Here is a 72,089-nt window from a genome sequence, read left to right as displayed (position 1 = left end):
CGAGGTTAATTGAATCTATATCCTGTGGCACTATTGATACTAGCAAAGCGACAAGAACAGAGATGTCTGTATACAGTGTTCATTATAGTATAAAACTGACTTCCAGTGGCACTACAAGTACCACTAAGCTGAATTGAATGACTGATGTCTGAAAGCAGTGTCTTAATGCAATTAGATGGGCTATGCCCGCTCACCACTCTGGACCCAAATACAGCTGGCAACGATGTAGGTGATGAAGAAGACTCTATAAGGAACTTTCTTTGTATCCTTGCTCTGGGAAATGGCGTCAGCCGCGCCACGCTTCGGCCTACTTGGATCTGAATTGCAGGCGTCTCTGGATGGCCTGCTGTAGGGAAGAAGCGATGCTGTCCACAGAGGTCCCTCTGGGTATACCTGAACAGCTCCCCGCTGTGTAGGCTGCAACTTAACAGCAGCTTACTCTCACACAGCCCTCCTGCTGGCAGAATCAAACGGTGTCCAAGAGAGCGATCTAGGCCTCAATCCATCCCTCTTATAGTTTCCCCCAGCAGTCTGTTCTTCTCTACTTTGCAGTCTGGAAGTTGTAGTCCATAAACAGTGAAATCCCAATGTGAAACTTGAGCCCCGGAACTACAAATCCCTGTATGCTTTGCTTCCTGGTATTCATTCTGCTAGCAGGATGTGATGACACAGTCTTTGCTGCCACTAGAGGGAAACAGTTTCACTGTAGCAATGTTACAGAGTGTCTTCTGATTGCAGGAATATATCTATATCGAGTTCTCTTCAGTTCTTAAAAATGATATAATATACCAGTCCAGATTAAAAACTTTTACAGATGATGGCCAGCAAAATACTACTTCCCAAGACAGAGAAAGTAATTTTTTTATTATTGTGTATTTTATATTATTGTATTAATGTTTATTTTTAATATATATATATATATATATATATATATATATATATATATATATATATATATATATATATATAATTTTTTATATTGTTTTATATAATTTTTGTCAGTTGTCCCTTTTGCCCACTTATAAATCCAGCACTGGCTTGCTTCGCTTTACGGCCTCAGCATTTTAAACTTGGACTGCATTGAGATCAATGAGGTTACACAGCGACTGCAAGCCAAACACAGGCAACAGGAGGCAGCAGCAGTGCCTCCTGAATGCCTGACAGTCACTGCTATACCACCCTCTGAAAAGTGATCCACCACAGATCTCTTTTCAGAGGACTGTATTCATTACTGACAGTGTGAAACAGTCTTAACAAAAACCTGTTATACTGTGACTTACTTCTCCATGCAGATTTATTTTCAGTTACATGTTGAGACAATTACATTTGTTTTCTATGTGAAATTGCTCGGCAGCAGAGCATGTAATAGCTGAATGTATCTGATCTGGGAAAAAAGATGTCAGATGTCACAATTCAAAAGAAGCCTTGCTTTGGTCTGTATGTATCATAACATTTTTAACGACTTCAGCCCCGGAAGATTTTCCCGCTTAATGACCAGACCATTTTGTTGCAATACGGCACTGCGTCACTTTAACTGACAATTGCGCGGTCGTGCTACGCTGTACCCAAACAAAATTGACATCCTTTTTTCCCACAAATAGAGCTTTCTTTTGGTAGTATTTGATGACCTCTCTGGTTTTTATTTGCGCTGAAACAAAAAAAAAAGCGACAAATTTGAAAAACAAACAATATTTTATACTTTTTTGCTATAATAAATATCCAAAAAAAATATGTAAAAAAATAAATTTCTTCATCAGTTTAGGCCAATATGTATTCTTCTACATATTTTTGGTAAAACAAATTGTAATAAGCGTATATTGATTGGTTTGCGTAAAAGTTATAGCGGCTACAAAATAGGGAATACATTTATGGCATTTTTATTATTATTATTTTTTTACTAGTAATGGCGGCAATCTGCCATTTTTAACGAGACTGCGACATTGCGGCGGACAGATGGGACACTTTTTTGGGACCATTGACATTTACACAGCGATCAGTGCTATAAAAATTTACTGATTACTGTGTAAATGTCACTGTTAGAGAAGGGGTTAACATTAGGGGGCGATCAAGGGGTTAAATGTGTTGCCTCATGTGTGTTTCTAACTGTGGGGGGATGGGACTGACTAGAGGAGACAGATCGCTGTTCCTGATTAGTAGGAACAACAGATGTCTCTTCTCTCCTGTCAGAACAGGGATTTGTGTATTTACATCCCCACATCCCCGTTCTGGCTCTCATGCCTGCGATCGCGGGTGGCCGGCAGACATCGTGGCCACCAGCCACACGCATCGGGTCCCCCGCCGTGCGGCAGCGCGCGCGCGCCTGCTATCGCCCTTGAAGGTGCCAACGTACACCAAAGGCGATTTGCAGGAGCGAGCCGACCTGCCGCAGTATAATGACATCGGCTGGTCGGCTAGTGGTTAATGTCTAACACCAGCCAGAACTTTTTTTTTTAATTAAAGTTGAACTTCTGGCAGATGTAAAAGACACAAATGAAGGTATGTACTTTTTAAAATTCCAGCAATGCAAGTATCTGACTTGAAAACAGCCTCTTTCAGACCCTGTGCAGCAGAGTTCAGGCAGGGGGAGGGAAAAGCAGCACAAGGAGCAAATCAGTTGTGCTTCAGTATAGCATCATGTCTATATAAGGAGATAGTATTGTCACAGATAGAAGAGATCATCAGAATTTTTCCTTCACTATCCAGTCACAGGCTAGGGGAGGGACAAGACCTGTAAGTGTTACTTAACTGAAAGGCCCCATTCACACCTGGAGGGGAAAAATTCAATTATTCTCTATGGAAATGGTTCACATCTCCACTCCAAAATGCTTGAAGCCAGAAGCCCCACAATGTCTGAAGCTCAAACAAGTTCTGGAACTTTTTTTTAGGCAGATTACAGGCGTTTTTCTGCTTTTTACATTGGTGACCTTTTGACCTGTACAAAATTGCGGCAAAACGCGTCAAAATCGTGACAAAAACGTGGCAAAGTCACGGTAAAATCACGCGACTTTCTGACTGAAAACACCACGCTCAGGTGTGAATGGGGCCAAAGAGAGAAAATACTGGTATCTTTCCTTACCAGATAGAGCTGTGCAAACCTCAGGACTGGTTGGACAGACATTGAAGAACGTCTGCAGACATAAACAGCAATGAAAAGGTGGGGATCGTTTAGCATCTCTTTGATAAGATTTGTCCTTCTTCCCTTTTGAGACATGGACATCAAAAACATAGAGAGCTTCTGACACTTCATCAAAACTAAAAAAAGAGAGGCCTATATTTAATTGCTTGCCACCCGCTGGCCGTCATATGATGGCCAGGCGTCGCGGCTCTTGTTCTGGGCGGGCGTCATATGACGTCCATCCATTTAAACGGGGCACATACGCGATTGTGTGCGCGCAGCCCTGTACCTTCAGTGGCGACGTATCACGGATACACCGCTTGCCACCGAGGGGGGTGAACAGCCATTGGGCATGGCTGTTTACCACATGATCAGCAGTGATGAAGTCACGGTCGATCACAGATGGTACCGCCCCACTTTGCACGGCGCGATTACGAGTGCACTCTGCGTGCTCTCGGGAACACTGCTCATCACCGACACTGGTAAACAGCCGTTGGCCGGCGGCTGTTTACCATGTGATCAGCTGTGATTCACAGCCGATCACTAAAATGTAAACATAGAGCGGTAACGAGATGTTACCGGGTTCTCCTCCTCACACACCAATCGTGTGTGAGAAGGAGATTGGGGTAACATCTCGTTACCGCTTACAGTGTACACCAATCACACTGATTGCCCCACCACCACCCATCAAAGTACCTGTCACAGTTCATCCGAGTGCCCGAGTACCTGTCACAGTCCATCTGAGTACCTGAGTACCTGTCACAGTCCATCTGAGTACCCGAGTACCTGTCACAGTTCATCTGAGTACCTGAGTACTTGTCACAGTCCATATGAGTACCAGAGTACCTGAGTACCTGTCATAGTCCATCTGAGTACCCGAGTACCTGTCACCAGCCCATCAGAGTACCCGAGTACCTGTCACCAGCCCATCAATGTACCCAAGTACCTGTCTGCAGCTCATCAAGTTACCCGAGTACCTATCTGCATCCCATGCCTCATAGAATATATGTTGGGGTGTTTGCTTTCCAAAATAGGGTCATTTTGTGGGTAATTCCACTGTCCTGGTGCTCAAGGACCTTCAAAAGAGTGATAGGTAGGAATGAAATGAGATGTGTAATTTATGCTCCTAGAACACCTGAAGGTACTACTTCAATGTTGGGCCTCTGTATGTGGCCAGGCTGTGTAAAAGTCTCACACATGTGGTATCACCATACTCAGGAAGAGTAGCAGAATGTATTTTGGGGTGTAATTTGTTGTATGCATATGCTGTGTGTGAGAAATAAATAAATAATAATAAAAAAAACAAAAAAAAACCAAAACGTTATTTTGCAAAGAATTTTGGGAAAAAAATACAACTTAAAAAAACTCACCATGCTACTTACTTAATACCTTGGAATGTCTACTTTCTAAAAAGGGGTCATTTTGGGGGTATTTGTACTTTCCTGACTTGTTAGTGTCTCAAGAAATGAGATACACCTGATGTACTGAAGGCCTGAGCAGATGTGATCTATTTTCAGTGATTGGCACCATAGTTTGTAGACTCTATAACTTTCACAAAGACCAAATAATATACACTAATTTGGGTTATTTTTTTACCAATGCTACATAGCAGTATAAATTTAGGCCAACATTTATGAAGAAAAATTACTAATTTGCAAAATTTTATGACAGAAACAAAGAAAAAGGCATTTTTTTTCACAAAATTTACGGTCTTTTTTTATTTATAGCACAAAAGATTAAAAAAAAACACTAGTGATTAAATACCACCAAAAGAAAGCTCTATTTGTGTGAAAAAAGGACGCAAATTTCATATGGGTACAGTGTTGCATGGCTGAGTAATTGTCATTCAAAGTGTGAGAGCGCTAAAAGCTGAAAATTGGTCTGGGCAGGAAGGGGGTGTAAGTGCCCTGTATTGAGGTGGTTAAAAACGCCCTTGAATTCACCAAAATGGTTTTGGATCAATTTTATTAAAATAGTTTTTAAAGTTGATATGCTTTTAAACTGATGTTTTAGTAGTGCAGTAGCTGTCTCCTGACAAGGGGATAGAGGCATTTGGGGGGGACGGAGGACTCACTACTCTTTTACTTGTTTGGGTAAATTTCAGCTTCAGCTACTGAGCTTTTTAGAACCAAAGAGATAAGAAGATAGATGAACACATTTTAAAAAAGCGTAATGCTCTGTCTTCTTGCATACAGTGGGGAAAATAATTATTTGTTCCCTTGCAGATTGTGTAAGTTTGCACACTTACGAAGAAATGAAGGGTCTATAGTTTTTATCATAGGCGTATTTTAAATGATAGAGACAGAATATCAACCTAAAAATCCAGAAAAAAACACAATACAAATGTTATAAATTCAATTGCAGTTCAGTGAGTAAAATAAGTATTTGATCCCCTACCAACCAACAATAATTCTGGCTCCCAAAGACTGGCTACATGTTCTCATGTGGTACACAGATTAGTCCTGTCAATTTAAGAAGGTACTCCTAATGACAACTCATCATTTATATAAAAGACACCTGTCCATGGAATCTATTTCTTCCATTCAAACCTCACCATCATGGGCAAAACCAAAGAGCTGTCAAAGGATGTCAGAGACAAAATTGTAGACCTGCACAAGGCTGGAATGAGCTACAAGACCATCAGCAAGAAGCTTGGTGAGAAGGAGACAACTGTTGGAGTAATTATTCGCAAATGGAAGAAATACAAAATAACCATCACGCTTCCTCAGTCTGGAGCTCCATGCAAGATTTTGCCTCATGGGGAAAGGATGATCATGAGAAAAGAAAGGGATCAGCCCGGAACTACACGAGAGGAGCTTGTGAATGATCTCAAGGCAGTTGGGATTACGGTCACCAAACAAACCACTGGTAACACAATACACCACCACGGATTGACATCCTACAGTGCCTGCAAGGTCCCCCTCCTCAAGAAGGCACATGTACAGGCCCATCTGAAGTTTGCCAATGAACATCTAAATGATTCATAGAAAGACTGGGAGAAAGTGCTGTGGTCAGATGAGACCAAAATTTAAGCTCTTTGGTATTAACTGGATTCACCGTGTTTGATGGAAAAAAAATTAATGACTAAGACCTTAAGAATACCATCCCTACAGTCAAGCACGGAGGTGGAAACGTTATGCTTTGGGGCAGTTTTATCAGCTAAAGGTACAGGCCGACACCGCAATCGTACATTTCCAGACGAATGTTCCGCCTACTAGCTGTAGTGGAATTCTAATGTTGTATGACTAGTAATAATTATATTTATTAATTATTATTACTAGTCAACCAACATTAGAATTCTTCTATAGCCTATGGGTGGAGCATTTTACCATAAATGTCCGCTCGCGGCCACTGCTTCGTCGAATCTTCATGTCGAATCTTTTCTCTCTATGTTGAAGATCTTGGACTAATAGAGTTAGGTTGAGAGAAGACATTGAAAAAATACAATTTCCTCTAGGTGGGATATTTGGAAAGGGATAAATAGTGCAATGAGGTATGAGAGTAGTGTAAAAAGTATATAAATTTTTATTAAGAAACATAGGTTTAAAATAATGAGCACATATATACACTATACATATCACAAAATATCATGAATGAATACTGGACAGGACTAATCATATAATAACATTACAAAAAAAGACAGCTAGTAAATCGCAAAGATCTGTTATGTTGGAGGTGAGCACAACAGAAAAGACCCAACGCGTTTCGAAAATGCTATTTCTTCATCAGGGGTGTATGCGATTTTATCGCAGAACCTACAACCGTCTGCATTTTAAACAAAATACACACATATTAGATATTAGATTATTTTTTCAATGTCTTGTTACTCGGGATGTGGGATAATCTAGTGCGTATTCTGTGACATTGAGCACTTTTTCAATTATTCTAATAGAGTTAGGTTAGGCACATTTGACCTTTTTTGCTATTGTCTCTATAATGTCAAATCTTTTCTCTCTATGTCGAATCTTTTCTCTCTATATCAAATCTTTTCTATGTCGAATCTTTTCTCTCTATGTCGAATCTTTTCTCTCTATATCAAATCTTTTCTATGTCGAATCTTTTCTCTCTATGTCGAATCTTTTCTCTCTATGTAGAATAATCTTGGACTAATAGAGCTAAGGTTAGGCACATTCGACCACAGGTTCGATGGACACAGATCGCTATTGTCAGCATCATGTCGAATCTCCTCTCCTATCGAACTGTTGTCGCAACGAAAACAAAAATAAAGCATTTGTTTATGTCAGATCTTTCGGTTTTCGGATTATGCACGTTCGTTATCATTTGTTAAAACGATAACGAAAATACCCGGAATTTGGACTAAAATGCATTCAGACGAAAATGAATGCACATGTCTAGTTGATATTCTGTCTCTATCATTTAAAATACACCTATGATAAAAATGATAGACCCTTCGTGTCTTCCGAAGTGGGTAGACTTACAAAATCTGCAGGGGATCAAATAATTATTTCCGCCACTGTACATGTAACAACAGTATTCAGTATATCCACTCACTTCTTTATTTCACATGCCCTTATTTTTATTCTTCTCCAGAGCTGCATGCAGACTAACTTGCCCAGTAAAAGTAACAATTATGATTGACTATAACACTGTCCTTCCAGAGCAACCCAAAGCTCTGGTGAAGTGTGATAAACTTTCTAATAATGAAGAATAGGAAATGTCAGTGCTCACATCACTCAATGCAATGCTCAATGTGTGGGTAACATTAAAAAAATATATCTATTGATCTGTTGGGCCCACAAGGCACAACATTCCTTTCTAGCATTTACATTGAAAAATTACCAAAAATTCTTTTGGGACTTTCTAGGTGCCAGTAAATACCACACTATCTATAGTAAATTATTGTTATATTTCGTTAAAAAATATCTAAAACCATATCAAAGTTAAAAACACTTCTACAGCCACCTTACGTATCTACTGCTTAGCTTCAGATAATAACTACAGTGCCTTGAGAAAGTATTCATACCCTATTAAATTTTCCACATTTTGTCATGTTACAACCAAAAACGTAAATGTATTTTATTGTGATTTTATGTGATAGACCAACACAAAGTGGCACATATATTTAACTAAAATTCCGCGCTTAGGTGTGCGCTAAGCTGCAGCCTCTCTGAAAAAACTTCACAAGTGAAGTCCAACTAGTTAATTATAAAAAGAAGGGAATTTGGCGCTGCTTACAACAAATATTTGAAAATCGTATATAATTATAACTGTGGTGTCATATACAAATGTTTTTTTAATATAAAATATACGTGAATATCCCAAATCTCCTTATATCATAACTAAAAGTAAAAGCAAACTGAAAAAAATATGAAATTTGTGTCTGTTGTATCCAGTATATGATACCTGAAAAAAAAATCCTTAGTAAATCAAGTAACATAAAAAATACACAAACCAAAACCAATATAAAAAAACTAAACCAATATATAAGTCCAAATCTGTGATAAAGAACTATCCGCAATAACTATCCATAATTCAAAAAATCCCAACATGACTTGTGCAGAATCCAGGTGATGACACTTTATCACAATTTCTGTGCAGAAAAATAAGGTGACTTTTCCGTGCTCCCCCTTTGTTTTATGCACTCACCAGAAAACCCTACCCTGCAGGGGAAAATAGTGTGTAGTTGGATATGCCTCTGGTCCTGGTGTCCCAATGATCAATATGACCTCCTGCTCTGTGGCTTTATCACTGGTTCAGGGATGTGTTGGAGAGGGTGGATTCTCACATTCAGTTTGTCTAAGGTACAATGGCCACCCTCCATCCAGCCACCACCATGGAATCAAGAGAAGCTTTGTATATTATATCAAGCTATACCATTCCAGCAAATAGTAAAAGTTAAAAGCTTTGGCTTGCAACCTTGTCCCTGCATCACCCTTATAAATTGAGTTGCAGTTCAGTGAACTTTTCAGATATTTATTTGTAAAAAATGTTGAAAATGTATCATTTTCCTTCCACTTCACAATTAGGAGCCACTTTGTGTTGTTCTATCACATAAAATCCCAATAAAATAAATTTACAATTTTGGTTGTAAGATGACAACATTTGGAAAATTTCAAGAGGTATGAATACTTTTTCAAGGCACTGTATATCATAATTCCTGTGTTGCCTGTCCACATCCAACCTACTCAATGAACAGTCAATCAGCATCATCATCTATGTCCAATAAGTAGGTAGCTGATCCAAGAAAAAATAATGCTCATCCATGTACATATAACAAGAATCCCTGGCCAAAATCAAAAATCTTATGGAAGGTAAAACAGTAAAAGTATTTGTATGTTGCCCAGGTATTTAAAGTGTTACTAAACAGTAACATTTGTATATGCAGTAAAGCATGCTTGTTTTCAGGGATTTTTTTTCTCAGCGAATAGGCTCTGGAACTCCCCCCTACTGAGTCACTTCTTGTCTCTGCCCCCTACCCACTTACGAAGCACCGTCCCTTGGTTCCACCTCCTACCCACATCCCAGCACTGCCTCATTTAGAGAATACAGAGCCAAGTATTGATATGTTGTGCTAAGTAATTTGTATGCAATTTGGTAATGATAAGAAAAGCAGTAAAATAGATCCACGGCAGCAACCCCCAGCAACAATAGATTCCTCCAGCAACAATAGACCCCCCCCCCAGCAACATAGGACCCCTGCAACAAAATATCACCCCTGCAACAAAAGACCCCCAGCAGCAAGCATAGATCTCCCAGCAGCCAGCCTGATAGGTAACAGGTTCAGATCCACAAGTTGAACAAAATGGAGGATATTTAAAATAGGCACATGGAGAGAAATGTGGCACTTTTCAAAAAAAGTGACACACCACACTTTTTATGCTGATGCGCAATATGTTCCTGTTTGCGCTAACATTTTTGGTGCAACTCTCAGGTTATCTTTTGCTAGGATCATCCTAAATTTATTTAAAGAATTTGGACCATATGCGCAAGCAGCAGGGCCGGATTAACATAGGGGCTGGTGGAGCTGCAGCTCCAGGCCCCTCCCTCAATATAGGCCCATGGAAGTGGCTTGTCAATTCCAGTGTGCCTTCCTGAAGGAAGAGGAGCCCTCTGTGCACACATGGAGGAGACAAGTCAGTGCAGCCAAGTCCTGTCTCTGCCGATGCCTGACTCCTATCACAGGATCTGTTCACTCACACAGATACTCCATGTCTGGGGGAGGGGCGCTGATGTCCTAACCAGCAGGAGCCCGGGAGGAAGGACATCTCCCATACTGTTATGATAAGGTCAGTACATTTGTTAGGGGGATATTGTGTAATTATTGTGCTAGGGGACAGACTGCTGCTTCCCTTATGTAATGTGCTCTCTTGTGCCCAGTGCCCACCATGTCATGTGCATTGCAGTGCCCACTATGTAATGTGCTGTGCCCACCATGTCCTGTCATGTGCATTGCAGTGCCCACTATGTAAAGTGCTGTGCCCACCATGTCATGTGCATTGCAGTGCCCCCCATGTAATGTGCTGTGCCCACCATGTCATGTCATGTGCCTTGCAGTGCCCCCATGTAATGTGCTGTGCCCACCATGTCATGTGCCTTGCAGTGCCCCCATGTAATGTGCTGTGCCCACCATGTCATGTGCCTTGCAGTGCCCCCCATGTAATGTGCTGTGCCCACCATGTCATGTCATGTCATGTGCCTTGCAGTGCCCCCCCATGTAATGTGCTGTTTCCAGTATGTCATTTGCTGTACATTGCAGTGCCCACCATGTAATGCGCTGTGCTGACCATGTCATGTGCTGTGCATTGCATTGCCCTTCATGTGATGTTCAGTGCCCACTATGTCATACTGTGCCTTGCAGTGCCCACCATGTCATGTGCTGTGCCTTGCATTGCCCACCATGTAATGTGCAGTGCCCACCATGTCATGTGATGTGCCATCCAGTGCCAACCATGTCATGTGCAATGCCCACCATGTCATGGCTGTGCCTTGCAATGCCCGCTATGTAATTTGCCGTGTCCACCATGTCATGTGCTGTGCCATACAGTGATCCCACCATGTAATGTGCAGTGCCCACCGTGTAATGTGCAGCGCCCACCGTGTAATGTGCACTTCCCACCATGTCATGTGCTATGCTGTGCCCACCCTGCCATGTGTTGTGCCCAGCATGTAGTGTGTTGTGCCCACTGTGTAATGTGCTGTGCTGTTCAACAGTGCCCACCATGTCATGTGCAGTTCCTAACATGTAATGTGCAGTTGCATTTCCCACCATGAAACGTGCTATGCCATGCAGTGCCCACCATGTAATGTGTTGTGCCCACCATGTAATCTTATGTGCCATTCAGTGCCCACCATGTAATGCGCTGTGCCCACCACGTCATGTGCTGTGCCATGCAGTGCCCACCATGTAATGCGCTGTACCCACCATGTAATGTGCTGTGTCATGCAGTGCCCACCATGTCATGTGCAGTGCCCATCATGTAAATTGCTGTGCAGTGCTCACCATGTCATGTGCTGTGTTGTGCCCACCATGTCATGTGCTGCACCATGCAGTGCCTACCATGTAATATGCTGTACTCACCATGTAATGTGCTGTACATTGTCTACCATGGCATGTGCCGTGCAGTACCCACAATGGAATGTGGTGTGCAGGGCTCATCATGTCATATGCAGTGTCCACCATTTAATGTGCTGTGCTCACAATGTAATGTGCTGTGCTGTGTCATGCAGTGCCCACCTTGTCATGTGCTGTGCAGTGCCCACCATGCTATGTGCAGTACCCACTATATAATGTGTTGTGCCCACCATATAATGTTCTGTGCAGTGCCCACTTGTAATGTCCAGTGCCCACCATGTAATGTGCTCAGCTGTGCCTGCCATGTCATGTGCTGTGCCCACCATATAAGGTCCTGTGCCCACTGTGTGCATGCGCTGTGCCCACCATGCAATGTGTTGTGTTGTGCAGTACCAACCATGTCATGTGCTGTGCCCACCATATAATGTACTGTGCCTACCTTGTAATGTGCTGTATTGGGCAGTGCCAACCGCGTAATGTGCTGTGCCCACCATTAAATGTGCTGTATCCATGTATCCACCATGTAATGTGTTGTGCCAACCATGTGATGTACTGTGCTATACCCCCCCCCCCGTGTAATGTACTATGCTGTGCCCCCCACAGACTCACCCCCTCACTCCCACCCCCCTCTCTCTCTCATCCCCTCTCTTTCACCCTGTTCTCTCACTCACCCCCTTCACCCCCTACCACCCTCTCTCTCTTTCACCCTCTCTCTATTCCCCTTTTTCTCTCTCTCTCTCTCTCTCTCTCTCTCTCTCTCTCTCTCTCTTTAATTTAAATTTAACAAAAAATTGTTTGCGTTTTCATTTTATTTATTTTCATAAAAAGGCCCACCAACATCCTTAGCACCAGGCCCATGATGCTCTTAATCTGGGCCTGGCAAGCAGGGGTTAATTTCCTACCCCTTTAAGGGAGAACGGTTCTTAAATCCTCCCAGGAAGTAAGGTGTATTCACATTCTTCCTGGCAGGATCATATATAAACTCTGGGTGGATCTTAGCTCAGGGTAGTTGGCTGATGGGGACAGAAGAGCCTTGTCAGAGAGATGCACCAAGGACTTAAAGTTATTTCTTTACACCTCAGGTTGAGCAGCCCTCTACTGGGTTATGGAAGATATATTGCACAAAGTTTGGCCATTGCGCTGGATAGTTGAATGAACCTCACAGAGGAGACATTTAGTGGGACAGAGGATCCTGAGGAGACAACGCTGCATACCTGGTCCAGTTGGAGCATGTGGTGGACAGGGGGAGAGGTTTTCCTATTCTCAGTCAGTAGTTGACCCCTCCATGTAGCACGCTGCCAGTGACCTTGGCCCCCATGTCACATGGGCCTCAGGACTGCCTCAGGCCTGGTGAAAGAAGTGTTCCCAGTCATTGGTGGGTGATTGTTATGGTGACCAGGAGTATGGTAAGTAAAATGGAGTCTGCACAGGCTGTGGACTATGAGTGGCTGCAATATATAGGCCTTGATCAGCCCTGTATCAAAGTGGGTCCCCTAGTTGAGTTTGTATGTGACTTTCTCACGGTTGGCCCTGCTTTCAAGTGGTGTTCCAGCAAAATGTTCTGCAGTCCCACTCCTCAGTTTCTGCCCCTCCTGGCTTTCTGGTGCTTCTGTACACATATGTAATTATCCCATTTGTCCACAAGATGTCATTTTGCCAAAGAGTGAGCCTCAACATTAAGGGCCATCTGGGTGACAGGGTAACTCTGCCCTTGCCAGTTGAGGGGAACTATGAGATAGCATATATATATATATATAAGCTGGTAGATGACAGAAGACTTCCAGGGAAGCTACAGTTGAGTGGAACGGAGCTATCTTATTCTCTATCTGGGGGCCTGTAGATATACAGTAGGCTGAATGACAGTACCGTTTACCTTACCCTCAGGGTGGAGGCTTGAGAACTTTTTCAACTGGTTCTATGCTGGGATTTTGGGACATCCCTCTCTTGTTAGGTAACGGGTATCTCTTCCTTTACATTACCACTCTGCATTATAACTTTCTGTGAAGTAGTTGAACTTTTTGATACTGTTGAAGCCACGTGCAGCTGAATTATTGTGTTTGACTCAACAGTTTAGTAAACCCTAACAAAAAGGTATGTCTATGTAGTCTGCTTGTTGATTCTACCAAGAAGGGAGCTTCTCTCGCAAAAGACCCCGTGCCCTTGGGTCACTGCAAAGTCCATTGCTGGCAAGGTAGGAGCAGTCTGTAGGAAGGGCCTGGCCTGCAATCATTCTGGTGAAACAAAGAGCTTTTTCTTCAAAGAAGCAAAAGGTAGGAATCAGCTACACAATTTGGTAAAATACCAGCAAAGTACATTGATAACCAGGAGGGAATTGTTTTTTTCTCAACAGAAGTGGAGTTACTCTTTAACCACTTGCCTCCTGGGCACTTATACCCCCTTCCTGCCCATGCCAATTTTCAGCTTTCAGCACTCTCACACTTTGAGTGACAGTTGCGCCATCATGCAACACTGTACCCATATGAATTTTTTTATCATTTATTTCACACAAATAGTGCTTTCTTTTGGTGGTATTTAATCACCACTGGGTTTTTTATTTTTTGCTAAACGAAAAAAAATCAAAAGGTTTTTCAAATTTTGTTATAAAATTTTGCAAACGGGTAATTTTTCTCCTTCACTGATGGGCACTGATGAGGTGGCACTGATGAGCACTGATCAGGAAGCACTGATGAGGTGAACTGATGGGTGACACTGATGGGCACTAATAGGTGGCACTGACAGGTAGCACTGATGGGCACTCATAGGCAGCACAGGCAGGTGGCACTGATAGGTGGCACTGATGGGCACTGATAGGCACTGGTAGGCGAAACTGATAGGCAGCACTGATAAGTGACACTGATGATGAGGCAGTGATGCAGCACTGATGGGCACCAATTGGTGACACTGGTGGGCACTGATTAGCAGCACTGGAGGGCATTCATTAGCAGCACTGGTGGGCACTAAGGGGACCAATGTCCCTCTAACAGAATCCGTTAATAGCTTACTCCTTTTCTTAAAGCTGACAGCGTGAGGGGAAAAAAAAGCCTATAACCGGCTTCTGTTTACTTCCTCGATCAGTGATCAGCCGAATCCCAGGGACTTTGCAATCACAGAGTGCACCGCCCGCACGCCCCAGGGGGTGCGTGGGCAGCATGAGAACAGGAAGACGTCCATGTACGCCCTCCTGGCATTTTAAGCCCATGCTGTAGCTGTCTTTCAGCTATAGCGCGGGCGCCAAGTGGTTACAGGGTATAGAAAACTTTCCAACAGCAACAAATACATTTTTAGAACATTTCCTGACCTTTCCCCTCTCTCACTGGGCTAATCTAAGCCACCCTTCCCCTCTTTACCTGAGGCCAGTGCGTCTTCTACTTCCTGCTGCCTGTGCAGCGGAACCCCATTGATCTACAATATATGGGTCCAGGAAACTGATCTGTAAACCTGCTCCATACAAGACACTGAGGTGGTAACTCTATGGCAGGTGGGAACCATATGTAATAGTCTCTTTGAGGGATTACTGGCCCCACATTTATTTCATGTATGTAATGTACTGAATACAGCTTCGCTCCAGCAATAAAAACAAAGAAACAACATTCTGAATACTGAATTACTTCAGTTAATACATTAGTCCATATAGTAGGTGTGATAAATGTGTGTAAGACCCCAGCCACCTTCACCAACTTGTGACAAATGTGAATGGTAACTGGCTCCCGCGGCCAGCTATCCTTCCTCCACGGACCAACGTACAGGTACGTCGGTTCATGCAGGAGAGCCGACCTGCTGCAGTATATCTGCGTGAGCTGGTCAGCTAGTGGTTAACTACACAATTATCCCTTTAAACCCCAAGCTGCCACCAGATAGCTTCTGGCCTATCAACCATTCACAATAACAATTTTGACGTAATACAGTAAACGTCTGTAATACACACTGTCACCACAGACAGGAATATCCAGACATTTACCATATAGTAGCACTTGTCAAAGAGACAGGATTGAGTTTTGGCTTAGTGCATTGAAAGAGACAATATTAAAGGGGTTGTAAAGGTTCGTGTTTTTTCACCTTAATGCATCCTATGCATTAAGGTGAAAAAACACCTGTCAGTGACCGGACTTACCTGAACCCTCGAACTTGACCCACAGGGACGCGCTCTCTCTCTGCCCGGGGTTCTCGGCTCTTGATTGGATAGATTGATAGCAGCGCAGCCATTGGCTCCCGCTGCTGTCAATCTAATCCAATGACGGGGCGGAGCCGAGTCTTGCATTCGGCCTCTATGGACGCCGAATGCTGGACTCAGGAGCGCGCCCACAAGGTAACCCCCGGGAGAGCACTTCTCCCAATGGGTTATCTGATGTGGGGAGAAGCCGCGAGAGCAGCCGAGGGACCCCAGAAGAGCAGGTTGTGCAAAACGAGCTGCACGGCGGAGGTTAGTATGACATGTTTGTTATATTTTTTTTTTTTTTAAACTGTTTAGTGTCACTTTAACCATTTTGAAATAGCATTTAATTAAAAAAACAGGTAACAATGATGCAAATAAATTATTTACAGAAAAATAGGTTTTACAAAGTCAAAAGAGACAACAGAAAAACAAAAAGGGTTTTAAGAATGAAAGTACTTAACAAAGTCCTGGTTCTGTGACTTCAGCAAATTTCCATTAATGAGCAAGATGGATCAGTTTGGCCCTTATAAATGTTGGCTGATATACCTTCTTTCATAGTAAAATAAGAGCTCCAGACTGCTGATGCAGCCACACTTTTCTGGTGCTTAAACCTTGGCGCTGACATAACACAAATATGGGGCCCCACTGAACTGGGCTTTTTTTCCGTGGGGCTGCATAGTTGCGTATCTCTCTTTGTGCTGCTTACCGGGAGCCCCAGGCCCTGTTCTAATGATTGGGACCTGGAACGGCCAATTCTGAGTCACCTGATTGCTGTGATAGCCTCTGATTGGATATCACAGTAATCAGTCACTGTGAAGCCCGTCCCCATATTTTCTGTCTCTGTGAATGGACAAGAGAGATACATTGTATTGTATTGTATGCTTGCAGAGAGAGATTAAAACAAAGTGTGTGTAGAAAAAAAAAAAAAAATAATAATCAAAAAAAAAAAATGTAAAACAATACCTAGATCAAGGTTTGATCTAAGTTTGTGCCAGACATACACACATGTCGTATCGCTGCATTGACCAGGAGCAGGAGAATTTATTTTGGGTTGTTCATTGGTGGTAGTTTATAGTAGTAGCAAGAAACATACAGCTAAAAAAAAAAAAAAAAAATAATATTTTGGGCCAGTATTCCTTTGATAATATTAGGAACTTATTGACCCTTTTCTTTTCCAGGGGTGGTCCGAATAGAGGTGGGAAGCGGGACTAGGAGAATATGTCTGTTTTTTTTTAACATTGTGTGTAATAATCAAGAAAATGTTGAATAAAGAATTTAAAGGAAAAAAAATTGGGAGATATCCATTACCATTTACCACCAAATGAAAGCCCAATTTGTCCTGAAAAAAACAAGGTATAATTCACCTGGCTGCACAAAGTAGTTGTGATGATATGTACGGTTTTACTAACACATGTCAACGTTGCAAAATTGGGCTTAGGCATTACGATTTGTTTTAAACTTAGGCGCAAAGGGGTTAAGGAGAGTGTTTACATAAATGATCTGACCAATGAGATGGTCTGAGGAGTGGTCAGATGTCATGTGGGCAATAGGTTCCATTATACTCTATAGAACCTCTGTTTGTCATCAGTTACCAACCATCTTATATGTACATCATACTGCATGATATTTTATCATGTTTGAATAAATGACAGCTTTTTAATCTTTACTACATGGCTTATTGGACATTGTGCTGGTTTTCTACTTGCTATATAGTAATTGGAATAATTGCAGCCTCAAAAGACCCTCATTTTCTTCATACGAGGAGCAGCCAATGGGATGTCACAGTCTTTTTTACAATCATTCAGCTGTCTCTCCCTCAGTTTTCTAAATGTATTAATATTTTGAGTATGCCACTTGTAACGATCTGCTAACCCACATATTATCCCTTTCATGACTAAGCCTATTTTTGAAATTTGGTGTTTACAAGTTAAAATCCGTATTTTTTGCTAGAAAATTACTTAGAACCCCCAAACATTATATATATTTTTTTAGAAGAGAATCTAGAAAATAAAATGGCGATTGTTGCAATATTTTTTATCACACGGTATTTGTGCAGCGGTGTTTTAAACGCAAATTTTTGGAAAAGTGACACTTTCATGAATTTTAAAAAAATCCAAACAGTAAAGTTACCCCAATTTTTTTGTATAATGTGAAAGATGATGTTACGCCGAGTAAATAGATACCAAACATGTCACCCTTTATAATTGCACGCACTCGTGGAATGGCGACGAACTACGGTACCTATGAATTTCCATAGGCGACGCTTTAAAAATTTTTTACGGTTACCAGGTTTGAGCTACAGAGGAGGTCTAGGGCTAGAATTATTGCTCTCGCTCTGACGATCGTGGCGATACCTCACATGTGTGGTTTGAACACCGTTTACATATGCGGGCGCAACTTCCGAATGCGTTTTCTTCGCTGCGCAAGCTCGCGGGAACGGGGGCACTTTAAAATTTTTTTTTTTTTTTTTTATTTATTTATTTTATTTATTTTTGTACTTTTATAAATTGTGTTTAAAATTTTTTTTTTTTTTTTTACTTTTATTGTTGTCACAAGCAATGTAAACATCCCTTGTGACAGTAATAGGTGGTGACAGGTACTCTTTATGGAGGGATGGGGGGTCTAAAAGACCCCCCATCCCTCCTTTACACTTCAAAGTATTCAGATCGCTGAATACTGTGTACTTTTTTAAATTCGGCGCCATTGGCAGCCGAGTAAACGGGAAGTGACGTCATGACGTCGCTTCCGCGTTTACAATTAGAAGGCTGGAACGAAGCCGCTCACAGCTTCGTTCCAGCCCGCCCCCAGCCGCCGAAGATTCCCAATTGGACACCGGGCCTCCCGATCGCACGGGAGGCCCGGTAACAGCGGCGGGAGGCGGCGGGAGGGGGGGGATGCCTCCGGTATAACAGCCGAGCGGCTTTTAGCCGCATTGGTTGTTATACTCGGGTAGCCGATCGCCCGCTGAAAACAATGGTACTGGGATGATGCCTGCAGCTGCGGGCATCATCCCGGTATAACCCCGGAAAGCCGAGTACGCATATGTGCGTACGGTCGGCGGGAAGGGGATTTATTCAGTATGCAGTTGTCATTCCAGAGATGCTAAATATGATATGCCTCAGATAGTTAGGTCACACAAGAGGTGAAAGATGTCTATTCCACCTACCTTGTATGTTGTCATGTGCAATCTTGATCTGTTTAGTATTTTCTTTCAAATTAAAATATATAATCAATAGTAGTGTAGCTTTATCATATCTATATTTATGGATTATATGTAGATTTTGAGACTGTGAATTGAAGAAGGGATCTTTTGCATGTCAAGAAGTATACCTATTAGTATAGATCAGGTCGAAATGTCTTTACTATAACAATTAGCTTTGTGTAAAACATTTTATTGCATGCTATCTACTCCTAATGGGTATAATTACCGAGGACCAGACAGAGCATGACAAAACTGGACCGCTTTCACAGTTTTACGATACCTGATCCCAATACCCTCACTGGGAAGTGCTGATAACCTTTCTAGATGTTTATTGCTAATAGATATTAAGATAACTCATGACATTCTGTTCTGTTCCATTCTAGATCTCCTACTAAAGCATTCAATTTGTTATTTTCAGCTTTAGCAAATCCCTGTTTATTAGCTATCTGCTAAGCATTGACCAGCAGAATGGTTAATGGCCTTTCCTGAGTTCCTTTGAAGGTCTAGACCCTTGACCAATTATTTACTCAAGTTAAATGGCTATGGAGATGCACTCCATATTCTAAAAAATGTCATGGCTGACCTGCTGAGGTTTACCAGCCATTCTATAAGGAACCAGGTATCCTGGCAGATGGATGCGGAGCCACCCAGTCTCTTCCCCAGCTCCAAATCCAGGCACAATAGAGGAATTCTCTTAAAGGGAGAATGATGTATTTTTCTTACCAGGCTTCCCTGTAGCCCAAGGCCTTCCTGAGCCACATTTTGGTTAACAAATATCTCCCATCCACCAGCTTTTGCATTTAGTGACAGTGCTGCTGATCTCCTCTAACCTCCAGCGATTCCAGCAACAGCTCCCAGCACAGGAAGGCTCTCATCGCTAATAACTTATTTGCAGCTCTCTTCAGTGGATCACATTATAGTAATAAGTTATTAACTCTATAATGCCGCATACACACGATCAGAATTTCCGACAACAAATGTTCGATGGGAGCCTGTTGTCGGAAATTCCGATCGTGTGTACACAATTCCAATGCACAAAATTCCACGCATGCTCAGAATCAAGCAGAAGAGCTGCACTGGACATCGTACGTGTTGTACGTCACCGCGTTCTTGATGTTCAGAGTTTTCGACAACATTTGTGTGACCGTGTTTATGCAAGCAAGACAAGTTTGAGCCAACATCCGTTGGAAATAAATCCAGGATTTTGTTGTTGGAATGTCCAATCGTGTGTACACGGCATAAGACTTCCTGTGGGGAGCTGATTGCTTGCATCTTAAAAGAACACTGCAGATTAGAGGAGATCAGCAGCACTGTCGGTAAAGACAAGGTCCACTCTTGGGAAAGCATAGACTCTTTGGGTTAATCAGAATGGTGCTAATACATGGCAAGTGCTCAGTAGGCAGAAAGGTAATAAAATGGTGTTGTTTCTATGCTCACACAGTAGCATCAATGATTAAATGCAGTTCATAATTTTATTTGCCTCAACACCAACACCCATCTCTTTGCTTGCTACCACTGCACCAGAACATGCTTCCCCACTTGCTGCCATTGTACCAATATGCACTTCAGTGCTCTCCACCCCTACAGTGATGCTCCCTTCCGTATTTTGCCCAATGCAAGAGCACACTTTTGCTGGTATTTATTATTAAATAAGATAGGCCCAGAGTTAAAAGAAGAAACCATGGACAAAGGGCTGACATGACAGGTTTAAAAGGGGTTGGCATAGGGAAAGGGCTTCTGGTCAGTGGAAAGCATTGTTTAACGTTTTCACGTGATTGGTGGGGAGGACTGGAGAAGATGGGGCTGCACTAAAGGGATCTGTAGGAGGGTCTTGGAAGTTATCAGTCAGAGGAGAAAATGCTTGGGACGACAAATCACCCTCACGCCCTTATTGAGTTTCACGGCATGTTGTATATAAATGGGGACTAAGGTTTTTGGAAGTTTTGTCATGGCAGCTGGAGGGATACAAGGTCCTGCTATGGGTTTTTGAGTATACTTAATAGGGTACTGCTCCCATTATTATGGTTGGTGGTACCTGTGTGTAGTTGTTTGTCTCCGAGTCGGTGTTTGTTGCGGCTGTATATATATACTCTGTATTCAGTGTAGCGTTTATATATATACAGTTCATTTGGTGATGTAAATGATAGAATACACTTCAGGCGGTGTATTCCTATATATATATATATATATATATATATATATATATATATATATATATACAGTATAGTACAGTGCAGGTGGTGTACACAGTATATAATACAGTGTAGTGTGCTATGAAAAGAAAAAATCCCCATCATGTCTCGAAGGCCACCAAGGAGAGGCAGACATTCACAGGCCACTAAAAGAGGGAAAGCAGCCTCTGTCTCTACAGTCAACAGTGGTGGTCGTAGACATGGTGCATCCTCTACAGGTGGCCATGGGGCACGCTTGTCCTTTTTTTCTGCTGCTGGCCATGTTATTGAGCCACACTCATGCAGAAGAGTTGCTGGAGTGGATAACGAACTGTACTCATCCTCCTCATCCTCTTTCACCCGGCTCATAGTAGTTTGCCTTCCAATGCAGCTGCCAAAGCGGCCTATTCCACTGGCTCCTTATCCACAGTTACTCCTTCTGTAGCTCCACCATCATGCATGGAGGTGTCCCCAGAATTATTTGACCACAGTATCGGTTACATGCTGCTGGAGGATGCGCAGCAATTTGAAGGCTCCGATGTTGGTTCCCAGGTGGAGGAAGAGAGTAACGTGAGCCTAGAGAGAGGGGGTGCCACAGAAAGACAAGAAACTGGCAATCATATTCCCCAAGCTGCAGCATACTGTCAAGATTGCTCCAGTAACGAGGAGGGAGGGGATGATGAGGTCACTGACCGTACTTGGGTGCCTGAGAGAAGAGAGGAGGAAAGTGAGGAGGAGGAGGGACAACTCAAATGAGGCAGGATGTCCTCCAGGAGTCAGCTTAAGGGCAGCCACCCTATTGCATCACAACCCAGAGCTCTGCAGGTGCAGGGCACTGCTGGCTCCCCACTGACTTTTAAAAGTTCCTTGGTGTGGGACCGTTGCTGTTTGCAACCTATGTCTGAAGCGGATCAAGCATGGACAGAACAGCAGCTACTTGGGCACCACATGCTTGACCAGACATGTGACGACCTGCCATGCAGTCCGACGGCAGCAGCACCTATAAGACCCACATCATAGAAAAAGGCAGACTTCTTCTTGCTCCTCATCTGGGATCTCAAACCCTACTATACCTCCAGTCCTCTCAAAAACCTGCACTGAGAGGAATGAAGGTATAGCAGTAGGTTTCACAAGTACTTGCAGCCAATCTGCTAGCAGTACACCACCAGTTGATTTCAGCAGGCAAATTTCCCTACCCCAGATGCAGAACCGTAAAAAGAAATTCGGTCCCAGCTATCCACATGCTCAGCATCTAAATGCTAGCTTGGCCAAATTGTTAGCAATGTAAGTGCTGCCTTTTCAGCTGGTAGACTCAGCCCCCTTTCGTGAATTTGTGGAATGTGCTGTACCTCAGTGGCAGGTTCCAAAATGCCATTTCATTTCCCGTAAGGCCATTCCGGCTCGCTACTGTCATGTGGAAGGCAATGTTTTGGCCTTGTTGGACAGGGTAGTCAGCAGTAAGGTTCATATTACCACGGACTCATGGTCCAGCAGGCATGGGCAGGGAAGTTACCTTTCCTTCACGGTGCACTGGGTAACTCTGCTGGCAGCTGGGAAGAATGCAGGACAGGGTTCAGTGTTGGAGCTTGCTCCACCACCACGCCTCCAAAAAGCTAGTGGTGATTCTGCCACATCTATATGCTCCACTCCCTCCTCTTCTTCTTCCTCTATGGCCACTTCTGCAGAATTGTCCTCTGAACCAGCAGTGCTCCCTAAATGCTCAAGGGGCTCTGTAAGAAGTCAGGCAAAAAGAAGTCAGGCAAAAAGATGTCATGCGGTGCTTGAGTTGGTCTGCCTAGGGGACAGGAGCCACACTGGGGCAGAGATTCTGTCAGCTCTGCAGGGGCAGGCTCAGAGGTGGTTGAGCCAGGATTGGTTGTATGCGATAATGGCACCAACCTTCTCTCTGCCCTCCGACAGGGACACTTGACCATGTTTGGCACCTGTCCTGAATTTGGTGGTGTAGCGTTTCTTGACCAGGTACCCAGGCTTACAAGTCTTCTGGGAAGGCCAGAAAAGTCTGTGGTCATTTCCGCCGGTCATACAGTGCCAGTGCTCGGCTGGCTGACATTCAAAGTGAATGCAACCTACCCATCAACCGCCTCATTTGTGACATGCCCACCAGGTGGAACTCAACGTTGGCAATGCTGCAGCGGCTGCACACACACAGCAGAGGGCCATCAATGAGTACATGTGCGAGTATGGCACCAGGACAGGGTCAGGGGAGCCTGGCTTCTTTTCACCATGCCAGTGGCTATTGATCAAGGATGCATGCACTGTTCTGTCACCATTTGAGGAGGCCACAAGGATGGTGAGCAGTGACAATGCATGCATCAGTAACACTGTCCCTCTAGTCTTCCTGCTGGAGCACACACTTCGTGGAATCATGGACAGAGCACTTGAGGCAGAACAGCGGGAGGAAGGCTCCCCTTTATCCAGATACCATTCCTGCAGGTCCACCAAACACACAGGAAGGAGGGGGAAGAGGAAGATGATTGTGTCAGCATGGATGTCGTGGATAACATGCAGCAGTCTTCAAGGGATGGTTTTCAGTTCCCAGAAACCCAAGGAGTTGTTGGGAGGAGGTAGTTACGGATAATGAGATCCTTATTGACCCAGAGGACTCAGAATCAAATGCCTATGCAAACTTACACTGCATGGCCTCCCTGATTCTGCAAAGCCTGCAAAAGGACCCTAGGATTTGTGGTATTAAGGAGAGGGATCATTACTGGCTGGCAACTCTTCTTGATCCACGTTACAAGGGTAAGGTTGCAGAACTCATCCTGCCTTCGCAGAGGGAGCAGAGGATGAAACATCTTCAGGAGGCCTTGAAGAAAAGTTTGTGTAACGCATTTCCAGACCATGGGAGGTTACCATTTCCTGGTGCTGGACAACGTGTTTCTGAGGCTTTGTTTGGTCAGAGGAAAAGTGGTGGAGAAAGTGGCCGGCTAACCGATGCCCTTAAACAATTTTCCAGTCCTCAGCGCCAAGGTTCCAGCAACCATCGCCAGCGCCTGCATTATATGGTGCAGGAATATCTAGGGGTAAGAGCAGACTTGGAGACCTTTCCAACAGAGCATCCACTGAGTTACTGGGTCTTGAGGTTGGACCACTGGTCAGAACTTGCTCAATATGCAATTAAGCTACTGGCCTGTCCTGCATCCAGTGTGCTTTCTGAACACACATTCAGTGCTGCTAGAGGGTTTGTAACGGATCAAAGAGTGCGCCTGTCCACAGACTCAGTTGATAGGCTCACATTTATAAAAATTAATCAATTCTGCAGCTATCAAGCACCTGATGCTGATGTAACTGATTGAATTTGCTATGGATCTGGAATCCCTTGTAGACTGCCTATGCTGCCTATTCTATTTCTCTTCAATCATAATGATGCTAGCTTCCAGCAATGTTTTTAATTTAGGGCACCACCACCACCCAAGGCCCAATTTTTCTGCCCCTGTTTAACAAGGGCATGTAATTACAATTTTTGAAATGATATTTAACAGCAGGGCCTGTTCCTGCGCCCAACAAGAGTAACTGTGAGGGGTTACAGTGATCTGGCACCACCAACACCTAAGGCCCAATGTTTCTGCCCCCGTTTAACAGGAGCATATAATTACAATTTTTGAAACAATATTTAATAGCAGAACCTGTTCCTGCGCCCAACAAGAGTAACTGTGAGAGGTTACCATGTTCTGGCACCACCAACACCTAGGGCCCAATGTTTCTGCCCCCGTTTAACAGGGGCATGTAATTAAAATTTTTGAAATAATATTTAACAGCAGGGCCCGTTCCTGCGCACAAGAGTAACTGTAAGGGGTTACCGTGTTCTGCCACCACCAACACCTAAGGCCCAATTTTTCAGCAGAGTATATAGTGCATATAGTATAGAGTATATAGTATATAGTATAGAGTATATAGAGTATATAGTATATATACTGCAGTTCAGAGTATATAGTGCATTCCGTATAGTATAAATACTGAAATTCGGAGTATATAGTGCAGTCAGTGTAGTATATGTAATACAGTGCAGGGTACACAGTGCAGTGGTTGAAGTGGTTAAGGGGAGCCCTTTGACAGAATTAAGAAAAAAAATGGCATGGGTTCCCCCGTCCATACCAGGTCCATTTTTCAATGATTTTTTATGTATATTGCTGGGATCTGGCAATACATTACAGCTGTGAGCAATTTTAAATTACATTTTTTCCTTTAGAAATGTAATTTTGCTGTGGCACTGTATAAACATGTGGAAAATGCGCTACTTTACAGGCAGACTAAGGGGACCCCCCAGACATGATATTTTAAAAGAATTTTTAATTTTTATTTTTTCACTTTAAGCATTCTTAAAATCACTGCTCCTGAAAAAACGGCCATTTTAAAACTTTTTTTTGCATTGATACATGTCCCCTGGGGCAGTATCCGGGTCCCAAAAACACTTTTTATGGCAGTAACTTGCATATAACCCTTTAAAATGAGCACTTTTGATTTTTACATTCATGTCCCATAGACTTTAACGTGTTCGCATGCTCGCACAAATCTTTTGTCTGTTCGCAAGTTCTGGTGCAAACTATACCGGGGGGGGGTTTCGGCTCATCCCTACTGGTGACCCCCTGGCATGCCTCATTTGGCATGTCATTTTTTGGGGGAGGGAGCTGGTACCCAGTTTTGACAGGCACCCAGCTCCCACTTCCACCCCTGGCGCCGCCGCGCCCGAAGGAAATTCACCTACCCCCCCTCCCTCCCTGCAATCTTCTGGGACACGTCACGTCACAGTGTCTGTTTATTAAAAGTCAGCAGGTACACTTTTCGTAGCTGCTGACTTTTAAATGGGTGGAACTCCGCTTTAAGCAGATTTCTGCTAATCTATTATATTATCATGCTGATAACAGAAGAACGGAGCAGGAGAAAGCCACAGGACTTAGTGCTTTGAAGAGAGATAAAAAACACTGCAGATATATGTGCCCAGCTCAAATTTAATGAATCGGGTTTACATCCACTTAGTTATTAAAATTATTAGTAGTAGTAGTTGCTGTTGCAATGTCATTTTTACTTTTATAAAAAATAAATTTACAGTATCTGGGGGTGATTCCTGAACTCCTTATCATGTTCTCTCTAAAGTTGGGTTGAGTGGATAAAAGAGGTAGCAGCACTAAGCTGAAATAAGAAAGGATTAAAAAAGAGGTCAAAACAGTATTTCATGGAAAAGTATTTCATGGAAAATATACAATGCTTTAGCAAACAATGTGTGAATACTGTTAAAAAAAAAATTGAGAACCTTAAGTGAAAACACTTAGAGTCCTAAATGTCATCCATTTATGGTTTAAATCTACAGTAAGGATTTTATTTAATTAACTAATAAAATGTCCAAAACACCAAAAATGCAGCATGCAGGACTTTTTTTGCAACACACTGAGACACCCCATAATGTAATAAGAGATCCTTTGGAAAAAACATTTTCTTTGTATTTCTTTGAATAGTATTTTGCTATATTTGAAAATGCAGCAACAAACATGGCAATGTATCCAGCCTGAATGAGCCCTAAGTATTTTGGCGCTGTAAGTAGTGGCTATACAATAAAGTATTTTGTAAAACACACCACGGCATAGCTCGCGATATTGCATTTTAATGCATAGTCTGCTGCATTTGGTTTCTGATGGTGTAAGTGAATGTTTTGACAGTGGGAATGACAGCACCAGAAGATTTAGCACAAAAAAGGTTTAGCATAAGTAACTGCATGGTGATTGAAAAATTGTTTGCTTGAAGCTGAAGTTTAGGTATGGCAATGTGTACAGCTTGGCCCAATATAAATGTGTATATACCATATCTGTGGGAACCCCCCTCGAAGCTGGAAATCACTGTAGAAGACACCATTACAGTAATGATCTCCACTAGCTTTCGGATTCATTGCTGAGAGTAAATACAGGAAGTCGCTCGCTCAGCGTGGGCGCCATTCAGAGAACACTCATTATTTTTTCAATGAATGCAAAGTGTTCTCTATTGAACGAGACGGAGAATATGACATCAGCACCCCAACTCTCCACCTAATCCAATCAGAATGTATTATTTAAAAAAAAATGCCTGTAGCTTATTCACCACATCCCTTGAGTAGAGTATATCTGAGAAAAGTAGAATTTGGACCTGGACTACTGGTACAAAAGAGGGCAAACACATAAATACTATAAAAACCTATATAAACCTATAAATGATACCAAAAAGTTTATTACAGATATAAAAACATATACATTTAAATTCCACCTTCCTGTTCTGTAGGACTGGCAATTTCAACCAGAAAGGATATTCAATAGCTAATTATGTCCATAGTTACACCAAGAGATCAAAAAGGTTGACGCGTTTTGCAATTCTTGCTTTCTCAGGACCTTGTATTTTTGGATATAACTATAAGCAGCATATTATTCTTGAGGGGAACAGATATGGCAGCAGATAACCAGTGAGCAACTATAGCCTGGCCTAAAATGGTACTACACCATATTCAATCCAATCCTACAGAATAAAATTCTCTTCCAAAAATTAGAGATACAGTATTGGATAACAATAACAGCAAAATCACTATTGCAATGAAGCCTTTTAAGGCGAAGGATAATAGTAAATTCTAAGCCAATCCCCAAGTTCAGATCCGTCTGTGTCTCATCAGAAGCATGCCAAATACTTTAGAGTATGAGATGTTCCATAGATCTAGCAACTCCCAGACAGATTTAAATAAATTCAAAGCAACCGCCCATGCAGATGATTAACACATGTAAAGACACCATTTCATCATTCAAGGGCCCCTTAAATGCATCCCACCATGTACGTCCACCACCAACAATTCAATCCAATTAGAGAATGCTTTGCATTAATTGAGAAATTGCAAAGTGTTCCTTGAATAATGGTTGTGCCTAGCAAGCAACCTCCTGTGTGCACAATGCAGCGGGACAGCCATTTGGCATGAGATCCAGAAGATAGTGGAGATTAGTATAGTAGTGGTGTCTACTACTGTGATTTCCAGCCTTCACGGGGATCCCACAAGTATTGCACATACATACAGACAGTACTTACATTGGTCCAGGATGTAACTATGTAAAAATATCAATACCTGGAATTCAGCTTTAACAATACAATCTACAGAGAAGCATGATGCCAAACCTACTAAAAAATAATGCCAGGGTTTTTTTTTGTGGAGCAAACCAATCTGTGTTTTAGCTTAAACAACAGAGACCAGAGAGACACAATGGGCCTATTTAAAAATAAGCTTTGTACTGAAATTTGCATGCCATTTCTGTGTGTGTCAGACATTTTTTCTCACTTTAAAGCGGAACTTTACCATAACATTTTGATAACAATTAATTTAACAAAAAAACATAGTATGTAAACTCCTGGAGGGGTTGATAAGGGACTATATACAAGATTTTAGTAATGAGAATGGTATCATTAGCAGTAATCAGCATGGTATCATGCAGAATCGTTCTTGCCAAACCAATCTACTAACCTTCTATGAGGAGGTGAGTTGCCATCTAGATAAAGGAAGGCCCGTAGACATGGTGTATCTGGATTTTGCAAAAGCATTTGACACAGTTCTCCATAAACGTTTACTGTACAAAATAAGGTCCGTTGGCATGGACCATAGGGTGAGTACATGGATTAAAAACTGGCTACAAGGGCGAGTTCCAAGGCTGGTGATAAATGGGGAGTACTCGGAATGGTCAGGGGTGGGTAGTGGGGTCCCACAGGGTTCTGTGCTGGGACCAATCCTATTTAATTTGTTCATAAATGACCTGGAGGATGGGATAAACAGTTCAATCTCAGTATTTGCAGACGATACTAAGCTAAGCAGGGCAATAACTTCTCCGCAGGATGTGGAAACCTGGCAAGAAGATCTGAACAGATTAATGGGGTGGGCAACTACATGGCAAATGAGGTTCAATGTAGAAAAATGTAAAATAATGCATTTGGGTGGCAAAAATATGAATGCAATCTATACACTGGGGGGAGAACCTCTGGGGAAATCTAGGATGGAAAAGGACCTGGGGGTCCTAGTAGATGATAGGCTCAGCAATGGCATGCAATGCCAAGCTGCTACTAACAAAGCAAACAGAATATTGGCATGCATTAAAAGGGGGATCAACTCCAGAGATAAAACGATAATTCTCCCACTCTACAAGACTCTGGTCCGGCCGCACCTAGAGTATGCTGTCCAGTTCTGGGCACCAGTCCTCAGGAAGGATGTACTGGAAATGGAGCAAGTACAAAGAAGGGCAACAAAGCTAATAAAGGGTCTGGAGGATCTTAGTTATGAGGAAAGGTTGCGAGCACTGAACTTATTCTCTCTGGAGAAGAGACGCTTGAGAGGGGATATGATTTCAATATACAAATACCGTACTGATGACTCTACAATAAATAAAACTTTTTCGCAGAAGAGAGTTTAACAAGACTCGTGGCCACTCATTAAAATTAGAAGAAAAGAGGTTTAACCTTAAACTACGTAGAGGGTTCTTTACTGTAGGAGCGGCAAGGATGTGGAATTCCCTTCCACAGGAGGTGGTCTCAGCAGGGAGCATCGATAGCTTCAAGAAACTATTAGATAAGCACCTAAATGACCACAACATACAGGGATATACAATGTAATACTGACACATAATCACACACAGGTTGGACTTGATGGATTTGTGTCTTTTTTCAACCTCACCTACTATGTAACTATGTAACTATGTAACATACATTCCACATTAATGCTACCAAAATGAGTGTGCTCTGTAAATTAGCAGAGTTTGTCCTTTTACCCCCACCAGAAGCAGAGTTTGTCCTTTCACCCCCCCACCACAAGCAGTAAATCTGTAAGCAGATCGACCTTTAGTGACTCGCTGGATTTTAAACAGTATAGGCCAGTGTTACTCAACCTTTTTTTCAGTCAAGACACCCTTTAATATTCCACACAATCTCAAGGGACGCCATTCTAAAATTTAAAAAACTAAACTAATAGTTTTGCATAATTTAGCAACAACCACATGCATAGGACATCCAACATTAGTGGTGATTTATTCTTCCAAAGCAAATACATATTTGCACACTGGTACTGATTAGTATTCCAATGTTTCTCTTCTCCTTGTTTTCTCTTCCTCACTTAGCTAATGTGACCCCAGTGCTGAAGGAGAGGGGCAGGTGCCTGACGTCCTCCTTATCAACCAAAGACATCATTGGTTGTTAGGACACTGGAAGGCTGTAATGGTGCACAATGAAAATCTGTGGCTTTGTGTAACTAATAGGTAGGCTTGGTCCACCCATGGGCTTGTATACAGTTTTTGGGCAATTTCTAGGTATTTTGCCAAGGAACCCCTGAAGACACCTGAAGGCACCCCAAAGTGCCTGGGCACCATGGTTGAAAAAAGCTGGAATATGCAGTATAGGCACTTATTTTTAATGTTTTACATGCCAGCTAAAGGGGCCAGCATGAATTCATCTATCAGGGCTTAAAGTGGTATTAAAGGTTCAGCTTTAAAAAAAAAAAACAAAAAACAAACATGTCAGACTTACTTGCTCTGTGGAATGGTTTTGCACAGAGCAGCCCCAATCCTCTTCTTTTCTGGTTCCCCGCTGGTGCTCCTGGCTCCTTCTCATGACCAGTGCCCCCAAAAGCAAACTGCTTGCTCTGAGGGCACTGGTGCGTGCTCGCTCTCGAACCCTGCTCTATGCGTCCATAAGACACATAGAGCCACAGCTCGGCCCCACCCCCAGTCTCTCCACATTGGCTCACTGGCTGTGATTGACAGCAGCAGGAGCCAATGGCCAATGGCTCCTGCTGCTGTCTCATCCAATGAGGAGAGGGAGTCCCAGGGCAGACAAGGCTCTCGTGCACATCGCAGGATCGAGAGGGGGCTCAGGTAAGTATTAGGGGGCTGTGGGGGGAGCAGCACACCAAAGGTTTTTTACCTTCATGCATATAATGCATGAAGGTAAAAAAACCTTCAGCCTTTACAACCACTTTGATTCTCTGACTAAAGGTCCTTGTTAATAATGGATTGAACAACTAAATTGTGCTCTGGATAAAGAGTGAACTGGTATTTAAACAGTCTAACCAAAAGTTAAAGTTCATTGGTTTTATAGTTCATTCTAATCATGCAAAGTTCTTGTTCTCAAAGTTTTAGTTTTTTTATTTATGGTATAGTTCAACAAAATAAAGCAAAAAGGCTACAAACCTTTGGAAAAAGGTTAGTAAATACCAAAAAAAGAACAAAAATGATAACTTCTGTAGATGAACAAAACCATTAAGCATATTTTTTTATGGACAATAATAAATTAAGCTGTAATAAAACAAAAGTTCACCAAAAAATGTAATACACAGCGATTTGACCTATAATTAGCCTGCCCTGTGTTCTGCTGCTGAGCTGCCGAAAACTTCGACCATATTTCCAGAAATAGTATCTGTAGTTCTTTTTGTGTAAGCCCGCTTGTGATTTACTTGTCCTTTTAGCATCTGGCTAACATATTAGCATCCATCAACTCCATTTAAACGTGACTAATTATAAACATAATAACATTTTCCAGTCCTGCAAAGTAATTTTTACAGCAGAATCAACAGGACACGAAGGTTTTAGCTATCCCTGGAATGTGCGTTCCGATTGAAACGTCTCATCTAGGACAGAGGTACAGGTGTACTTCTGTATATATTATTAGGTTTATTGATGTTTTTATTTAGCATATTTTTTGCTTGGAGAGAATCGACTGGATTCAGGGTGGCCTTCCAACTGTAAGTCAGTTTTCCCTTTTTTTACTGACAGTTCCTAGATGTCTCAGACAACCTCATGCCAATCAATGAATGGGTTATGGCTCGTCATCATTCTGGAATGTAGGGAGTATGCTAATCTACCATTAAGTAGAATGAATTAAGTGACTTAAATACAATATATATATATATATATATATATATATATATATGATTAAAATACCTTTTAAAAGAGAAGAGGAAATCAAAGGTTACTCAGCAAAATTAGCTGTGTTCCTTAAAAGCAACATGTGGCTCTGCTGACTGAAGAATAAATGGAGAGCTCATCCAGCTTTCTTGTAAATCTCACCAAGCTGCATGAAGGAAAGTGCACCTGACTGCAGTGCCTTAAAGCGGAGTTCCACCAAAAAGTGGAAGCTCCGCTTATCTGCCAAATGTGTGTGGGGGGGGGGGTAGGAAGCAGGGGGGTGCAGGTACCTGTCCCCATTTCCAAGAGATCAGGCCGTGGCGAAATTCTCGAAACTCGTAAGTTCGGCCCCCCTTCACCTTCCCCCGCTGCCAGGCCATTCAGAAAGTGCAGCGTGCTTTGCACATGTGCAGTAGGGATTTCTCTTACCACAAATGGTTTGGTGGTTTTCCCTTACCACAAATGGTGGCGGTAGCACCCGAGAGCCGATGGAAACATTGGCTGGGGTGCCGACATCGCTGGATTCCAGCACAGGTAAGTGTCCTAATATTAAAAGTATGTGTAGCTGCAGACTTTTAATTTTTTGCTGGGGGGGGGGGGAGGTGGAACTCTGCTTTAACCACTTGACCTACAGAAGGTTTACCCCCTTCCTGACCAGGCCATTTCCAGTACAGCACTGCGTTACATTAACTGACAATTGTGCGGTTGTGCGGCGCTGTACCTGAATAAAATTCATGTCCTTTTTTCCCACAAATAGAGCTTTGTTTTGGTGGTATCTGATGCTCCTTTAACTGTAAAACCCACCCTCTAGGTGAAGAGTGAGGGTTTTCCCATACTTAAGGGATAGGAAAGGTTTAGAGAGGAGGAGATGGCCTGCAGAGATCTCAGACTGTAACAGAAGCGTTGTGTGTTCTTCCTTTTGGGGAGAAGCCTGGCTGGGAACTGAGGGCTATGACCCTCGAATGGGTCCTCAGGACTAAGTAATGACATTTTACAGAATTATGAGCATCGTAATTCTCCCTCCTTCCACCTTGCTGGACACTGTTGAAGGATTACCTTGTTATAGCCTTTTTCCACCAGGGTGCCTTCTGGGTTCTTCAGGGGTGCCTTGGCAAAATGCCTAAAAATTGCCCAAAAATTGTGTACAAACCAGCGGGTAGATCAAACACGCTTCTTAGTTACACAAAGCCACAGGTTTTCATTGTGCAACACTACAATCTTGGGCACTGTGCTGGCCAGCCACCAGCATCCCAACAACCGCTGATGTCATTGGTTGATAAGGAAGACATTTGGCATTATTATTATTATTCAGGATTTATATAGCGCCAACAGTTTACGCAGCGCTTTACAATATAAAAGGGAAACAATACAGTTATAATACAATAAAATACAGGAGGATCTGCACAGAATCGTTGTTTGACCTCCCTGACCCTTTCTGTCAGCAATAGGGTCACGTTAGCTGCATGGGGGAGAGAAATTGAGGAAGATGAAATGCTGAAATACTAGTTATTAGCAGTGTTCAAAAGTGTATTTGCTTTGAAAGAATATATCACTTATAATGTTGGGTGTCTTAAGTGTGGAGATGGTGCTGCGATGTAAAACTAATAGTTCAGATTTCTACATTTTAGAATGGGGTGCCTTGACACTGTGCAGAATTTTAAAGTGTGCATTGACTGAATAAAGGTTGAGAGATACTAGTATAGACTGTGTGTTATAACCATTTACCAAATCTCTGGAACTGCACTATTCCCACTGTTGTGGACTATTTACATTTATTTCCACTAAAAAGATTAAAATGCAACAAGTGGCCTCTGTGTGGTGTGATAAAAGTGATTAGAAGTGTGAATCAGCGCGCACAGCCAATACCTGGGGAAGAGTGTCTGTGAGCACTAGTGCAAACCTGATCAGTCCAGGATCTTGTGGTGATTAGGGAAAGGAGTTATCCTCTTAGTGGTGACACACAGTCTCCATCACAGAACACACGTCAGGTGACCATGTTCCATAGATCTTGGTTGTTTGGCTGAACTTCCAGAGCCCTACTCTAAACTCTGGCAAGTTGAAGGCCTGTATGAAAGGTGCTGCAGGCATACAGGGTTGTTATTGACTTGGATCAGGGAATAAGGGGGGTTGCTAGTCTCCAACCAGCATCTGCGCATGTGTTGATAAACAAGCAAGTCTGAGTGAGCTTGGGCAGTAACAACATACAGAATATGCCCCGGATAGCCTGTTTATTGGTAAGATTGCAGCTGCAGGGTACAACCATCTGAAGCAGTATCTGATACCTTTGGGCGGTGCTTAGGCACCCATATGGGGACAAGTTGGACTGCACTCGCTAATTCCTGAACTTCAGGTTAGGAACTGCAGTCACATGACAGTCAACATTAAAGCAGGTCTTCCAGGCTTAGAAGTGAGCTGCAATTTCACTGCACTCCATTCTCTCCTCTCTGTGCTGACTCCATTACACTAATGACATCTGTACACTTCAGACCCTCTCATACATGGAGGACACCACTTCGCAGGTGTGCAGCATTTGAGGCTGGTACCACTGAGCCTGTACTGGGCTCCACCATTCCAGCAGTTCATGTCACCTCTCTCCCAGTGACACATCCAATGGTTGCTATGGATTACAGGATGCTTTCCCTCCAACCTCCGTGCTTGCTCTCTTCTCCAGGGGCCCGTCTACATCCCTCTCTTCCGTGACTCTAGGCTTGGCCCCTAGGCACTCTGGAGATGTAGAGGTGCCAAGCATTTAACTCACTCCACTACCAGTGGAACCGTCACCCCTACCAGTCACCTGTCTCCTGGCTGATTGGCTGCCTTAAGCAATGAAACAAACACTGTACTACTTAGCAGCAACATTACCTTCCTCTGGACAGTACTCTGTGTGTTAGCCCCATGTAATGGATCTTCCTCTAGCTCAGTCCCCTTGTGCCATGTTCTTTGATACGCTGTGCATGAACCCCTTTAAGAGATTTCAAACCAGGCAAAGCAAGTACAAAGAGAACAAAGATTCTTTACTGAGGTATTTGCTGCACATGGTACAGTTCTCAAAAAACAATTTAACACAAATCCTGTACAGAGCTCTTCTAACATTCATCGAGTGTGCATACCTTATACAGAAGACAAGTCCAGAAAGCAATCCCTTTTAAAGCGGAGTTCCACACAAAAACGGAACTTCCGCTTTTCGGAACCCTCCCCCCCTCCGGTGTCACATTTGGCACCTTTCAGGGGGGAGGGGGGTGCAGATACCTGTCTAAGACAGGTATTTGCACCCACTACCGGCATAGACTCCCATGGGAGTCTATGCCTCTTCCTGTCCCTCCGCGCTGTCTCCTGGGAAACACACAGCTCCCAGGAGAGAGCGGGGACCACTTACGATGCGCAGCACGGCTCGCGCATGCGCAGTAGGGAACCGGGAAGTGAAGCCGCAACGCTTCACTTCCTGATTCCCTCACCTAGGATGGCGGCGGCAGCTGCCGAGAACCGAGCGGGTTCTCGGCGTCGCCTGCCGACATCGCTGTACCCTGGGACAGGTAAGTGGCCATGTATTGAAAGTCAGCAGCTGCAGTATTTGTAGCTGCTGGCTTTTAATATTTTTTTTTTTGGCAGTGTGGGTGGACCCCCGCTTTAAGGCCATTAAGGCAAAAATCCACAAGAAGTAGTACAAGTCCCCTAGAGTCCATGATTGGCAATAATCCACAAAGGCAGTAAGTCCATGATTACCAGTTACATGTCCATAAGGTCCCCATAGACTCTCTCCATGAACCCCGAAAAGGCTCCTGTCACAACCCCTCCCCAAAAGGGGTTGTGACAGACCCAACCAGGACAGAGGTTTTTGGAGGGGACTGCAAGCTAGCCTCTTGCCTACTGACTATGGGCCCTTGCTTTTAAGGGAACACTACTCTTTGGGGGGGGGGTGCCTGGGGGACCCTTGGAGTGGTCTTGCTTCTGATTCAAGTCCATGTTTCCCCAAAACACACAGACTCTGGGAACTGGAGGACCCATATACATATCAGCCCTCAGTCTGCTTGGAATGGTTTGGAGGGCAGGAGGCACTGTTTGGTGGAAGAAAGCACCTAATCGGGGTGCCAAGTGGTTCCGTCACAGGGGTGATCACCCCCATCAGAGTGTCCAGCTACATTTTGGCTCTATTTCCCCATCGATCGACCCAAGAACGCTATAGGGGCTTGTAGGCAGCCCCTTTTATGTTGATTGACATGTAGGAGGAGGTAACCTGGCTGGAAATGGTGGGAAAAAAGTTAACCCTTGTGCCTGGTTACCCCTAGCTCTCAGGTAAACCTGAGGACACAGGAAACCTACAAACATTGTAACATTCAGTACCTGGCTGGCTCAACAAACAGGAGGAAATAAGCTCAGCCAGGGGAAACAAGTGCTTACACAGGCAGACATATAAATCCATTGTAGGTACCTGCCTATACACTGGCAACCAATGACTGCAGAGGAGCTCATTGGATGTTTTTGTTGTTGTTTTAGGTAGATAGAGAATGGTAAAAACATCCATCTACATTTTTTATCTTCAACAACGGTAATTAGAAACGGTGGGTTGGTCTGCTGCACTGACCTTGACCTTAATATATAGGCTATGTTCTTTATATTCAGGTTTGGCTGGGGTGTACCTTTAAACCCTTCTGAATTCATGAATCATTATACTGAATTGCAGTTGTATTTAGCCACGTACATAATTTTATTATACTTTTAAATTAAATCAAACAGGCAGTGCTTTGGTTTTTTTTTTTTGCAGGAAGGATTGTTGTGATTAATGAATTTTGTTAAATATAAAAAAACAAAACAATGCATTTCTTCTTGAAGAACTCTTCCGACCCCTAGGTGTATGATATATATCTATGTGTTTTCATTAAATAACATGTCTCCGGGGTGTCCTCTGCCCATTGCACTCTACCAAATAAGCCTATATTAAGAAGTAAGACCCAGGGTCAATGAATGAAAATGTCTATAAATCAGAGGGAAATTATACCGCCGGCTAAGGTTTTGCATGTTTTTCATCATAATCAATTTGTTCAGCTTAAATCCTCCATATTTCTCAGCTACAATACACCACGTACGCAATGACGTGTTTTTCTTTGACTATTTAATATTAAAATGTATATTTTATAAAATATTGTAACTTTAGTTTATTTTTTATTTTTTTTATCTTTCAATATGTTTATTGAGTTTTTGAAAGAATAACATAAACATATGCAAACAGTTTTTTTCAACATACTAGTTACAAACATTAAAGAATAGAACAGCTGACATTATCACTTGTCCATTGGTAAGAAGACAACCTGTAACAATAAATCAGGCATAGTTGGTCCGAGGAGGGATAATCTCTATCACTATGGATATGCCACTTCCCTTCCTGGCCAAGGGTAAAAGGACCCCAATCAGAGGTAACTGCTCATGGGTGATACTCATGGGACACGGACATCCACCCTAAGAAGGACCTGGCACACCACCCCTATGGGATCTAACTGTGGATGTGCCTTATCCCTCACAGGACCAAAACCTGCCGACCCCAGTCATCCCTATCCAAACCCCGTGGTGGGATGACTACAGTTCAGTGCAGGGCCACCACAACAGTGTGTAAATTATGGGGTTCAATTAAGTACAGTAATACAAAAACATTTTATTCTTATATACTCTTAACGAATTAGTCAACTCGGTGAGTCTTCCGCTTCCCATGGGGGGGGGGGGTGCAGGTGACCCCCTCTCAGAGGTTGTTCCTTCAAGTAGGGAGGGCATATAGAGAGGGAAAGGAGTAGGGAAACCCTGTGATAGAGAGCGAGAGGAGAGCATGAAATAAAGAAAGAGTAGAAGACTAAGAGTGTCCTATCTTCTATTTGCTATGCCCAGGCAAAGGGAAATGTTGCAGTAAGATGCCCAGGATTCCCATATGGCTTCAAATTTTTCCAGTTTGTCCTGTAGTTTTGCAACTATGTGCTCTTGCGACATGATCCAGGATATTTTCCTCTTGGCTGCCCTAAATGAAGAGGGTTTTTTCCAGGCTCCCGCAAGCGTAATCTTAGCTCCCAGGAGGATGAAAAAAGACAGAACTTGCATGTGTTTGGAGATCATCGGGATTTTGCGATTTAACAGAGAACCATGTTAGATAGGGTGCTAGGCAAGCCCCAAACTTTTTGTAGTAACCTGTTGAGAATCCGTCGGGAACTGGGGATTATACTAATTTGAGAGACGTAATTGTTTCTAAGACTTCCCCAGGGGAGAAGAGGCCCTCCAGAAAGTCTTCATGGCATTGTGCTATCGAAGGAATAGGCAGGTCAGTGAAGAAAGCGTTCCTGACTGTAGGAGAGGGCGGATGATCGGCTTCGTAAAGGTTAAAAACCTTAGAAAGGCGTCCATTATTTTGGTTGGGTTCTGAGAGAGGTCCTCTGCTGGGGTTAGAATTTTCGGGAAAGCTAAAGTGCGTTGTTTGGGGGTCAGTTTCGTGGCAAGTTTGGAGCCAATTCTATCTCTTTGGGAATAGAATTTAGCTCCCGTCCATCTGAGATGTTGCTCTGCTGCTGTTGTAAGGGTTCGATTAAGGTTAGCTTGGGCAAAATCTAGCTGAGCTAAGGTTTTAGATGTGGGGTTTTCATTGTGGGCCTTGGCTAGGGAGCTAAATTCCTCTGTGTGCCTCTGTAGGTCTGTTCTATGTTCCCACTTTAATTTGGAGGAGAGCTGGATAAGCCTACCTCTCATGACTGTTTTGTAAGCAGCGCACAGAGTGGCGGGGGAGACTGAGTCATTGTTGTTTTCAAGGAAGTAATCCTTCAAGGTTTTTTCTAAGATCGATGACCGTTGGGTAACTATAGAGTGTTACTATAGAGGGTAACTATAGAGTGTTATGTTACTATAGAGTGGTCCGAAAGGGGAGTATTTTTCATTTTGGACGTTAGGGTCAGTGGGATGGATGCGCCTTGTGTGAATATGTGGTCTATCCTGGTGTAAGTATTATGGGGCGCTGAGAAATGGGTATAATCCTTTGTGTGGGGGTTGAGTTCTCTCTATCAGTCCTGTCGAGTGCAACTGGTGAGCAATTTTCAAACTCTGTTTAGAGGTGCTCTTGGATCTGGATGTCCCTTTAGCCGTTTTGTCTAGGGAGAGGTCGAAGGCAACATTGGAGTCACCTCCAAAAATTACCGTGCCCTTGAAATGCTGTCACAGGGAGCGTATTAGAGATTCAAAGAACTTTGCTTGTTTGGGGTGTAGTAAGATATAAAGGTGTAGATCTCTCTGTCTCTAGTGCCTGAAACTAAGATGTAGCAGGCTTGGGGACCTATGATTACTTCCGTCAGAGAAAAGTTAATGTGTCTGGAGAAACATATGGCTACTCCTTTTGTTTTGTTGTCCGCATTTGCGAGAAAGAATTGTGGGTAGCGTTGGTGTAGAAAGGTGGGCCTAAATGTGGCAAGGAAGTGCGTTTCTTGTAGGAGTAAAATGTCTGAACTCATGGTATGGTACAGTTGGAATAACTTCCGATGTTTGATCGGTGAGTTGAGTTCATGTGTGTTTTTAAGGTAGGTTTTGGGGGTTTTGAGTTAGCCATGGATCAGAGGGTAGGATATTTCACAGACATTGGGGGTTATTTACGAAAGGCAAATCTACTTTGCACTGCAAGTGCACTTGAAAGTGTACTTGGAAGTGCAGTCGTTCTAAATCTAAGGGGTACATCTGAAATGAGTGGAAGCTCTGCTGATTTTATCATCCAATCATGTGCAAGCTAAAATGCTGTTTTTTTTCCTTGCAAGTCCCTCTCGGATCTACAGCGACTTTACTTCCAAGTGCACTTTCAGTGCAAGTGCAAGTCCAAGTGCAGTGCAAAGTGGATTTTCCTTTAGTAAATAACCCCCATTGTGTAGCTCACCCATCGCCGTGATGATTCCAGATAATCCGTCCATTCAGCAGTACGATCCGACACCCATGCCTTGGAGCGGACAGTATGGAGACTCCCAGGGAACCTAAAGAGAGTAACAGTGAAAGCAGAGAAGGGGAAAGAGAGAAGAGAAATAAGTAGGTATAAGCAGATACAAACAAACATCTGTTGGTGTAGGCCAGAAATCCATAGCCCCACCCAGGATACGAATGGACCTGCCAATTCCCACCCCATAACCGGAAAGGTCTGAAGCACCCTGAAACTAGGGTCTTCGTATCATCTCTGGGAGGTGAACACTAGAGGAGGCGCACTGCGTCCACTTCGGTCGTCCTGCTGGGAAGAAATATTAACAGTGTAAACTAAACAGAACACCCAACAGATAAATATGTTAGAGCTAGTAAACCCATACCGTGGCCCCCCCCGCGGAGCCGACTTCCCCTGTCAGGTATCCCTGATACTTACGGAATTCCCCTGAGAGAGGTCATTCCTCCCCATTCTTACAGCCTTGGGGAGCTATACTATGCATGTTTCGGCCTATACATGTTTCGGCCGTTTGTCACCCAAACACGTGGCAGGGCGCGAGGGCTCCTGCAGTAAGAATAGCAGTTCAGCACATATTGGTTGTTGGTAGACTCCATATTGCAGAGTTCATGACATATTTCAGTGAGAGAGCAATAGGAGAAAAACAAAACGGTTAGGGTTAGCCATCTGTGGAAAACAGTGGAGAACATTTGGGCTTTGTTCCGAGCCCCTTTCTCCCTTGCCCACCCCCCAGGAGGGAGCCCAACCGGTCCACTTTCCCATAACAGTAAAGGAAGAGGAACAGTTTGCGTATAGGCCGGGGGATCCTGGGGAGATAGAACCAGGAGACAAAAAGGGAGTGGGGGTAAAAAACAAGTGCAAGAAAAAAAAATTTTAAACCAGAACTCTGGCAAGTTAATCTGAGCAGCTTATTCATGATGGTAGTGACTCTTTAGAGCGCTTGGAATGTTGAGTTACCCAGGCAAGTTGTAGAGGTCTAGCTGGAGGTGGATGCTTCGATGATGAGGGGGTCCCTTGTTGAATGAGGATGATTGGAGCTCTTGCGATATCAGTCCCAGATGTAGCAAAAGACATTCACCCTCCATGAAAGACGTGAACCCAAAGCCTTTATTGCAATAGGAAAAGTTGCCCATCTGTAGGATATCTCTTTCTGTTGCAGGATTTGGTGGAGCGGTTTAAGCAATCTCAGTTTCTGCACCGTATAGGGCGAGAGATCAGCAAAGACCTGGACTGTATGTCCCTGTGCAGTGAGATTATCAACAGCTCTAGATTTTCTCATCACTTCCTCTCTGACGGAGTCAAAATAGGGCTTGACTATAATGTCCCTGGGGAGGCCGTCTGATCGTGGGGGTTGCAAGGCTTTATGGGCCCTGTCGAGTTCCAGGCGTTGTTCAGAAATGTTTTGATTGATTCTAGCTGCAGATTGATCAGCCTTTTTTTCCATGACTTCAATCCTCATGCCCAGTTGCTGCAGTGTGAATGGAAGATGTTATTTGGGCAGCGTTGAGCGCCAAACCTCTGGACAGCATCTGGGAGTAGGCTGCCATCATAGAGGGGAAGTCAGTGGTTCTTGTAGGCCTCCCCTCACCAGCATTTAGGCCGGTTAAGGGGTCACTCATGGGTGTCATGGGGAGCCCATCTATCACCCTCCCTATCAGCAATTCTGTGGATGTGGGGGAGGGAGTCACCATATGCGGGAGACTCACTGTGCCCAGCGGGGATGGAGAAGCTGTGTCCTGGTCGGCTATGAACTCTTCTTCCTAAGCATCTCTCCATCGTGGAGTGGCGGCCTCCATTTTGGCGTAGCTGAGCGGGCCAATAGCGGAGCTCAGCTGGTGCGAGAGGTCCCTCCTGACAGAGTCGGTGGTCACCAGGGCAGTCCTGGTATGTTCCCCCCGCTGATGAGCGTGGAGCGGGTCTTGGGTGGGTGTCCTGAAGGCTGCAGCGGGTGTTACTGGACCGGAGTGGCGCGGAGCTTTAGAAGGTCGCCGCTATCTTGGGTGCTGCCACTTTATTTCATTTTATTGTATTAGTTAATTTTATAGTGATTCTGCAGTTTAAAAAAGAGCTGCTAGCAGGTATAAAGTAGAGACACCTAGTTGTTCACAAACCTGTAGAACTGTGGTTAAAAGTTTTCTTTTAAATTATTTTTGACGCCCTCAAACCGCAATGAAAATTTGGGTTTGAACTCTTCCCCACTCTATACAAATCTTGGTTTTAGACCTACTGTAAAATGCCTATAGATATCTCATAACAGTCTCCTGATCCAACTGTATTCAGGCTGACACAGATATAAAAGGATGCCAGGATCATGGCTGCCCTTCTTACTGCCATCTAATGTCTATAACCAGCTTTATTGTCAGATCAAAAGATCCTTAACCACTTACCTACTTGGCACTTTTACCCCCTTCCTGCCCAGGCCAATTTTCAGCTCTGTTGCACTTTGAATGACAATTGAGTGGTCATGCAACACTGTGAATGAATTTTTTCTCGTTTTTTTCACACAAATACAGCTTTCTTTTGGTGGTATTTAATCACCACTAGTTTTTTTTTATTTTTTGCTAAATAAACAAATATAGACTGAAAATTAAAAAAAACAAAACGTTTTCATAGCTTGTTATAAAGTTTTGCGAGCAGGTGATTTTTCTCCTTCACTGATGAACACTGATAGGCTGCACTGATGGGCGCTGATGAGGCTGCACTGATAGGCAGCACTGATGGGCACTGATGAAACTGATAGGCTGCAATAATGGACACTGATAGGCGGCACATATAGGCCTCACACATGGGCACTGATTGGCAGCACTGGTGGGCACTGATTGGCAGCAATGGTGGGCACTGTAGGGACTGCACTGATAATCAGGACACTGATAATCAGTGCCCTGATTATCAGTGTACATGTCCCTTTTAGAAAAGTCGGTTATCGGCTCTCTTCTCCTCTCCTCATGCCGTCAGCACAAGGAAAGGAGTGCCAATAAACGGCTTCTATTTACATCTGTGATCAGCTGTGATTGGACACAGCTGATTACGTGGTAAAGAGCCGCTAGTTGGCGGACATTTCTCCACAGACCAGCCTTTCAAAGAGACACTACTATTTTCATTGTATGTGTTCCTTTTTTGGCCATATCATTATTATTTTTCATTTCATAATAATTGCCTGAAATGTTTTTTTTTTTTGGCTTTATAGAACAGGAACTGTTAGAAAAGGTATTCAGTCTCGCTGTCAGATATGCTACTGTACCATACCCTGTATTTTATAAGGCAATAACACAATTTACCAATAAAGTGACTTGGGAAAGTGTCAGAGAGGTTTATGAAAAACAGGGTTAAAGCTGAACTCTGAGATAAGCAAATATTGTCTAAATACAAGAGTCGTGTATTCTTGCTTGAATCTTGGTGCGCTTTATGTATTTATTCCAGATTTCGGCAATAATCGAGTGTGAAACTGTATAGGAGCTTCCTCTTATAAAGACCAGTCACTGCTGCTGTCTCTCCTTGCACAAGGTGACTGGTCTTGTCTCCACCCCCTCCTTTAGTTTTCTACAGGCAGCCTTTAGTAGGTGAAGCCTTCTGGGCCCCTCCCACAGTTCTGCTCTATGCACAGGATATGTAAAGCACAGTGTTGATGTGACTGTTTCTTTTAAAAGGTAATACAGTGGAACCTCGAATTGCGAGTAACGTGGTTAACGAGCGTTTCGCAATACGAGCACTGTATTTTTAAAAATCGTAACTCGGTTTGCGAGTGTTGTCTTGCAAAATGAGCAGGATTCAGGCCAAAGTGTGCACAGTACCGCGTTTGGCCCGAGGTGGAGGGGCGCCGGAGCCAAGCGGCGCCGATCGCAGTCGATCGGCTCCGTTCAGAAATGCACGGAAATGCCCGAGGACAGCTCGGCTGACCTCGGCACACCTAGGGAACAGAGTCTTTCCGAGGTTTGCCAAGGTCAGCCAAGGTGTCCTTGGGCCTTTCTGGCTGTTTCCGAGGCTCTCTGGCGCCCCCCCACCTCTGGCCGCATGCGGTATTGCATGACATTGAAGTCAATGCGGAACAAATTATTTGTGTTTCCATTGACTTCAATGGGGAAACTCGCTTTGATATGCGAGTACTTTGGATTATGAGCATTCTCCTGGAACGAATTATGCTCATAATCCAAGGTTCCACTGTATCTGGGTTTGCAAAGGCATTTGGTGCACACATAATTGGTTGAAATCCTTTGTGGCTATTGAAAAGTAGATTTATATGAAAGTTTTTGTGCCCGGAGTTCAGATTTAAAAGTAGAGTTTTACTTAAATTGCATCTGCCAGCCACCTTTTAGCAGCATACATTAAAAACAGCAGTATACATCTTTGCAATGTAATACATGAGTTTATTTTAGAACTGCTACCTGCGTATCCTTATCATGATTCAGTACTTGGAAACAGAAAATACTGCACTTTTTGCCAAAAGCTTGGAGGTGCGAAGCCTCTTATGCTTACTAAATCCTTACTGCTTATACTTTAATGTCACAGAGGAAACATTCAAACAGACTACATGTTAGAGAACAAAAATCCATTAGTCAAAAAATAAGCACATTGGCTCTCCAAATTGTACTATTTACTAAGACATCAAAGTCCAAATGACTTCCTTTTGCTCAGAGGCAAAAACGAAACGCAGAAAACAAATAGAGTGTATGGACGGCACAGTTATGTTTTTTTTTCTGAAAAGATTTACAACATAGGGAAAATATAAGCAGGTAATTCCATTTTATAATGCCATTTACTGCAGTTATTCACTGCCACCTATTGGTGGATGTAATTATCACAGGCAGCTAGAGCACCAGTAGAGAGATTGCCTTGTTTGAGTTAGTAGAATTTTCTTCTGGGGGAAAAATTGCATTTTCTTAGTCCATCAGGCATTCATTTTTTTTTTCTATCTCCAACCATGATTCTGTTACAAGGAAATGCTGCTGGTTTAATAAATATAGAGGCAGACATTTCCAGCCACAAATAAATCTTTTTTATCCTATTGGATCTACAGTATACAGGTAACATATATTACCAAACGTATTGGGACACATGCCTTTACACACACATGAACTTTAATGGCATCCCAGTCTTAGTCCGTAGGGTTCAATATTGAGTTGGCCCACCCTTTGCAGCTATAGCAGCTTCAACTCATCTAGGAAGGCTGTCCACAAGGTTTAGGAGTGTGTCTATGGGAATGTTTGACCATTCTTCCAGAAGCGCATTTGTGAGGTCAGGCACTGATGTGGATGAAAAGACCTGACTCACGGTCTCCATTCTAATTCATCCCAAAGGTGTTCTTGCGGGTTGAAGTCAGGACTTTCTGCAGGCCAGTCAAGTTCCTCCACCCCAAACTTGCTCATCCATGTCTTTGTGGCCTTTGTGGTGGATGTTAGAGACATTGCGCTCCTCCACCTTGCATTTGAGGATGCCCCACAGATGCTCAATAGGGTTTAGTTCTGGAGACATGCTTGGCCAGTCCATCACCTTTACCCTCAGCTTCTTTAGCAAGACAGTGGTCATCTTGGAGGTGTTTTTGGGGTCGTTATCATGTTGGAATACTTCCCTGTGGCTCAATCTCTGAAGGCAATCATGGTTCCCTCAATGAACTGTAGCTCCCCAGTGCCGGCAGCACTCATGCAGCCCCAGACCATGACACTCCCACCACCATGCTGGACTGTAGGCAAGACACACTTGTCTTTGTACTCACCTGGTTGCCTCCACACACGCTTGACACCATCTGAACCAAATACCTTTATCTTGGTCTCATCAGACCACAGGACATGGTTCCAGTAATCCATGTCCTTAGTCTGCTTGCCTTCAGCAAACTGTTTGCGGGCTTTCTTGTGCATCATCTTTAAAAGAGGCTTCCTTCTGGGACGACAGCCATGCAGACCAATTTGATGCAGTGTGCGGCGTATGGTCTGAGCACTGACAGACTGACCCCCAACCCCTTCAACCTCTGCAGCAATGCTGGCAGCACTCATACATCTATTTCTCAAAGACAACCTCTGTATATGACGCTGAGCATGTGCACTCAACTTTTTTGGTCGACCATGGAGAGGCCTATTCTGAGTGGAACCTGTCCTGTTAAACCGCTGTATGGTCTTGGCCACCATGCTGCAGCTCAGTTTCAGGGTATTGGCAATCTTCTTATAGCCTAGGCCATCTTTATGTAGAGCAACAATTCTTTTTTTCAGATCCTCAGAGAGTTCTTTGCCATGAGATGCCGTGTTGAACTTCCAGTGACCAGTATGAGAGAGTGAGAGCGATAACACCAAATTTAACACACCTGCTCCCTATTCACACCTGAGACCTTGTAACACTAACGAGTCACATGACACCGGGGAGGGAAAATGGCTAATTGTGCCCAGTTTGGACATTTTTCACTTCATGATACTAAGCTAACTTCTCCGCAGGAGGGGAAACCTTGCAAAAAGATCTGAACAAATTAATGGGGTGGGCAACTACATGGCAAATGAGGTTCAATGTAGAAAAATGTAAAATAATGCATTTGGGTGGCAAAAATATGAATGCAATCTATACACTGGGGGAAAACCTCTGGGGGAATCTAGGATGGAAAAGGACCTGGGGTCCCAGTGGATGATAGGCTCAGCAATGGCATGCAATGCCAAGCTGATGTTAACAAAGCAAACAGAATATTGGCATGCATTTAAAAAGGGGATTAATTCCAGAGATAAAACAATAATTCTACCGCTCTACAAGACTCTGGTCCAGCTGTACCTAGAGTATGCTGTCCAGCTCTGGGCACCGGTCCTCAGGAAAGATGTACTGGAAATTGAGCAAGTACAAAGAAGAGCAACAAAGCTAATAAAGGGTCTGGAGGATATTAGTTATGAGGAAGGGTTGCGAGCGCTGAACTTATTCTCTCTGGAAAAGAGATGCTTGAGAGGGGATATGATTTCAATATACAAATACCGTACTGGTGACCCCACAATAGGGATAAAACTTTTTCGCGGAAGGGAGTTTAACAAGACTCATGCCCACTCATTAAAATTGGAAGAAAAGAGGTTTAACCTTAAACTACGTAGAGGGTTCTTTACTGTAATGCCCCGAATACATGGTCGGACTTTGTTCGGACATTCCGACAACAAAATCCTAGGATTTTTTCCGACGGATGTTGGCTCAAACTTGTCTTGCATACACACGGTCACACAAAAAAATCTGATCGTTCTAAACGCGGTGACGTAAAACACGTACGTCGGGACTATAAACGGGGCAGTGGCCAATAGCTTTCATCTCTTTATTTATTCTGAGCATGCGTGGCACTTTGTCCGTTGGATTTGTGTACACACGATCGGAATTTCCGACAACGGATTTTGTTGTCAGAAAATTTTATAGCCTGCTCTCAAACTTTGTGTGTCGGAAAATCCGATGGAAAATGTCCGATGGAGCCCACACACGGTCGGAATTTCTGACAACACGCTCCGATCGGACATTTTCCATCGGAAAATCCGACCGTGTGTACGGGGCATGAGAGCAGCAAGGATGTGGAATTTCCTTCCGCAGGCGGTGGTCTCAGCGGGGGGCATCGATAGTTTCAAGAAACTATTAGATAAGCACCTGAACGACCGCAACATACAGGGATGTACATATGTATATATGTATATACATATATGTAATACTGACATATAATCACACACACAGGTTGGACTTGATGGACTTGTGTCTTTTTTCGACCTCACCTACTATGTAACTACTGACCCCTGAACTCTGTGTCATCTACTACTGACCTCTGTACTCTGCGTCATCTATTACTGACCCCAGTACTCTGTGTCATCTAATAGTGACCCCAGTACTCTGTGTCATCTACTACTGATCCCCGAACTCTGTGTCATCTATTACTGACCCCAGTACTCTGTGTCATCTAATAGTGACCCCAGTACTCTGTGTCATCTACTACTGACCCCCAAACTCTGTGTCATCTACTACTGACCCCTGAACTCTGTGTCATCTACTACTGACCCCTGTACTCTCGTCATCTACTACTGACCCCTGAACTCTGTGTCATCTACTATTGACCTCTGAACTCTGCGTCATCTGCTGCTGACCCCTGAACTCTGTGTCATCTACTACTGACCCCTAAATTCTGTGTCATGTACTATTGACCTCTGAACTCTGTGTCATCTACTACTGACCTCTGAACTCTGAATCATCTAATACTGACCCCTGAACTCTGCCATCTACTACTGACCCCTGAACTCTGTGTCATCTACTACTGACCCCTGAACTCTGTGTCATCTATTACTGACCTCTGAACCCTGCATCATCTACTACTGACCCTGAACTCTCCATCATCTACTACTTAACTCCGAACTCTGCATAATCTACTGTTGACCTTTGAACTCTACATATACTATTGATCTCTAAACTCTGCATCATCTACTGTTGACTTCTAAACTCTGCGTCATTTACTACTGACCTCTGCATCATCTATTATTGACTCCTGAACTCCCCATCATCTACTACTGACCTCTGAACGCTGCATCATCTACTGCTGACCTCTGAACTCTATGTCATCTATTACTGACCTCTGAGTCATCTACTACTGACCTCTGAACTAAGCATCATCTACTACTGACCTCTGAACCATGCGTCATCTACTACTGACTTCTGAACCATATACTACTGATCTCTGAACTCTGCATCATCTACCGCTGACCTCTGAACTCTACGTCATCTATTACTGACCTCTGAGTCATCTACCACTGACCTCTGAACCCTGCATCATCTACTACTGACCTCTGAACTCTGAATCATATACTGCTGATCTCTGAACTCTGAATCATATAATGCTGATCTCTGCACTCTGCCTCATCTACTCCCAACCCCTGAATTCTGCCTCACTTACCACTGAAACTTTGTGTCAGTTACTACTGAACCCCTGCTCTTTGCATCCTATTAAGCCACAGCCAGTATTCAGCACTCTGAAAACCACACCCAGTTTTTGCTGCACCATGCGCAGCTCCACACTTTTTCTTAGACAGGAGACCCCAGCCTATGGTCTTGCACACAGGCCCACTACTTCTAGAATACACCCCTGACCTGAGCTCATTACTGCGCATCCATTCCAGATGCTTTTATGTGACTTTACATACAAGTACCTGGGTTGGATGTGAGAGGCGAATTTGCAGGGATGAGTGTGCTAAAATAGGGAGCTACAGTATCTCACAAAAGTGAGTACACCCCTCACATTTTTGTAAATATTTTATTATATCTTTTCATGTGACAACACTGAAGAAATGACTCTTTGCTACAATGTAAAGTAGTGAGTGAACAGCTTATAACAGTGTAAATTTGCTGTCCCCTCAAAATAACTCAACACACAGCCAATTAATTTAGAAAAAAAATAAACCATAGATCGCAGCTACCGTAATTTTTGGCAAAGACCAAAAAATGAAACTAAAAAAGAAAAAAAGGAAAGCAGCGCTGATCCAAAAAAACTATGAATTACACCCTCTAAATATTTATTTTCCGTGAAAAAGATGGCTATAGATAGGACCTAAAAATAAGCCTCAAATACAGTACAATGCTACAATACAGTGCAAACCAATAAAGTGCAAAAGTGCTCAAAATAGATAACAATCTATAACACATACAATAAATTTCATGATATGAATGTATGAAAAAAAGTCCATCATCATAATGCTCATAAACATATGAAAAAATATCAAAATTCATATATATATATATATATATATATATATATATATATATATATAAAAATTAATCAATACAAAAAAAAGTAGCGACACTCGGTGATATCTTGCATGTCGATCAGTTATGTGTAAATAACACCCAATGTGATCCTCCACTAGTCGTACCAAACTGACTCATCAGATCAAATGGCTGGTAAGATTGTAAACCAGCAACTGCGCCTTTTTGCAATCAATGCTTAGATCCAAAATTCTGTTTGAAATACACACTGTCCTCTCCAAATCTAGTACCACGACCCACATGTATTTGAGGTCCTCTTATGACGAAACGTGTAGGGATGGGCAAGGATGCTGACCTCAACACGCTTTCCAGGATCATACTCGTGACTCACATTCGAACTCAGCGGCCGGAGGCGTTTTGGAACACACAGATGCATGTAATCCCTAGAGTCGGGTCTGACACTTTTAAAATGTGAGTGGAATTTATTCTTAATGTTTTAATAAATCCTTTAAAAAACATTATTACTCTATCGGAGCCTCCTTCTTCCTTTTTACATATACATGTGGGTTGTGGCACGAGATTTGGAGAGGACAGTGTGCATTTCAAACAGCATTTTGGATCTAAGCATTAATTGTAAAAAAGCACAGTTGCTGGTTTATAATCTTACTAGCCATTTGATTTGGTGAGTCAGTTTGGTACGACTGGTGGAGGATCACATTGGGTGTTATTTTCACATAATTTAATGATAAGCAAGATATCACCGAGTATCACTACTATTTTTTATATTGATGATTTATTATATATATATACAGTCTCTCACAAAAGTGAGTACACTCCTCACATTTTTGTAAATATTTTATTATATCTTTTCATGTGACAACACTAAAGAAATTATGCTTTGGTAAAAAGTAGTAAAGTAGTGAGTGTACAGCTTGTATAACAGCGTACATTTGCTGTCCCCTCCAAATAACTCAACACACCGCCATTAATGTCTAAACTGCTGGTAACAAAAGTGAGTACACCCCTAAGTGAAAATGTTCAAATTGGGCCCAAAGTGTCAATATTTTGTGTGGCCACCATTATTTTGCAGCACTGTGTTAACCCTCTTGGGCATGGAGTTCACCAGAGCTTCACAGGTTGCCACTGGAGTCCTCTTCTACTCCTCCATGACGACATCATGGAGCTGGTGTATGTTAGAGACCTTGCGCTCCTCCACCTTCCATTTGATACCCCACAGATGCTCAATAGTAGGGATGGTCCCGATGTTCAATCTTTGCAGCAATGCTGGAGCAAAAAGTGCCATGTTGAACTTCAAGTGACCAGTATGAGAGAGTGAGAGCGATAACACCAAATTTAACACACCTGCTTCCCATTCACACCTGAGACCTTGTAACACTAACGAGTCACATGACACTGGGGAAGGAAAATGGCTAATTGGGCCCAACTAGGTAATTTTTCTTAGGGGTGTACTCATTTTTGTTGCCAGGGGTTTAGACATTAATGGCTGTGTGTTGAGTTATTTTGAGGGGACAGCAAATGTACACTGTTATACAAGCTGCACACTCACTAATTTACATTGTAGTAAAGTGTAATTTCTTTAGTGTTTTCACATGAAAAGATATAATAAAATATTTACAAATATGTGAGGGGTGTACTCACTTCTGTAAGATACTGTATGTCTCACCTCTGCTTCCCTGTACCACTCTGCACATCACACAAATATCAAAGATGAGCAGGGGGTTCAGTGGTGTGGCAGATGAGAAGGGGACTACAGCGGTAGGGCAAATTAGAAGGTAGGTACAGCAGTGAGGCGGATGAGGAAGAGGGTACAGTAGTGGAGTAGATGAGGAAGGGGTATAGCGGTGGGGCAGATGAGCAGGGGGGTACAGGGGTGGGGCAAGTGAAGAGTGGGGTACAGCAGTGGGGCAGATAAGCAAGGGGGTACAGCGGTAGGGCAGACAAACAGGGGGTACAGCAGTGGGGCAGATGAGGAAGAGGGTACAGTAGTGGAGCAGATGAGGAAGGGGGTACAGTGGTGGGGCAGATGAGCAGGGGGTACAGTAGTGGGAAAGATGTGCAGGAGGATACAGCAGTGGCAAAGTTGTGCAGAAAATACATTGGAAGGGCAGATGAGAAAAAGGGTACAGTGGTGGAGCAGATGTAAGGGGGGGTGGGGTATAGTGGTGGGACAGGTGTGCAGGGGATACAGCGATGGGACAGATGAAAAAGGGAGTACAGTGGTGGTGAAGTTTTGGGACAGAAGAGCAGGGGATTACTATGGTGGGACAGAGAAGCAGAGGGTTACAGTGGTGGGACAAATGAGCAGGAGATTACAGTGGTGGGCAAATGAGTAGGGGGGTACAGTGGTAAAACAGATTTGCTGGGGGGTATAGTGATCTGAGATGCGAAGGTGCAGGAATTGGGGCTGATCTGAGCTCTGGAGGTGCAGGAATTGGGGCTGATCTGAGATGTGATTGTGCAGGAATTGGGGCTGATCTGAAGTCTAAAGGTGCCGGAATTGGGGCTGGTCTGGGGTCTGAAGGTTCAGGAATTGGGCTGATCTAAGGTGTGAAGGTGCAGGAATTGGAGTGATCTGAAGTTTAAAGGTGCAGGTACTGGAGCTGATCTGAGGGGTCAGGGGTGCAGGAATTAGAGCTGATCCGAGGTGTGAAGGTACAGGAATTGAGCTGATCTGAGGTGTAATGAATGGTGCAGGAACTGGGACTGATCTGAGATGCAAAGATGCAGGAATTGGGGTGATCTGAGGTGTGAAGGTGCAAGTATTTGGGGCTGATCTGTGGTGTAAAGGTGCAGAAATTGGTTTGAAATGGTTTGAATATGCAGGAATCAGGGTTGATCTAAAGTCTAAACATTCAGGAATTGAGACTGATATTAGGTGTGAAGGTACATGAAATGAGGTGATCTGGGCTGTAGGAATCGGAGCTGATCTGAGGTGTCAAGGTGCTATAATTGGGGTAATCTGAGGCGTGAAAGTGCAGGAATTGGAGACGGTTTATGGGTTGAAGGTTTCTGAATAGGAGCTGAAGGTGCAGGAACTGGGGTGACCTGAGGTGTGAAGGTGCAAAAGTTAAGAGTGATCTGAGGTATGAAGATGCAGGATTTAGGGTGATGTGAGGGGTGAAGGTACAGGATTTGAAGGTGATCTGAGGTGTGAAGGTGCAGGAATAGGGGTGATTTGAGGGGTGAAAGTGCAGGAATTGGACTGAGCTGAAAGAACTTTATTAGGATGGCCACTATCACCTAACACTTTGTTTCCAACTGCATATTTCACAGAAGCACTCAGCTGGCATATCATGTCAACCTTACCATACTTACCTTGCAGCACACATCTTTTGGAACAGGGGAAGTTACCATCTACTTTACCACTTACCATTGATCTTTGAAAGCTCAATGTTAATTTCTTACAATTATTCAAGTCATTTATTAATTATTTATTTCAGGTACTTATATAGTGCCGTTAATTTACGCAGTACTTTTAGAAATATTTATTTTACATTCACATCAGTCGCGGCTGTCAAGGAGCTTACAAGTGTAGCACCCTCTAGGGTGTGCTAGATTTAGAGTAAGCAAACTATACTCTGACTCACTCTGTAGATCGTTGTGAGTCTTCATTGGGTTAGGGTTTATTAGAGGTCAGGGCTGGGTGACTCATCTTGGCAGCCCTCTGGTGCCTCCCCCTGGTCTGGAAGGTTGAAGACTCTTCTAGAATTGGAGGGCGGGGGTTAGGAAAAGCTGCCATACATATTTATGAGGCCTCAGCCAATCCCCAGTAGAGGGATGGCAGGGGAATGAGATGACTTCATAACTTAACATGGGCCATGCCAACAGAGGCAGTCGGGTGGAAGATGGAGATGCAGTGTTGAGGAGGCTGTAGGTGGCCCTGAGGGGTAGCCCCTAGTCTGGAGGGGGTGTCCTGCCTTGGGCTGGGGCTCAGATGCTGTAAGAATCCTGCCAAGACATATGGGAGGAGGTTTTCCTGGAGACACGGGAGCAAGAGAGAGGACAGAGTGAGTAGTTCTAGGAGGGAGACTGCCACATGTAGCCAGTCTCCCTTGAAGACAGTGGTGTTCTTAAGTCTTCAGGCCTTTCCCTGAGAGTTCTCCTGAGAGTCAGCTGAGTGGGCTGGTGAAGAGTCAGTTGGGTGGACTGGTGTAGAGAGACTGCCAGGAGGCCTAAAGTGGTGGTGCTGGGATCAGTGGCCACAGAGGAAGCAGGAGGAAAAGGTTACATGCTGTTTCACTACATTTGTGCTACACATAAAGGAGAAGTATAGTCAAAGCTTGTTTGGCTGGACTTCTCCTATGGCTCACAGGAGTGCAAGTCATTTTGCACTCCTGTGACCCGTTTTCAGTAGAGAGCGGACTGAAGTCCACTCCCTGCTGACATCACCAATGTCAGTCCAGGCACCACGTCATCCCAACCACGGAGTCTGGATCCGCCAGGTGCCTGGACTAACACCTGGCTCAGCCTCTCAGTGAGCTGCTGAGAGCCTGAGAGGACCGCTCTGCCCCTCCACAGCTCAGCACTCCAGTGAGAGAGGAGGGAGCAGAGAGCTGTGAATGACAGTGCTCACGGAGCACTGAAAACCAAGTGATCGGTGGTGTTCGACCGGTCGCCTCAGATGCAGCAGCGGATCGATGCTGCATCCACCAAGGTAAGTATGAATCTGCAAAAGAAAAAAAATTCCCATACTTCTCTTTTAAGAGACTGAAAGTTTCTTTTTGTAATGGACTGTTACTGATCTGACAAAGGGTCTGTCAGATCCTACAAGTGGGAATTAGCAGAAGCTGGAAAGAGTGTGCAGGAGGAAAGTAAAAAGGAGACTGTATATAGCTGTATATAGGAAGTTGTCCCTGAAGTTTGCTGAAGTCAAGTGGGCATCCCATAACCTTCCATCCCTATCCAAGCTGTTAAACAGCAAAAAAACAAAACAACGGACTGTTCCTTGAGTGGGGGATTCCTTTTATCTGCAGCTCCTACATGGGGGTGTGCTACACAATCTAAGGTATCTAACCCACATTTATATACAGTGGGGACGGAAAGTATTCAGAACCCCTTAAATTTTTCACTCTTTGTTATATTGCAGCCATTTGCTAAAATTATTTAAGTTCATTTTTTTCCTCATTAATGTACACACAGCACCCCATATTGGCAGAAAAACACAGTATTGTCGACATTTTTGCAGATTTATTAAAACAGAAAAACTGAAATATCACATGGTCCTAAGTATTCAGACCCTTTGCTGTGACACTCATATATTTAACTCAGGTGCTGTCCATTTCTTCTGATCATCCTTGAGATGGTTCTATACCTTCATTTGAGTCCAGCTGTGTTTGATTATACTGATTGGACTTGATTAGGAAAGCCACACACCTGTCTATATAAGACCCTACAGCTCACAGTGCATGTCGGAGCAAATGAGAATCATGAGGTCAAAGGAACTGCCTGAAGAGCTCAGAGACAGAATTGTGGCAAGGCACAGATCTGGCCAAGGTTACAGAAAAATTTCTGCTGCACTTAAGGTTCCTAAGAGCACAGTGGCATCCATAATCCTTAAATGGAAGACGTTTGGAATGACCAGAACCCTTCCTAGAGCTGTCTGTCCGGCCAAACTGAGCTATCAGGGGAGAAGAGCCTTGGTGAGAGAGGTAAAGAAGAACCCAAAGATCACTGTGGCTGAGCTCCAGAGATGCAGTTGGGAGATGGGAGAAAGTTGTAGAGAGTCAACCATCACTGAAGCCCTCCACCAGTCGGGGCTTTATGGCAGAGGGGCCCGACGGAAGCCTCTCCTCAGTGCAAGACACATGAAAGCCCGCATAGAGTTTGGTAAAAAAATACCTGAAGGACTCCAAGATGGTGAGAAATAAGATTCTCTGGTCTGATGAGACCAAGATAGAACTTTTTGTCTTTAATTCTAAGAGGTATGTGTGGAGAAAACCAGGCACTGCTCATCACCTGTCCAATACAGTCCCAACAGTGAAGCATGGTGGTGGCAGCATCATGCTGTGGTGGTGTTTTTCAGCTGCAGGGACAGGACGACTGGTTGCAATCGAGGGAAAGATGAATGCGGCCAAGTACAGGGATATCCTGGATGAAAACCTTCTCCAGAGTGCTCAGGACCTCAGACTGGGCCGAAGGTTTACCTTCCAACAAGACAATGACCCTAATCACACAGCTAAAATAACGAAGAAGTGGCTTCACAACAACTCCGTGACTGTTCTTGAATGGCCCAGCCAGAGCCCTGACTTAAACCCAATTGAGCACCTCTGGAGAGACCTAAAAATGGCCGTCCACCAACGTTTACCATCCAACCTGACAGAACTGGAGAGGATCTGCAAGGAAGAATGGCAGAGGATCCCCAAATCCAGGTGTGAAAAACTTGTTGCATCTTTACCAAAAAGACTCATGGCTGTATTAGATCAAAAGGGTGCTTCTACTAAATACTGAACAAAGGGTCTGAATACTTAGGACCATGTGATATTTCAGTTTTTCTTTTTTAATAAATCTGCAAAAATGTCAACAATTCTGTGTTTTTCTGTCAATATGGGGTGCTCTGTGTACATTAATGAGGGAAAAAAAATGAACTTAAATGATTTTAGCAAATGGCTGTAATATAACAAAGAGTGAAAAATTTAAGGGGGTCTGAATACTTTCCGTCCCCACTGTATACTAGGGTAAGGTGACCAGATTTTTAAAACGAAATCTGGGGACATATTTTTTTTTTACTAGTAATGGCGGCAATTAACGACTCATAGCGGGACTGCGATATTGCGGTGGACAAATCGGACACTAAGTGACAGTTTGTGGGAACCAGTGACACTAATACAGTGATCAGTGCTAAAATATGCACTGTCACTGTACTAATGACACCGGCTGAGAAGGGGATAACATCTAGGGCAATCAAAGGGTTAAATGTGTGCCTAACAAGTGTTTTCTCACTGTGGGGGAGGTGCTTTTACTAAGGGAAGGCATAGATCCCTGTACTTGCTTTGCATTTTAGGATCAATGTCTTCCATACTGACAGAACGGCAAACTGCCTTGTTTACATAGGCAGACTACCGTTCTGCCTGTGTACATGATGACCACCAGTACCCACTGATCGGTGGGACCCACTGATTGGCTCCAATACCCAAAAATGCAGGATCACGTATATACGTGATTCTGTGCAGCGCCACTGCCCTGTAGCAGTAAATCTGCTATGGGGCAGTCGGCAATTGGTTAAGATCATCAGCATTATGATAACGCACAGGCAGCAGGCATTCTATCATGGCTCTGGCTGGCTCTGTCACAGTGTGTCACATAACATGGCTGCTGGGTGCTGATTTTGTTAATTTATGACCAATAAGTGCCTGCTGCCTGTGAGTTCTGATATGATCCATTATGCCAGAGAGACAGACAAAGTGCAATGTAGTCTATTCACAGACACCCCCAAAGTACACCTGTGTTAAAGCCTTAAAGGCACTGGCAGCCCCACGATTGTATCCGCTTCCCCTCTGTTCCTACTGCTGGACATCGTCAGCTGAGCTCAGCTGCCTCTCTCTGCCCGTCGCCCCTGCCTGCCTCACAGCCTCTCAAGTCTCACTCTCTGGGTGGGGGCTACTACTGGGTGGGGAGCGGAGGATGATCACTCTGCCAGGGAAGGCAAGGAAATAAGCAGACAAGCGAATAGCCGGGATTTGAGCCAAGGCAGAAGAACGTGCGAGTGGAGCTGAATGGGCATGTGCCCCAAATAAAAAAATAATCCCTCCGCTCTGACCAGCACATGATCATCAGAAAGTGGCACAGATAATGGAAAAAATAACCCCCCTAAGCTAGTAGGAGCGGCATAGCGGGGGTGTGTAATTCCGTTTTTTTTTTTAAATTTTGCACTTACTGTCTTTGAAACTGCCCCAGCTCCTGTTAAATCCAATCCAGGGACAAAACCGGGGACAGACTTGGTCTGGGGACAGTGTCCTCAATCCGGGGACTGTCCCCAGAAACCGGGGGACATCTGGTCACCCTATACTAGGGCAAATTTAGACAGGAGCCAATTAACCAACCAGCATGTCTTTGGAGTGTGGGAGGAAACCGGAGTACTCGGAGGAAACCAACTCAGGCACAAGAAGAACATGCAAACTCCATGCAGGTAGTACCGTGGTGCAGTATTTTCTTTATCAAAATTCATTCTCGTGACTGAGAGTGTGAAGTTGACATTTCTTTATATAACTGGCACTCTCAATTTCTTTGAAAACATTTTTCGGCACATTAGGTCAAGAGTTTGCCTACCCCTGCATTACACTGTCTGTGTTGAGCACAGAAATCTTCATACATTTTGTACACAGTGCAAAGGTCTCCCTCATATCAAACAATAAGCTTGAAAGACAGCTGCAAAAAAAACAATCGCACTTTGAGGATATATTGTTTTTCATTGAAGGTCTATTGATAGAACTTTTACACAGACCTACACTTACTGTAGATAAGCAGAAGAGTAGAGTGCAGCCCTTATGTTACACTATTAAAGAGTTTGAGGTTTTTAAGAAATAAACACTGCTACCATTCACAGAACACCTTGGATTTTTTTAAATAAATACAAGGCATTCCCTGATTGAATTAAGTGGAGAAGAAGGGCAGTGATGTCACAATCTCCACTTCTTCTCCATAGGGAACACCTTGCAATCATTGAAAAAGTAAAAGATTAGGTGAAAGGCAGTGGTGTTGAGTGATTGATCTCCTGTGGTCAGTATGCAGTGGGGCAGACTGGCTCAGAACCAGGAAGATCGCAGCACTCGGGGTAGTAGCATTGACTACTACAGTGATTTTCAGCTTCCCCAGCGGCTCATCGGGTATGGAATATGCTCTTACATTGGAGGACCATAAACACTCAAGAAAGTAGAAAATGTATAGAATAAAATACAAATTTATTACAATCAATGAATAGCATGATACAAAAAATAATAAGTAAAACTGAAACACATGATGTGAGACAAGCAGTCAAAAGACAGACAGCTGGAAGAAGCCCAAATCGACTGTCAGGGAGACAAGGGGAATCCAACGCATTTTAACAGATGAAGTAAGGGTCTTCTTCAGGGAAAAATGGGCTAGGGACTTTCAGATGAATACAAACAATCTCATGTGTTGCATGTTTCAAACAAAGGAGATCATAACTCAACAAGAGGAAAAATACGACGCCAAAGCAGCGTCATAAAGCCAAAGCAAGATGGAGATAAACCATGTCCACATGAACCCCCGTGTCCAGAGCGTGCCTCCCACAAGGGGGGCAGGAGCAATCTCGAGGGGCAAACCAACACGGATCTATTGCTTTAAGATTTAAGGGTTAAATCTTGCATTGCAAAAGTTCTTTCAAAGACCCAAACCACCTGACACTGGCCACTAGTATTGAGACAGGGTTCAGCCGCAGATGATAGCGTGAAACCATCCCATGTTTGAAAGTAGATACACCCAATGTATAGGAACTGGCTAGACAATCAGCAGCCAAGCCTACAGGCTGTTATGGGTGCAGCGATTCCCTGTGTCTCCAGAAGGCTTCAAACATGGGATGGTTTCACGCTATCATTTGCGGCTGAACCCTGCCTCAAAAGGCCTTCTTTTCTTCTGAGGGACTACTCTTCAAGTATTTTGATGTATTCAAACTGATCTATGATCCCTGGTAGGGATGAGCTTCGAGTTCGAGTCGAACTCATGTTCGACTCGAACATTGGCTGTTCGCAAGTTCACCGAACAGCGAACAATTTGGGGTGTTCGCGGCAAATTCGAATGCCGCGGAACACCCTTTAAAAGTCTATGGGAGAAATCAAAAGTGCTAATTTTAAAGGCTAATATGCAAGTTATTGTCATAAAAAGTGTTTGGGGACCTGGGTCCTGCCCCAGGGGACATGGATCAATGCAAAAAAAAGTTTTAAAAACGGCCGTTTTTTCAGGAGCAGTGATTTTAATAATGCTTAAAGTCAATCAATAAAAGTGTAATATCCCTTTAAATTTCGTACCTGGGGGGTGTCTATAGTATGCCTGTAAAGGGGCGCATGTTTCCTGTGTTTAGAACAGTCTGACAGCAAAATGACATTTCGAAGGAAAAAACTCATTTAAAACTACCCGCGGCTATTGCATTGCCGACAATACACATAGAAGTTCATTGATAAAAACGGCATGGGAATTCCCCAAAGGGGAACCCCGAACCAAAATAAAAAAAAAAAAAATGACGTGGGAGTCCCCCTAAATTCCATACCAGGCCCTTCAGGTCTGATATGGATATTAAGGGGAACCCCGGCCAAAATTTAAAAAAAAAAATGACGTGGGGTTCCCCCTAAATTCCATACCAGACCCTTCAGGTCTGGTATGGATTTTAAGGGGAACCCCGCGCCAAAAAAAAAAAAAAAAAACGGCGTGGGGTCCCCCCAAAAATCCATACCAGACCCTTATCCGAGCACGCAACCTGGCAGGCCGCAGGAAAAGAGGGGGGGACGAGAGTGCGGCCCCCCCTCCCTCCTGAACCGTACCAGGTCACATGCCCTCAACATTGGGAGGGTGCTTTGGGGTAGCCCCCCAAAACACCTTGTCCCCATGTTGATGAGGACAAGGGCCTCATCCCCACAACCCTGGCCGGTGGTTGTGGGGGTCTGCGGGGGGGGCTTATCGGAATCTGGAAGCCCCCTTTAACAAGGTGACCCCCAGATCCCGGACCCCCCCCTGTGTGAAATGGTAAGGGGGTACTTATACCCCTACCATTTCACGAAAAAAGTATAAAAAATGTTAAAAATGACAAGAGACAGTTTTTGACAATTCCTTTATTTAAATGCTTCTTCTTTCTTCTATCTTCCTTCATCTTCTGGTTCTTCTGGCTCTTCTGGTTCTTCCTCCGGCGTTCTCGTCCAGCATCTCCTCTGCGGCGTCTTCTATCTTCTTCTCCTCGGGCCGCTCCGCACCCATGGCATGGGGGGGAGGCTCCCGCTCTTCTCTTCTTCTTTTCTTCTCTTCTTCTCTTCTTCATTTTCTTCTCCGGGCCGCTCCGCAATCCATGCTGGCATGGAGGGAGGCTCCCGCTGTGTGACGGCGCTCCTCGTCTGACAGTTCTTAAATAACGGGGGGGGGGGCCACCCGGTGACCCCGCCCCCCTCTGACGCACGGGACATGACGGGACTTCCCTGTGGCATTCCCCGTGACGTCACAGGGAAGTCCCGTCAAGTCACCGTGCGTCAGAGTGGGGCGGGGTCACCGGGTGGCCCCGCCCCCCCGTTATTTAAGAACTGTCAGACGAGGAGCGCCGTCACACAGCGGGAGCCTCCCTCCATGCCAGCATGGATTGCGGAGCGGCCCGGAGAAGAAAATGAAGAAGAGAAGAAGAGAAGAAAAGAAGAAGAGAAGAAGAGAAGAGCGGGAGCCTCCCCCCCATGCCATGGGTGCGGAGCGGCCCGAGGAGAAGAAGATAGAAGACGCCGCGGAGGAGATGCTGGACGAGAACGCCGGAGGAAGAACCAGAAGAACCAGAAGATGAAGGAAGATAGAAGAAAGAAGAAGCATTTAAATAAAGGAATTGTCAAAAACTGTCTCTTGTCATTTTTAACATTTTTGACACTTTTTTCGTGAAATGGTAGGGGTACTTATGTACCCCCTTACCATTTCACACAGGGGGGGGGCCGGGATCTGGGGGTCACCTTGTTAAAGGGGGCTTCCAGATTCCGATAAGCCCCCCGCCCGCAGACCCCCACAACCACCGGCCAGGGTTGTGGGGATGAGGCCCTTGTCCTCATCAACATGGGGACAAGGTGTTTTGGGGGGCTACCCCAAAGCACCCTCCCAATGTTGAGGGCATGTGGCCTGGTACGGTTCAGGAGGGAGGGGGGGCCGCACTCTCGTCCCCCCCTCTTTTCCTGCGGCCTGCCAGGTTGCGTGCTCGGATAAGGGTCTGGTATGGATCTTTGGGGGGACCCCACGCCATTTTTTTTTTTTTTTTTGGCGCGGGGTTTCCCTTAAAATCCATACCAGACCTGAAGGGTCTGGTATGGAATTTAGGGGGAACCCCACGTCATTTTTTTAAATTTTGGCCGGGGTTCCCCTTAAAATCCATACCAGACCTGAAGGGTCTGGTATGGAATTTAGGGGGACTCCCACGTCATTTTTTTTTTTTAATTTTGGTTTGGGGTTCCCCTTTGGGGAATTCCCATGCCGTTTTTATCAATGAACTTCTATGTGTATTGTCGGCAATGCAATAGCCGCGGGTAGTTTTAAATAAGTTTTTTCCTTCAAAATGTCATTTTGCTGTCAGACTGTTTTAAACACAGGAAACATGCGCCCCTTTACAGGCATACTATAGACACCCCCCCAGGTACGAAATTTAAAGGGATATTACGCTTTTATTGTTTGACTTTAAGCATTATTAAAATCACTGCTCCTGAAAAAACGGCCGTTTTTAAAACTTTTTTTTGCATTGATCCATGTCCCCTGGGGCAGGACCCAGGTCCCCAAACACTTTTTATGACAATAACTTGCATATAAGCCTTTAAAATTAGCACTTTTGTTTATTCATGTTCGTGTCCCATAGACTTTAACGGTGTTCGCGTGTTCGAACGAACTTTTTTCCTGTTCGCATGTTCTGGTGCGAACCGAACAGGGGGGTGTTCGGCTCATCCCTAATCCCTGGTATGTGATAAATAGGCCCAACACCATAGTATGAGAAACATCTCCATATCATGATGCTCGTGCCACCATGCTTCATTGTCTTCACAGTGTACTGAGGCTTGAATTCAGTGTTTTTTTCAACTGCCTGCAGTCCCTAGACCCAAAAAGATCAGTCTTGCTTTCATCAGTCCACAAAATGTTGTTCCATTTCTCTTTAGGCCACTCAATGTGTTTCTTTGGCAAATTGAAACCTCTTCTTCAGCACATGTCATTTTTTCAACAATGGGACTTTGCGGGGGCTTCTTGCCGATAGCTTGGCTTCACATAGGTGCCCTCTAATTGTTACAGTACTCTCAGGCCACTTAAACCTTCTTTGATCACCTAGGAGCTGATCATTGGCTGAGTCTTTGCTATTTTAGCTATTCTTCGATCCATTCAAATGGTAGTTTTCCATTTTCTTCTACGTCTTTCTGGTATTGGTTGCCATTTTAAAGTATCTGAGATCATTTTAGCTAAACACTTCTTTATATGGTTTCCCCTCTCCAATCAACTCTGGAATGACCCATTTTACTCAGAGAGAAATGCACTACACTCAGCATATACAACATTTGCTGCCTTTGTCCTTAAATAAGGGCCAGCTGTTTGACTCCTGTTGTTTCACAGACTGAATGACCTCACTAATTTAACTCCACACTGCACTTATTTTTAACGCGCCTCTTTCAATTAATGATTCAATTACACAGAATCAGCAGCATGCAGGTTGTGCCTGTTGGTTTTCTATTACTCTATATAGCACACTCCCTAAGGAGCCGCAAGTAGAAAGGGATCCTTCACCCTTCACAGCCAGGCACACCACATCTTCACAGCACACTTGAGTCAGAAGAACAGTCCAGTGCTTTGCTTTTATATTATTGAGGGGAATAAACTTGGATAGGGTTAGGGATATTATGGGATGCCTACTTGATCAAAGTAGAACTCTTCAGGAACACAACTATATACAGTCCGTATATACACTTCTCCTTCTACCTCCAGCACAATCTTGCTTGTAGAACTAAATCTCCCAGGACCAGCTGGCACTGTTTGGATGATCTAACAAAGGCTCAGTTAGACCGGTAGCAAATGCCCTTTACAGGCAGGGACCACAGGCCCCTTTGGTAGTGTAGCAAAAAGTTTCAGTGCTCAGCTGTTCTCCTTCTGTGGCTACTGATCCCAGCACCACCTCTTTAGGCACTGCCAACCCACCTGGCTGCAGCTGCCCTTTTCACTAGCCCTCCTGGCTGTCTTCCTCCCTGGAGATTTGCCCGGCAGTATTCTCTTGCTGTCCTTCTCCTGCTCCCATGCCTCTGGTCAGGACACCTCAGAGTGTCGTGAAGAGGGTCCCTTCCACACCCAAGCCCAGCCCGAGGTCACCTCCCCAGACTAGGGAGCACCCTCAAGGGCTACCGACAGCCTAACACTCCATCTTCCACCTGAACTCCTCTGCCCCCAGCTGGGCTGACCCTGAGTATTTGAGGGGGCCTGCCCCCTGCCAACCTATCTGTTGGGGATTGGTCAGGGCCCTCAGAATACTCCACGAAGCTCCTCCTTACTTCCACTCCCATTCTTCTAGAATCTTCTGCAAGTTTCTAGAAGTACAGGGGGGTCTCAGAGATGCTGCCTGTTAGTTATCCAGCCCTCCCTGAGTCCCTCAAACCCTGACCCAGAAAACAGACAGGCTTGGCTGCCAGCCAAACCTAAACAATTTATTCACTCTGTACAAACAATCTACTTCTAGCACACTAGAGGGTGCTACATCTACTACACCTACTAGTAAATTATTTGCCATGTAGAAATATAATTTATACCAAAAACAGTGATTGATCTGGTTAGTGATGTTGGACTGCTATTATTTTTAACATAACTGTACCTATTTTAAGCAGACCAAAAGACAGTAGATAAGAGAAGCTCTTTATTAGGGTCCATGTAACTGTATATACATTTATATACAGTATATATGTCAAAGTGTGTGTAGATTTGCTTTATTGGTTGATTAGCACAAGACAAAAAAAGAGGTTTCTTTATCATAGCAGCTGGATCCTCTTCCGTTATGCCGCAGTGCGCTGCCTTCAAAGATGTTTAATGTAGCAAACCGTCACAGTGCGCACACCTCGTCTCCTCACCGTACCCTGCAGTGAACAGGTTCTCTCTATGTCTTCACCTTCTCGGGAAGAACCTCAAAGCCTCAGGTAGCATGTCAGCCTTTCAAGTCTTTCAGGCTGCTAAAATCTTCAACTTCATTCGGGTGGAACTTAAAACACTCGACTGCCTTTACTGGAGCGAGATTTCCCAGATTTGCTATTTCTTTGATGTAAATAATTCCATCTATCTTCCTGCCACGGCTAAAATAAGAAAGAGAACAGCATTCAGATATACACATACAACAAATTGTTGGTGTAACACTGGTAGGGAAGGAAGAAGCGATGAGCCATATGCTGAATTCACTCTAAAGAAACAACTGCACTTGCTGCAAATATTAATCAATATTATACTGTAAATGTCACGTTTCTGTGGGTATGTAAGAGTGCCATGTATATAATACAATGAATGGTGGACAGTGAGTCAGAGTCACCAGTCCCTTTCAAAAGATGAACTTTTGAATACTTACTTGAATCTTGGTGTAATTTGTGTATTTTTTCCAGATCTGTGCAGTAATCCAGTGTGAGTCTTTGCCTCTGTGCAGGAGCTTCCTGTAGTAAAGACCAACCACTGCTGCTCTCTCTCCTTGCGCAAGATGACTGGTCTTGTCTCTGCCCTAACATCTTCCTGGGCTTCTGGACATGCCTAGGGAAGAGAAGTGTCTCTGCTTCTGTCCTTCAGCAGCTCAGACAGGTCACACTTTATGAGGCAGAGGTAACTGGGCAAGTAATTGCAGGTAGGAGGCTCATCACTATTTGAACTGGTGTGCTGGCAGCCAGGCTGGGGCATAATAGCACTTAAGCCAGCCATGGATTGCTGAACCAGCTGAGATTTGAACCATGTATGGGCAGGCTGAATGTACCCAAGTTGATTGATCAATCAACTTGGGTACAACCAGCCTGCCAAATTTTGCATGCAATTATTGCTAGGGGCTATTATATCCGGTAGCATTAATCACTATGTTCTCCAAGCGGAGGCGGCTTCCCCAACCCCCCAACCAGGAGAACACAATGTCACTGCAGGAAGGATTGCCCTGTCATCACTGTCTGTGTTGATGTGGGAATCGAGTGATTTTCTTTCCTGCTACCCGCGTTTGCGGGAAAGAAAATTGCTCCATCTATGGCGGCCCTTAGCTTCTCCAGAAAACCCAGCTACTGTGGGGAGCACCTCGCCAAATGCTACCAGAGTACTTAAGTTCCATGAGATGGCCTCCCTGTGTCCTTAGGCCTTGGATCCCTCCACTTGTGTTATTAGAGCTGGACTTCACTGAGAGGGACACTGTTTATGAGGATAAGTGAAAGTAGATGTGTTCTGTACTGTTTTACTGAAGTAGTGATTCTCTATACTAATTCTCTCAGGGAAATTCAATAAGGTGCTAATGACACTTTTCTGGCAGTATGACACCTTTTATGTGGCCTGTGACAGATTCAAAAACCCTTGCCACCAGTTTAGTAGTTTTACAGAAATGTGCAGCAGATTCATAGTTATTCATAGCACCACCTTTACAAAGTGGCGCTATGGCTGCTCTAGATTTTTTTTAAAAATGTAATTCCTCCAGTTAGTAGGTAACAAAAATGGAGATAATTAAGACCAACTGGATGTACAGAGATAGGCAGAGTGCCTGTCTCTGTACGCTGTGTAGCAGGGCAGCATGTTTGCTACCACTAACTCCTCCCCTCCTCATCTGTCACTGGTTGTAAAGGATGCTCTCTGCTTCATAGCCGACGGGCTCCTAGCAGTCAGTGACACTGACAGGAGCAGGATCCTAAGTGGGAAGCTGAAGGACTAGTTCCCCATCAGGTCCACTGTTGCAATTGACGGAAGGCAGTAGGCAGAACAAATAGCCAATAGCTGGCTGTCTATTTGCTAAGAAATCTATCTGCTCACTGCTTGTTGTCAGTCAGAAAGGGAGTGGACCTTAGGGGGAACTAATGTCTGCAAATTCCCATCAGGCCTCCTGCCTGTATTACAGCTGCAGTGGCATGGAGGGAGCTCAGCTGCACTGAGGCCAAAGTGTCCGTATGAACACTTCGGCTTTAGTGCACCTCCACATGTGGTGCTTGCCACAATATTTGCCCCATACTGCTCATGTACCCATGTAATACTTTATATACTGGACTTGCAAATATGCAGGAATATTACTCTACACATACAAAAGTACTACTACTACAAACACATAGTATGTTACACACTAAGGAGTAAAAATCAAAAACTCCCCAAAAACCCTGGTTGGATAGTTACAGGAATGTAAAGGTTTATGTCATTTCTGTTTTCCTATACATGTGTTCCATTTTACATACTAAACAACATTCCCAAAATGTTATTATTGATATTATTTGTATTTCTTGGAAGATTTTCGATATAATCTTCCAAGAAATGCAGACCAAGAAAATGTAAATATGCCATTTAATATGTATTCGCTGGTAACTCCCCTCCCCCAGGTGGTGAAGACAGAGCTAAATGTGGAAATCCCCAACTTCTGTATTTCAGATGCTTGTAGCAATTGGCTGGGGAACTCCAAACTACTGATTTCCATCTCCTTGTACTTAAACCTGGAGTGCTAATGAATCGGATCTATTTTTGTCTCCTTCCGAGACACTCAGCGGTTGAGTCTTAAAAGGCAACTCCAGCCAAGCCACTAAGTAAACAATTAAACACAGTATACAGGAGCTGTTTTGTCTTGAAAAAGGCGTGTAAAGTCAATTATTTCTGTGATCTACTACTGCATTGCTATAGAAGAATGAAAAGGTTGACTACAAAGAAAGAGCAAACTCATTAAAATCTGCCCCACCTGCAATTCAGCTAATCTGCTTCCCTGATCCACTTTTTAATAAACTAACCTCAGACACTGTCAACGTTCTCCACAGCGAGCTTAAAAACTACGGCCCTGATTCACTAAGCTTAAGATCCAAAATGTAATGATATCAAAACGAATAACTTCATTAACACATTATCTCCTACAAAACTCCACATTTTTCATGTGTTAAAATAAATGCTTTACCACTTAAGGACCGAGCCTCTTTCTGAGATTTGTTGTTTACAAGTTAAAAACATTTTTTTTTGCTAGACAATTCTTTAGAACCCCCAAACATTATACATTTTTTTTTTCTAACACCCTAGAGAATAAAATGGCAGTTGTTGTTGTGCAATACTTTCTGTTACAACGTATATGTGCAGCGGTCTTACAAGCGTACTTTTAAAAAAAAAATACACTTTTGTGAATTAATAAAATAAGACAACAGTAAAGTTAGTCCAATTTTTTTTTTTATTGTGAAAGATAATGTTACGCCGAGTAAATTGATACCCAACATGTCACGCTTCAAAATTGCGCCCGCTCGTGGAATGGCGACAAACTTTTACCCTTAAAAATCTCCATAGGCGATGTTAAAAAAATTCTACAGGTTGCATATTTTGAGTTACAGAGGAGATCTAGGGCTAGAATTATTGCTGTCGCTCTACCGATCGTGCCGATACCGCACATGTGTGGTTTGAACACCATTTTCATATGTGGGCGCTACTCATATATGCGGTTCCTTCTGCATGCAAGCTCGTCGGGACGAGGCACGTTTAAAATTTTTTTTTTCTTATTTATTTTACCTTTTATTTTTATTTTTTTTACACTGTTCTTTAAAAAATGTGTCACTTTTATTCCTATTACAAGGAATGTAAACATCCCTTGTAAAAAAAGCATGACAGGACCTCTTAAATATAAGATCTGGGGTCAAAAAGACCTCAAATCTCATATTTACACTAAAATGCAATAAAAAAAAATTGTCATTTAAAAACATACATAAAAAATGGCCCTTTAAGAGCTATGGGCGGAAGTGACGTTTTGACGTCGCTTACGCCATGCATTGATATGGAGATGGGTGGGGGCCATCTTCCCCTCACTCGTCTCCGTGTCACACAAGAGAGAAGATCCGATCGCCTCCGCCGCTGTCGACGGCTCTGGTAAACGGCAAAGGGCACCGGAGCACGACGGGGGGACCCTCTATCCCGCCGCCGATAAAAGTGATCTCGCAGTGAATCCACCGCAGAGACCACTTTTATCTTGAATCTTGAGCTGACAGTTTTTTTTTTTATTTCAACCCAAAAACTAGTAGTGTGTACAAGGCTTAAAGAGGAAGTAAACTCTTCTAAAAAAAAAACCCAAAAAAGACAACCTGCAAGACAAAAGCATAATGATCTAGTATGCATAGCATTATGTATTACTTACCTCAGATTGAAGCCCCCAAAGCCGTTCTCGTCTCCCCCTCCGGCCGCCGATATGTCGTCCCGGAGTTACTTCCGGGTATCGCAGCTCCGGCGCTGTGATTGGCTGGGGTCGCGATGGCGTCACTCCCGCGCATGCGTGCCGGAAACGCCGGTAACGGCACGCAGACTGATGCAGCGGCACATAGGTGCCATTGCGTCAGTTTGCTCTAGTGCGCATGTGCCAATGTCATCGGCACATGCAGGGGACAGGGGATATCTCCTAAACCATGCAGGTTTAGGAGATATCCTGGTTAGCTACAGGTAAGGCTTACCTGTAGCATAACGGTTAAAAATAGGGTTTACAACCACTTTCAGGTGCGCACGCTGAGAAATTAGAGTGAGCTAATTTGCAGAGAAAGCGCATCCATTTATCAAGTACAAAATAATTCACTTGTGACAGCATCGGAATGTTAAAATTCTAGTGAATCAGTTTTAGTTATAAAGAGTTAGAATGCAAAATAGGTCAAAATAAGACATGCAAACTCTTTTCAACCTTTAGTGAATTGTGTGTGTTGCATCACGTTGTCAGTGCATTCCCGAAGATGGGGCGCACTACTGGGGGAAAAATTGAAGTAAAGGGCTGGAGAACTCTTAATATTATATACATTATTTGGGCTTCAGCAACATAAAGCTGCCCCCTATTTGTTCCAGTTGCTGGAACAGTTTTTTTGTGGACTATTATACCTAAAATGCTTACTACTGAGGTCCTCCAAACTTTTTTGACCTGAACACCATTCTAGAAAGATGTCCATGTGAAAATATCATTTGAGTGTTCAGGTGAAAATGTTTAACAAAGTTGGGTAATACTTTTCTCTTTTCTCCAGCTTCTATTTCCATGTGTTGTGCTCAGGACTGGGATTAGAGCAGCAGTGGTTAGCACTGGCAGGGAAGAGGTGAATGAAAGAGAAACGTTATTATTTCTAAGGGGCTCCCCCACTGTGTTGTTCATCTACCCTATACTTATGATAAAAATGATTTTTAAGGGGCTTCCCAACTGTGTTGCTCCTCTATCCTATACTTATGATATGTATATGTGTGGTGGTTGCAATTGTATATGTATGACTATGTAAGTGCAACTCAGGGGAGAATCCTGGAGAATGTTTTAGCACATGCTATGATATTGGACTGTGAATTTGTTTTCTGTTCAATCTCAGAGTGGTATACCTCTATCCCTGAAGAAGAACAGATTGAAATGATGGAAGGGATTTGAAACCTGTTGGTTTACACAGGAAATGGCCTTCTATGAGTACATGAATACTAGTTATAAGTCTGATCTGTGTTGAAATGGGACTACCACCTATGTGATATGTACTTATGAATCAGCCAATTTTGGATTGTGACATTTTTCTGCAATGCATATTATAATCTTTCATCTATATATATATATAGAGAGAGAGAGAGAGAGAGAGAGAGAGAGAGAGAGAGAGAAAGAAAGGTTGGTTACATTGGTGATCACGAACTTCATCAAGGAGAAGCTTTTTCTCCTGAAGTGCCGTACCCATAAAAAGTGCTATCCATGGCCCTAGCTGCTTGTTCAGAAGAAGGGGTGGTATTCACCCAAGTACTTAATAGGAATTCCATATATAAAACTATGTTCTCATGCCATGTAAGCATACAGTGCTCTGTGACAGTGGTTGACATTAAAGTGGACATTAAAACGGTTTCATAAAGGCTGTGAGGTTGGCTAACTCATGATAATAACTTCCTTGGGCAACTTAGCATTTAGTGATCAGAAAGCAGATATTTCTTATTCTTTTACAGATGCTCCACAACTGATGTAAAGAGGAGAATAAAGCCCCCCCCCCAATACTTGTGATGATGATAAGAACTAAGCATAGCAGGCAAGTTTTTTTCATAGCCTCCTTCCTCCTCATTATCACTCCAGCACATAACAGAGAAATATTGACCAGAGGAGGACTGGCCCCCATTGACATAAGCAGCAGCTGATAACGGTCCCTGTGTGTTTGACTGTGAACTGGACTAATAATGTGTTAGTTTAACTTCTATTATCGGGAAGACATTTCAGGGCTTTGCAAGGGACTATATAAAAAAGTACGTGATGGAAAAAATAGCATAAGTGACTTTCAGCATGGCTATATCAAAAAAGGAAATTGTCAAACAAATCTATTTTACTTTTTTTTTTTAGAATATAAGCAGAAAATTGGACTAGGTGTCTGTAAATGTAGTAGATCAAGACTAATAGAAAGCATTTGACATGGTTCCTTAAAGACGCCAATTGTATAAATTGAGATCTAATGGTTTAGAAAATACAAAATGCAAATGAGCAAAAAGTTGGCTTAAAGACCACATCAAGAGGGTCATAGTCAATGATTCATGCACTGAATGGTCTAGGGTTGTAAGTGGTGCTCCTCAAGGTTCAGTCTAGATACTATTCATTTTTACCTTGCTTCTAAATTATATAGAGTTTGGGACTGGGAATAAAAGTAGTGTTTCTGTGACTGAAGATGACAAAAAGCTACCAATAGTAGATTGTAGTTGAATTTTTCACAACAATTTTGTTGTAGTTACTACCTGTGTTGATTGATGTGTGTGTGTATAATTTTTATGCTGGAAAATATTTTTCATTGTTGACTAAAATAATGAAACAGCAGGTTCAAGAAGACCTGCAGCCAAAACTTTTTTTACAGATTGAGGTAGGTTAGTACTTCTATGACATGTTTCACGTTGATAATTGATGTAACGTTATTTTTCTTCCGATGTGTGATAAGACACCTAGCTAACAGGTGGGAAGCTTCACTTTCGTCTTTCACTGCGTGCGCTGCTAGTAATACGGAGTCATGTCAGAGCTTACTGAGTTTTTCAAAGAGGGCAAATTGTTGGTGCCTGCTTACCTGATGCCTCCGTGACTAAATTTGCCAATTTATTTGAGGAGTCATGTGGTACAGTGGTACAGTATCAAGGGTTATGGCAGCATATACAGTTTCTGGGAAAACGTTGTCTGATAGACATAAGCCAACTGACCGTAAGAGACAAAAGGACATGTGCAGGATTGTGAGTCGGAATAAGAAAAACCTGCTGCAAAAGTGACTGCAGAGCTCAACCTCAGTCTTCCAAAGCCTGTGTCCACAAAAAACAGACAGGAGGCGGAGGGAACTCCATAAGCAAAACATTCATGGGCATCCAGCAATTGTCAAACCACTAGTGACTGATATTAATGCTCAGAAGAGGAGATAGTGGTGCAACACCCATAAATCGTGGACTATCGATCAATGGAAGACTATAATATGGTCCACTGAATCGAGCTTCACACTGTTCTTACCCACCGGACGTGTTTACGTGTGGTGCACACAGTCCCAAGCTTATGACCAGGATTGTCT

Source organism: Aquarana catesbeiana, linkage group LG02 (assembly GCF_042186555.1).
Source record: "Aquarana catesbeiana isolate 2022-GZ linkage group LG02, ASM4218655v1, whole genome shotgun sequence".
Taxonomy (NCBI): domain Eukaryota; kingdom Metazoa; phylum Chordata; class Amphibia; order Anura; family Ranidae; genus Aquarana; species Aquarana catesbeiana.
This window is presented reverse-complemented; position numbering follows the sequence as displayed.